Source organism: Copadichromis virginalis, linkage group LG14, assembly GCF_057382275.1.
Source record: "Copadichromis virginalis isolate Kocher_CV1m ecotype Utaka linkage group LG14, C_Virginalis_male_GT1.1, whole genome shotgun sequence".
NCBI lineage: Eukaryota > Metazoa > Chordata > Actinopteri > Cichliformes > Cichlidae > Copadichromis > Copadichromis virginalis.
In genome coordinates, this window is record NC_140631.1 from 38287485 (window position 1) to 38351272 (window position 63788).

Genomic DNA, 63788 nt, shown 5'->3' on the forward strand with positions numbered 1-63788 from the left:
ATCAATTAATAGCTGGGAAAAAAGATAGATAGATAGATAGATAGATAGGCAGTTCGTCTCTTCTGCAGATAGGTGGCTTTGTCCTGGGACAGGACGTCACAGTCGCGGTGTATGATGGGAAATTTGGGATCAGGTAAGCTTCTGCAAGTCGTTCAGCAGAGCGGACACAACAAACAGACAAATACCGGAAATCATGCGAGTTTACCTTCAAAATTAAAGCCTTTCTTTCATTATGGATTTCTCTTCCTAAAACGATTAATATTGGGGTTTTTAGAATCAGGGATCAGGGAATACAATTTCTTGATGTGCAATTTCTACAGTAATGTGGAGCCATAATACAGCTTCATTTGTCCATCGTACTGTGGAACCCTTGGGTCAAACACAGCATTTTATGTGTCTTTGCTTGTGCTGAGAAATGCCCATCATAAATGTGTTTTATGGAACATGATACCAAGGAACAGAAAGACAAATTATATTCTTCAGAATTGGCGAGCACCTTGTGCCAATTTAGTCTAACTGATTAATAACTTTACCTGAGGGAGAAATAAAATGCAAGCTGTGTTAAAAATAGTTGTGAGAAAAAATATTAATCCATCCATTCATCTAGTGACAGAATGCAGAAATCAAGCTCATCTGACAGGAATTCACTTTTCTCAGTGTTTCCAGTTACTTTTCTTCTTTCGATTGCTCCATTTATGACTCACTGTAGCGGATCATCTGTCTCGTTCTCACCCTATCACTAGCATCCTCTTCTGTCACATCAACATGACACACTCTGCATGTCCCTCCTCAATACCTTCTCTTTTCCTTCTGCCTGGCATCTCCATGTTCATCATCCTTTGTCCAACACATTGTTGAGGTATGCAGTCATTAATTATTTTATCACTAATAATTGCAGTTTAACATTCTTAAACTGAAAATAGATCCATTGATTAAGAATATATATGGATTAAACAACAATCATAGAAGTACAAGTGAAATCAAGAAGTACAGGGTCCCGTGTACAACATTTATTTTGAAGTCGATAAGCGGAAGTTCAGTTCTGCTAAAGCTAGCTTGATGCTATTGGCTGCGTAATGACAGGAGGAGGCGGCAGGTGAACGATTAACAGCGTTCACTTTTCTCCGTCCCGCCTCTTTAAAAATAAATAAACTGAAAATTACTGTGAGCGGAGATGTTCCGCAGTGACTGACGGTCTCCAGTTTACACATAAAAACCATTATTTCATTCAAACTGTGGATCAACACGAAAGCGCGCCGCGGGAGTTTGGACTTAGCAGGTAGGCTATAAATAACTGTCGGTTGTTGTGGATCTGAAATGAGGCGCAGCAGTCTGTGTGAGAGAGACATCTTTTGTTTTGTTTTTTTTATTGTGTTGTTGTGCAGGAAGATGTTTCTGTCTTGTAGCTGCAGCAGCCGGTGGTGTTTAGACTCAGTGGACACTTTTAAAACTGTTGACAAACACACAGCTGAAATGTGCTGTTGAAATGTGACGCAGCGCTGTTTGTGTCCAGCAGCATTGTATTATCACCAGCGTCCTTATAAAGGTTGGAAAAGACACTTAAATCCATCATGGCTGCTTGGACAGATGGCCAGACATCCAGTTATAAACACATGGGCGGATTATGAGATACTGGGGCCCTGGGCACAAACATGTCAGAGCCCCCCCAGAGGAACTGTCAGAGGAACTACAACCCCAGTGGCTGCCACTGTGGAGGGATAGGGTGGCACATGATACACACTGGTGCCCAATGAAAGGAGCCACCAAAAGAAGAAGCAGCTCTTGTTTGTCCATGTAGAAGTGGATTTTCTGTCTTGTCAACTTGTTTCTATTATACATTTGTTTTTCTTAATCTTAAAAGTCTTAAAAGTGTGATCCTGTATTAATGCAGTTGATGGCATGACATGCAAAAAGAGGTGTTTAATAGTGACTAAAGTGACCTTCATGTTGTTTGTTTGCTTGTGAACCCTCGTATTTAGCTCCAGAGCCTCACTTTGCTTCTGTGTGTGATCAGAAAAGAGGAAACTGAAAGCTATGAGTTTTTCTTTGTGGTGAAGTTGCTGACAGCTGTGAATTGTGTTTCTGGGTTTTCTCCGCAACATTCCTGTAGCGGAGTAGCCAAGTACTCCCTGACAGTGCTGAATTACAGTGTTCTTTACATTTTTAATCCACTTTACATAGAAAAAAAGTGCATTCAGTGAAACCAATAAGAAATCTGCTTCTGTGTAGTTTTAGGTTGGAGTTACCTGTGAAAGGTAACTCTCCTCACACACTTTGCATTGAGAATTAATCACATTTAATACTGTTTAAAACCAGCAAGCCTTAAAGTGGACCGAGTTAACACAGGATCTGCTTTTATTCAGTCTTACTGACCTTTCACTGAGAACGAGTAGGTGTTTGTGTGGACACAAAGACCTACTCTATTTACCTTTGTAATCAAATTCAAATTCAAATTTTATTTGTCACACACACAACCATACACAGTATGACATGAGGTGAAATGCTTGTAGCTGTGCAATGCTACCATTAAATGACAGTGGTTTTACAGTATTTACAATTTACAGGTTATACAAAATTTACAGATTTAACTTAGAAATTTACAGTAAAAAAATGTGCAAATAGCAGAAAGAGATTATAAATTATAGGAAGTGTGCATGAAGAAAAACCAGAGTGCGTGTGGTGATGTGATGTGTGTGGGAGAGTCCAGTCCTACACCTGGTTCAGGGCCCGAATAGCCTGGGGGAAGAAGCTCCTCCTCAAATTCAAATTCAAATTTTATTTGTCACACACACACAACCATACACAGTATGACATGGGGGTGAAATGCTTGTAGCTGTACAATGCCCGACCATTAAATGACAGAAGAAAAGTTTTACAATATTTACAATTTACTACAAAAATTTACAAATTAACTTAGGAATTTACAGTAAAGAATGTGCAAATAGCAGAAGAGATTATAAAGATAAGGATTATAAATTATAGGAATTATAGGATTATAGGAAATGTGTGGTGGTGCGTGTGGTGACGTGTGTGAGAGTCCAGTCTTATAGTGACGTGTTTGGGAGAGTCCAGTCCTACACCTGGTTCAGGCCCCGAATAGCCTGGGGGAAGAAGCTCCTCCTCATTCTCTCTGTTTTGGTCTTAAGGAAGCGGAAGCGCTTCCCAGACCTCAACAGTGAGAAGAGTCCATTGTTGGGATGGGAGAGGTCCATCATAATCTTCCTAGCTTTGGACTTGCACCGCTTGGTGTAGATGGACAGCAGGTCAGGGAGCTCTGATTGAATGATGCGTTCTGCCGAGCGCACCACCCTTTGCAGATCTCGTCTGTCCTGCTTGGTGCTGTTCCCAAACCAGGTGCAGATGTTTGACGTCAGGACGCTCTCGATGGTGCAGGAGTAGAAGTTCTTGAGCACCTTCAGTGGCAGATGGAAGTCTCTAAGTCTTCTGAGGAAGAAGAGACGCTGACGGGCTTTCTTAACCAGGGTGTTGATGTGACAGGACCATGACAGGTCCTGAGTGATGTGGACACCCAGGTATCGGAAACTGTCCACTCTCTCCACTGGCGTGCCACTGATGATGAGGGGTTTGTAATTCCTCACCTGCTTTGTAGTGAAGTCCACGATCAGCTCCTTAGTGTTGCTGATGTTTAGGAGGAGGTTATTCTCCTGGCACCAGGTCTCCAGGTTCCTAATCTCCTCCAGGTAGGCCGTCTCGATGTTGTCGGAGATCAGGCCCACAACAGCAGTGTCGTCAGCAAACTTGACAATGGAGGTGGTGTCGGATGTGGCTACACAGTCATAAGTGTACAGTGAGTACAGCAGGGGGCTTAAAAATCATTCTCTCTGTTTTGGCTTTAAGGGAGCAGAAGTGCTTCCCAGACCTCAACAGTGAGAAGAGTCCATTGTTGGGATGGGAGAGGTCCATCATAATCTTCCTAGCTTTGGTCTTGCACCGCTTGGTGTAGATGGACAGCAGGTCAGGGAGTTCTGATTGAATGATGCGTTCGGCTGAGCGCACCACTCTTTGCAGATCTCGTCTGTACCTGCTGTATTTATGTCTAGTGGTCCCTCACTCAGCGTTATTGTGGTTTTAATTCTTTGACTAAATAGAGTCTAATATTTTGAGACTGTTTTCTATAAAATGACTATAGCAGAAACGATTTTGACTCAGGAATCTCAGCTAGAAGATGAAACACATGTCAACATGTAGGTATGAATGAGACCTACAGGGTGATGTGACCCTTGAAGTTTCCTGAAAAAGCAGCAGACATGGTCTTAATGAATCATCTATTGCACTATAAGTCAGATTCTGAGTGGTTGTTCCTGTTTCCGTTGGTCCCAAAGCTTGTTGCTGTAGTTCTGCCACAGCCCTCGCACTGAGGGACCCTTCAGCAGGCACGAGGCTGACTCATCAGAGAGTCACTCCCTTCATGGGGCTGGATTCAGATTAAACAAACATTATCAGAGTTTACTTTTGCTTGCATTTTTCACAGACCTTCCATGTAGTCTATTTATCCACCAGCTGTGTCACGTATACACTTCACCAACAGCACTTTTAAATTATGCTTTAAGCCACCTTTCATATTTTAGAAAATCCATCTGTGTTTACTATTGCACTGCTGCTTCTACTTCTAGTACTTCAGCGGCTTCAGTTACTGCTGCTGTCAGCTTCTGTTATCACTTTTACTCATAAATATTTCAGCTGCATGTAGCACTGATCCCCCTACAGCTCTCACTCTGCCGTTACTGCTAAATAAATGCATAATAAACTCCCACTGCAGATAATGCTGTAACGATGTGCTGTTCTCAGGTCGGTCGCAGTGAGAAAAGGAACCTCGGAGCAGCAGCCATGTTGTCGGGGGAGGAGATTCTGTGTAGCACGCAGCAGGTGATCGCAGGGCTGGAGGCACTGAGAGGGGAGAACCGCAGCCTGCTGGAGAGCCTGCAGGAGGCGCTGGAGAGCCGGGCGGTGCCAGAGAGCAGCAGCGTTGAGCAGGAGAAGACCAGCATCATCCACCAGTCGCTGGAGAGGATAGAGCTGGGGCTGAGTGAGGCACAGGTACCACCAGGAAATAAAGAAGCAAGCAGTCGCAATGAAATCTTGTGTCACACGTCTTTGTCTTCAAGCTTTTTTTTAAGGCTGAAATGGAAGAAAATAACATTCCCAGATAATTTAAAATTGAACTTCTTGTACTTTACATATTAAACAAAGTGATTTTTTTTTATGAAATAGTTTTGAGTTTACGTTTAGTTTTAATTATTTTAACTGACTGTGTTTTTATTTGAACAAACAAACGTGTTTAGCTTGCCAGGCGCAGTTATTTTGAAAAAGAAAAATTAATTTTGAGACTTGCATTTCTGTCATGAATGGTTGATGACAAACTTAAATGAACTGACACATAAAAATATCTGATGTCTGTCATTTTTTATTATTATTTTTTATTTATTTATTTTGTTGTTGTTGTTCCTGTTGGTGTCCCGAGACACTGATGACTGTTTTTCCTTTGATTTGTTTTGTCTGAAGCCGGGCTGTTGACAAGTTTTGAGCTCATTTACTGAAGCATAGTCGTTAAGTCACTGATCTCCCTTCATGGTGCACGCAGTCTTCTTTCTGTTGTTTCTGTTTCTGTTGGGTTTACATTTTTTTACATTGTCTTCAGGTGATGATGGCGTTGTCAGCTCACCTCGGTTCTCTGGAGGCAGAGAAACAAAAGCTACGAGCTCAGGTGAGTTTGTCGAAAAGACCTGTATACTTGTGTTGACACTCATCATAGGCTGCTTCATTTGGTCTCCCTTTTTAAATGTTTGTTAAAGCAAACATCTAACTTAGCATTCACCTGTCATGGAGGCAAATTCATATATCCGTCTTTAGATTCAAGATATGAAGCATCATATGTCTCGCCGAAGAAGAAGACGTCCTCTTCACCAAAGAAACAAAATGCAAAGGAGGAAACGATGTCTTAATAAATTGTCTTCCTCTCCCTGCTCATCTCACTCAGGGCTGTAACACATGCGCATAAACATGCTAATCTAGTCCTAATTTAGTCAGCAGATTTGTCTTGTCACACTCCTTTTACTCCCTCCACCACAGTAGTTAGAAAAGCATGCTTCACACCCGGCATTGACAGCTGAGGTAAACAGTGGACTGACAACCTGCCACAGAGGGGGAAAAACTGCAGTCTGGGGTCACTTTGCTATCTGTAGAAAACTCGCTACAGATGAACAGCGGCAAGAGCTTTTGAAGTGACTTGGATGAAAACATAACTGCAAAATATTTAAATGGCACATATTAGTTTTTTGTTTCTTATGTATTGATTATTGTTGATATTTTTCAAATATGTTAAAATAGAAGGTGTACAAAAGCTTTTTTTTTTGTAATGAAAACTGGTAGAAATATGCTGGCGGGATGTGGCTGAATGTAATGTTTTTGATCTCTCTTGGCTGACTAAAACATGTTTGTCCTACATCGGCCACCGTAGCTTAGATTAGCACTCGAAGCGCTAAGAAAACAGGATTCAATTGGCTGCAATCTGCATTCTCCTGATATCTACTGGTGAAAACGTTACACACTGTAACTTTAAGCATTTAGATATGGCAGTGTCTCCGTTTTTGTTGCATGGTTCCTTCATTCTCTTGCCTGTTTCCTTCCTCTTCTCTTTGTTATGTATCATCCTCGCTCTCATTTCTGCATCCTCCCTCTCAGGTTCGTCGTCTCTGTCAGGAGAACCAGTGGTTGAGGGATGAGCTGGCTGGCGCTCAGCAGCGGCTTCAGGACACGGAGCAGGAGGTGGTCACCCTCGAGGAGCAGAACAGACACCTGCAGTTCATGTCCTCCATACGCAAGTATGACCAGGATGAGCCGCCTCTGGTGAGGACAGAAAACATGCTAACCCACATATGTCTGCAGAAGAGTCTGTTGGTATTTACCAGCCAGCTGAGAGTTTGAGTAACAACAAACAACCTGCCCTTCAAGATGAGTAACAGGGAGAGTCAGCGCTTCGCTGTGTCAGCACAGGAATCTTAACCATGGTGTTTGTGTGTATATTCATCAAATTAATATGCTGAAAGTTTGTCTGCAGCTGGAGGTTTGGAGGACTTTACTAAAGCTGTTGTAATTATATACTGGGCAGAAGGACGTCATGTCCCATCTCAGCAAGTTTAGCAAGTTTTTGCTGATGTGTTGGCAAACTGTTTAAGCTCTAATGTCATAGAGCAACATTAGCATTCATTTGGATTCCAGCTGGTTTGCATCTGATGAATGCACCACCAGTTTTCACTCTCTCTGCTTTAGCTTCACTCAGCTGCCTTCCTGTCATTGCCAATTAGCGTGTAGGACAGTGTGCAGTTGCGGGTTTATCAGAGCTCGCTGACAAAAAGCAGCTACTGAAACGGATGAACCATATAGTCAACTTTTAAGCTTACCGTTAGTACTGCTGTCTTCTAAGTCGTGCTGTGTGTGTTTCTTATTTCAGGATGACAAAGACACTTCCTCCAACAAAGAGTCTCTGGATGACCTCTTTCCTGCTGAGGATGAGGAGCAGTCTTCGAGTGAGGCTCTTCTAGGCTTTGAAATGTGTTTTTATTATCGTTTTGAACACCTCCCTGTCTCCAAAATGACAAAACCCTTTTTTTGATAGATTTTTTTTGGATACAGAGGAGGTGTTGAGTAAATGCAAACTGTTTTTAATTTAAATTAGTCAATACATTGAGCGCCACTCTCATCGTGATTTAGTTTGAGTGCTTTGAGAAGTGTCAGCGTTGAAACTGGAGGCAGATACTGGTTTACATCTTCACTGGTCATAGATAAGCTCAAGGTGTAACTGTTGCTTCTAATCCTGATATCTGAGTAACTGCTGACACACAACAAACACATTTTATCAGCTTACACATGAATTTAGAGCGCATGAAGGTGGAAGCATGAAAGCGATCTGTGAATCTCTGTAGTGTGAAATACGACGCCAGTCTGAAGTTATCTTTTAGGACAGCGGCTTCCTTTTAGAAAATGGTGAAACATGAGTACGCATCGCTACCTCCTTTGACTTTTGTTTTTTGACAGCGTTAAAGCCTGACAAAAACTTAAAGATATAAACTTTAGTGTTTTTAGAGGTTAGACGACTGCAGGTTGAGTGTGAGTGACCAGGGAGAAAAGATGAAATGGGAAAATTAAAAAATTTCGCCTGCATTTATTGTTACGCTTAAACTTTTCTATTATGATCAATTTTACTTAATTGCCTAAATAGCAGTGCAATTATGCAGCCAGTTTTCATGTAATACATCTTTATTTGGGCTTAACACCATCCATCCATTCGTCTAAAAAATAGTTTTCATCATACTTTATTTGTGAGACATACAGTATAGAAAACAGGTCAAATTAAATATTAGGTTCCACCCTGCCTTGTTTTTGGTCCTCTCTGTTAGACCTGTTAAAATGATCCAAAATGGAACTGGGCCCTTCTAAAGTCAGCATGGTCTTGCTTTTATTTGTTTGTTTGTCGTTTAGTGTCCCAGCCTCACCACAGCAGTGCAGCAGCTGCAGCCCAGCAGGGCGGCTACGAGATCCCCGCCCGCCTTCGAACGCTCCATAACCTGGTCATCCAGTACGCATCCCAGGGACGATATGAGGTCGCGGTACCGCTGTGCAAACAGGTGGGAGGGGCTTCCACTGTCCTAACTGTTGCTAACCAAAACAAATTGCCTGACAACCATTTAACATGACCTCATTGTGTCTCCGCAGGCTTTGGAAGACCTGGAAAAGTCCTCTGGCCACACCCACCCAGACGTAGCCACCATGCTCAATATACTGGCGCTGGTGTACAGGTGATGTCAGTTAGCATTGCAAAAGCGTCTGTATTGGTATTTACAGCTACCGCGGTGGCACTATCAAAGCTGGGTTAACCATTCGAGGTCTTCCAGACGACTCAGAGTTCATGCTTTATTTGTTCCGGTCGAGTACGTCATGTGACTCACCTTCAGTTCAGAAATGTCCTCGCGGCTTTCGTCTCGTCTAACCCATCAGTGCCGTTTGTCTAGCTGGTGCACGTCTTTTCCTTCAGCTCTGCCGGCAGAATGATGCACTTTAAATGTTAAATGTCTTCAAATGTTAAAGACGTAATGATGCTGCAGATAAAGTGATTTATTATTCAGTTTTAGATGGGAAAAAAAATGGTTTGTTGTGCTTGTATCAGTTGAGGTAGGTGTATAAATGCTTTTCCTGCCCGGTTTGAGCCGAGCGTCCCGTGTAAGCAGTGCAGTAATTAAGCGGATCAGCTTCTCTGTCATCAGCATTATATTGCTCTGACTGGTTGTGGCTTTGACTCTGGCTTGTGATACCTGGCAAATTTGAGGTTTAATAAAAGTTTCTTGTAATAGATGATAGATTATCTGAAACTCTTAGGGAGGAAGTGTCCTTAACAAGCCAAACGCTTCTCACTGGGTGAACAGTGTGGTTTGTGTTGTTTCCCTACAGAGATCAGAACAAATACAAAGAGGCCGCCAACCTGCTGAACGATGCTTTGGCCATCAGGGAGAAAACTCTTGGGATGGACCATCCGGCTGTAAGTTACTCGGCTGCACTGGAAGAAAACTTATAATGAGACGGCTAAAACTGGTTTCAGCGTTCTCTTTCATCAGCGTAAACATGAAACATAAAACCTTGTGGGTTACAAGAATTTTGATCCTCATTTGTTGTTCGTTGCTTCCGACATGCCTGACCTGCAAATATTGGCTCCCTTTGTAGTCATTTCATGTGGTTTAGACTTTAGTGAGTGAGCTGGTGTGTATTTGTGTGTGTGCGTGCATGTGTGTATGCAGGTGGCAGCGACGCTCAACAACCTGGCAGTGCTTTATGGGAAAAGAGGAAAATACAAGGAAGCAGAGCCGCTTTGTAAAAGAGCTCTAGAGATCAGAGAGAAGGTAAGAAAACACCTTTGTATTACAACAGATATCCCAAATTCCTACTAATAACTCACTTTAACCTTAATCTAACCTAGATTATGGATGCCCGACTTATAACAGACTAAATGTTTTGCTAATTTACTTCCATCCATCCATTCTCTGCTGCTTATCCTTTTCAGGGTCATGAGGGGGTCTTAGGGTAAGAGGCAGGGTACACCCTGGACAGGTCACCAGTCTGTTGCAGGGCTAACACATAGACAACCATTCACACTCAGGTTAATTGGAAACTTTAAATTATCTGCATGTCTTTGGACTGTGGGAGGAAGCCGGAGTACCTGGAGAGAACCCACGCACAGGGAGAACATGCAAAGACCCCAGTCTGATGGTGGGATTGAACTCCGGAGGCAACAGTGCTAACCACTGTGCCACCGTGCTGCCCTTGCTAATTTACTTAAACATCTAAATATGTCCTCTATCCTTTGATGTCACAGAGCTGAGTGAGCAGGCATCCCCTGTATCACATACTGGAAGTGTTATGGAAAGAGTAACTGGTTGATCGTCCCTCACCGTGCACCTTTTTTTTTTGTCGCCTCCTCAGGTTCTCGGTACAGATCATCCAGATGTGGCCAAACAGCTGAACAACCTGGCTCTGCTGTGTCAGAACCAGGGGAAGTACCAGGAAGTGGAGCAGTACTACGAGCGCGCTCTGCACATCTACCAGAGCAAGCTGGGACCAGACGACGCCAACGTGGCTAAAACCAAGAACAACCTGGTGAGAGGAAACCTCGTTGTCTGGATTACTGAGGCTGTTGTTATTTACGATATTATTATTTTTTTCAATCATCATTTAAACCCCCCCCCCCTCTCCCTCTCCCTCAGGCATCATGTTATCTTAAGCAGGGGAAATACAGACAAGCTGAAGCTCTTTACAAAGAGATCCTGACTAGAGCGCATGAAAAGGAGTTTGGGTCTGTTGAAGGTACAAACAGATTAATTCATGTAACTGCTCATGTTTATGTAATTGTTCTCGTGACACGATGACATTTTAAGAGCGTGAGATAACCACAAGGGATCAGTTCCACCACTGAGTACTGAGAAAACTACCTAACGCTGGCATAACACATTCATTTTTATCATTTTAACATGAGCTGTGATTCATTCTGCTCAGTTTTAGCTTTCTGTGTTGTCTTTGTGTATTCATGTTGAATTTGGCTAATGTACCTTTTTTAATGTTTGCATGATTCGCATTCAAATATACCCTATATTTACCCTATAAGCCCCGGAGTTTGTCCTTAGGGGCTTCTCTGACAGCAGATACATGACACATAATAGCTTCTTTGCCTCATATACTATTTCATCATATAAGTCTCAGTCAGACTCTGTGGAAATCTGTCATTTTTGTAGTTTTATTTCAGCAGTTTTCATATTTTTAAATGTAGGTCTGTCTCAGTCTTTCTGCAAAAACAGTTTTATTTAGATTTTTTTTGTATACTGTACAGTTTTATATTGTTCTTATCGTATTAATGTCCAACTGTGTCCAAAAAAAGAAAGAAACTTCAAATTTCAATGTAAACAATTGCTTGTTTTATGTCTGTTGTCCAGGTGACGGGCGTCCCAGCTGGTCCGGCGTGGTGGAGGACGGCGGGTCCACACAGGACGGACTTAAGCGCAGTGGCTCCTTCACCAAACTCAGAGAGTCGATCAGGCGAAGCAGCGAGAAACTGGTCCGAAAGCTGAAAGGAGTCGGAATGGAGGAAACAACCCCAAGGAATGCTGGGTAAATGCTCTGTAAACAAGGTGTTTTAGCTCCAGCTGAATGCTGAAAAGCCACCTGATGAACAGTTTGTTCTGCCCCGTTTTCAGGATGAAGAGGGCAAACTCTCTGAATGTTTTGAACGTTGGCGTCAGAGAAAGTCAGGATGGCAGCGAGGTGAGCAGACTGTTAACCACACAGTCTGAAAACCAGAAATCTGCAAGCATCTCATGCACATTTAAGATAAACGTCACCTCTTAAGACACATTTTGTGTTTTTTTTTTGTTGATCAGTCGAGCCAGCTGACGGATACTCGAGGCCTGAGCTCCAGCACTCAGAGTCTGATGAGAAGAGGCTCACTCGGTGGGAACAGCTAACGCAAAAATAAGAATATCCCCTAAAAACGCAACACCTTTCAAAGATGACGATCGGCACAGAGCAGTGTGTTTAATCAGTGTGGGAACATCAGGCCTGAGTGGATTCATCATTTTTAGTCTTCAAGGAAAAAAAGATAATTGACTCGACTAAGATGCTTCCAAAAATCTGACTTTTAAAATTAGTTTGTTTCATTCTAAAAACGCACAATTTCAGTTTTTTCTTTTTAAAAAAAACAAAACAAAACAACAAAGCATAAATAGAGGGCTGGGTCATGTGATGAATTTTAACTTGACGTTATCGGAATTGCACTATGACATTTTCTTCCGGATCACTTGAAGTTTTAAATCCCGTCATTCCTGGTTTTAGGTTCAGTTCTATGATTTCCAGTTAACTTTTGATCTTGAACTCGTAGGACCTGGCGTCCACATATGTGGACATCACATTTTGGGTTGTCTAGACCACAATACAAAATTTTTCCCCAATCAGCTCAAATAGCAAACAGAAATTAAAAATGCATGCCATGAAAGAGTTCGCGTCTTAGCAGGTTAATTTTAAGTTGTGCTAAAATCACTTTAATCTAGTTTAAATGCATTTCCCCTGCAGACTGTGTTTTTACACAAACGTGACCACGTTACACTAAGGAAAGCGGCAATCTGTAGGTTAACATTTGAACTATGGGAAATTTTAAGACACTTCACTTGATGCTTTGATACTAAAGATCATATTTTTTAAATGGAGTTGTTTGTAATTTGAGAAGCAGTGCAGGGATGTAAAGTTCTTTACACAATTTTTAAAATGTAAAGTGTAATTTTACGTTCGAGGAAGATGATAAGCTATCAAAGTTTACACTGTTTAAAGTTAAAAAAAAAAAAAAAAAGGTACGTGTATTTTGCCTTTAAAATGTGCTGGTCATGTATAATTTATATTGTTAGACTGCTGCGTTATTGGACCAGAAGTCCTGCTCGGACATGATGAAAATAAGGAACAACTTTAAAAAAAACAAAAAAAAAAAACAAGTAGGAGCAGTTTCAGGATTCCAGCTGTTGGTTTGCACCTTGTGAAAACAAATTGTCTTTACAAAAGCAAATATTTGACTTTTTAACTTAGTACTTTTTACAGTCAGTACTTTTGCACATATGTACATAGGTAATATCTTCCAACTGCTTATGGATGTAAATCATTCTCTAAGGCTACGTTCACACTGCAGGCGAACGCGCATCAAATCCGATTTTTTTGACCCTCTGCGACCCATATCCGATCATGGTGTGAAAGGGTGAACGGCACAAATCCGATATTTTCAAATCCGATCTGGGTCACTTTCGTATGTGGTACTGAATCCGATACATCTACATTATTATGTAAATAACAAAATAACTTAAAGCAAAATTGGGAAACGTCAAGTCCGAAGTCTTTATATTAAGGGCCATCAGTCAAACAATATTGTTTGCTCTGGGTCTAAACAGAGCGCGTTGTGTGTGACGTCTTCTTTTGTGCATGCGGGTCGCTTTGAGCGTTCACACTAGAGCGCGTTTGCTGTTACATTTTATTTGTAGTGTGAACAAGCAGACAAAAAAAATCGGATTTGATCAAAAAATCGGAATTGAGCATTAAGACCTGCAGTGTGAACGTAGCCTATGTTCAGTATTTATTGATTATCCGTTTGTTGCATTTTGAATTTCAGATGTGTAAAAGTCTCCTTAGGTTTTTTGCTGTGTGCCCAAATGTCAGCTTTGGCCTGATAATATTAAACTGGTTTTGAGGTCGAGATGAAAGTCTTTACCGAAAGCCGCCGTGTAGATTTATACAATGTTTCCAAGGCAAAGCACAAGAACAAGTAGTAAAAATAGCAGCGGCGGTACAGCTTTGTAGCCAAGTTGAAAATGTTTCTGGCAAACATCACTGATGTCTAACCAGGAAAGTAATCAAATCATGAGACAACCAACAAGCAATGAGAGAGGACGGGTGGATCGCTCAGCAGCCGAGTGATACATAAATATGATGGTGCATTCGAGGCTTTCACTCTACGCTGGTAGAAGTAGCATTATCAACTACTGAGGTAGCCTACGTTTAGATATTGATGTATTCTTCTAATGTTACATCTATGCTTTTCACTGAAATGCCTGAAATCTACTACTACAAAAAGATTCAAATAATGTGGAATGTCATTCTACTTTCTGATATTTATTAGAGATATTTTTTTAAACTAGTTGAACTGAAGAGCGTTGAATAACAAGTTTTACACAAACCCTAACACCTGAGAATTCTGATAATAGACTGGGTCCCTGAAAGCAGCATTACCACCTGATCCATGAAGATTTTCATTCCATGAGACTCCTCGTAGGAATCTTGTTTTGCATTTACAGTGGTAGAAGACAGCCACTGCAGTCTGTTTAAAGGGCTGAAGTCGCACCGTGTTAGCTGCTGTTAAACGACAGTCTGTTACAAGCTGAGTGAAGCACATGTAAGAATGTGGAAAAGATGAATATTTGTTTTATATTTGCAAATTTGAGCTGTAATAAATTAAACTAAGCCACCGATAACCCTTGTATATGTGTGTTTTCTTTCCTCTGTTTGTCTGAAAATGTTTTCAGGGTTTCATAAATTAAAGCCCTTTTTTGTCTAAATATTAAGATCAGCGAGTGATGGATGAACACTTTCGATTCAAACACTTCCCACAGAAGAAAAACACAAGTCAGCTGTTAAATACAAACATTTATATTCCAGCTTCCTGGTTGGAAAACAGTATAAAACAGCATTTATGTACAGCTGCAGTAGAAAAGGAACCTGACAGTATTCTTGTCTGTATGACAGACGCTGCACAGACACCAGTGTTAGTGTCACATCTCTGATGCAACACGCTGACCTACTGACACATTTCACCAATCAAAAGAAATAAAAAAAAAAACTAAATGAATTGAAACTTCTGCATCACGGTAATGCTGAAGACTGAAACACGCACATTTAGAACTTAGTCAGTGTATATTTGTCTTATTTCTAGTCAAAATTATCTCATTACACTTAAAATAAGACACAATCAGCTACAGGGCAACATTTCAGTAAGCTAAAGGAACTTGTTTCAAGACAGTGAATCTTGAAACTAGAGAAAAACTAGAGATTTTTCACTTGTTCCACTGGCAGATTTTTTTCACTTAATACAAGATATTTTAGCTTAAAATAAGTGAAAAAATCTGCCAGTGGAACAAGTGAAAAATCTCTAGTTTTTCTCTAGTTTCAAGATTCACTGTCTTGAAACAAGTTCCTTTAGCTTACTGAAATGTTGCCCTGTAGCTGATTGTGTCTTATTTTAAGTGTAATGAGATAATTTTGACTAGAAATAAGACAAATATACTTGGTAAGATTTTGAGTTTTTGCAGTGTGTTGCTGGATTTTCTGTAGCATGTGTGTCTGCAGAAGCAAAGGGTTCTTCCTTTGATTAATAAAGGGGAAAATAAGTTTACTGCTCCGTACTTCAGTGAAAAGCTGAACAGAGTACTGAAATATGTACTTAAGTGGTTCAAAGGTCTGCAGATGGTCTACTCTGCAGACCGAGTGCAACCTTAAATACTGACTGACCCATGAGCGGCTTTGACTGAGGCTCACATCGTTGGTGTGGGAGCGGCTCTCCTGTCAGAAGTCATTACTGTCACCAGCAGAGCTGAAAATACTTTAAATACTTTTACAGTATTTTTACCACTTGGGGAAAAACAGACACTTAAAACATAATTCTGAGTTTTTCCTTCCTAAAGTTAAGGTGGACCTGCCCTTTTAGAGCCGACCCATATTTAACCCTAGTCTGGTGACAGCTGATGACTCGGTTTATGGTGCTGCTGTGGTGACAATGTCATACGGTTCGTGTCACCTTCAGGTCTGATGAGCAATCTGAGTGATTTTCTGCAGCATTTCCTCCGACTCCAGCTGCTCGAGAGTCAGCAGAGACAAACCCAACTGGTCCTCCTGGAGAGAAAGAGAGAAGCAAGCATGGCTGCCTGGTCAGCTGTTGTCCGGAAACGTCAGCGCTCATAAGAGCTGTGCAGCTCCGTGCAATTCAAACTGCTTTACAGCAGCATTTATTCATCTGATCAACAAAGTCAGGTGGCTCATGATCTCGATGGCAGTGGGTTGATTGTTCTGGTGCCAGAGTTGTGCCAGTAAACAATCACACCAACAACTCGTCAGACACTTTAAGATTAATTTGCTAGATTATAAAACTTTTCCCCATTTAAGGTATTAAATTATAACATTAAGTTTCATTTAGCTTCAGAAATGAAGCAGACTCTTAGACAAGAGGACAGATGTTTGAGCCAATGACGGGGAGAAGATCACTAAACCCACTGCTTTGCTCCTTTTAAAGCCAGTGAGTTGTCCTGTGTTTGTTTACTCGTTGCAGTGGTGCTTGTGATGCTTGGCCGGTTGTACCTGTCTGAAAGGCTGAGCCATCTGCCGCAGGAAGTGCTTGGAAAGCTGCACGGCCTCGTCCACAGTGAGGTTCAGACTGCCGTCGTTGATGTGCTCCTGAATCCAGCGGGGTAGCTTCCCACGTTTGTCTGCTCGTGCGTAACGCTGCAGAGCACAGAGGAGGTTAGTACAGGCTTCGCTCAGCTACTCCAGCGTCAAACTCGAAGGACTGCTGCTGTGAAGCAGAGTGTAGAAGCCTGGAGTACTGCGGCAGGATCAGACAAATATTCAGACACACCTTGTCAGCAAAAATCATGAGTCCATAGTCAGTTTTGCCTCGGATGGCTCTGCCTACGCACTGAGCCGCGTGGCGCATGGCGTCAAACGTCAGAAAGTCGTTCTCCCTGATCTGAAACTGATCCCGAAGGTACTCCAGCCGAGCCTGAGTCGAGTTACAGAGAGAGAAAAACCCTTAGGGAATCACGACAAAACTATCCAGACTGAGAAAAGGGAAAGAACACAAACTAAAATGTGTGGTTTTGTTACTCGTTTGATAATATAAATCCTTAAATAGCAAACATCACACAAAATATGAATAGATTTAACTTTCTGAGCTTTGACCCCACACAGAGGTGACTCTGACCTTTAGGATGCGGCTCTGCGTATAAACATACGGCACTCCAAACATGATGACAGCACGGCCATAATGGTGCACTGAACAGAAAACACAACGAGACTCCGAGTCAGCGACAAAGCGCACGTTTGCTTCACCTTATCGTCTCCAGCCACGCAGGACTCTTCTTCTGCTGTTTGCTTTAATTTGTCCTGCTGGAGCCGCACAGAGCAACTCGATGACTTACCGAAATCGATCCCTTCAGACACTTTTCCTCTGGCCACAGACAGGAGGATTGCTCCTCGGCCGTTCTCACACGCCTAAACAGCAGAGACAGAAAGGTCAAAGGTCAAAGTCTGGTACCAACACAAAAGACCTGAACATCTGTTTGTTTGTTCACGGCTCAATTTATGATTTTGGTCTCTTTGTTAGTTAAATACTACTACAATAATGGGTCTGACCTCTTGGTATTTCTCCAGGGCCATGCTCGTCTCTGCAGCATCCTGAGTCTCGATGAAGATCAGCTTGTTTCTCTGGATATTCTCCAGGATACCCTGCAAGCGAACGTGACCCCAGAAACAACAAAAACACACAAAATTAATTTACTGTTAATATATTAGCTACTAAACGGACTGGGATTAAATAAGAGAATGCTTCTTCCTGCTCATTTTTGAACATGTAAAGTTATCTACTGTGATTATTTTTCTCTTTATGTTTTATTTTGTTTGTGTTTTTTTCCTTCATTGTTCTATTTTTTTACATGTTTAAAATAAAACCACTTCACAGATTACAGAAAGATATGTCAGATTTCTACAGCTTCACGAAAGAAAAACGGCGGTTGTTTCAGTTACTCAGATGCTTGTGGATTACACACACTGACCTGTTCATACCAGGACGCCACGATGTTCTCCATGTAGACGTAGCTGGTGAAAAACGCCACAATCCCATCGGGAACGATCGCAGACATCTCCAGAAGCAGGTTACCATAATTCCGAATCACAGCTGGAGAAGCAAACATGAAAATTATCTCGTTACATGTTGATGAAAACACAGCGTTGTCATTTGTAGTTGTACGGCCTTTGATTTGAGAGGTCACGCTCAAATAGCACAAGTTATTTTTACTAACCGAAATCTTCTCTGGTCTCAAACTTGGAGCTCAGGGCCACCTGGTCGTTTCCTCTGCCAACAATCTGTGGAAGACAGAAACAAAGTGATGGAAATGTTTATGTTTCTCTCCTCTTTTTGTTCATGTCTCCAAGGTGGTGCTGCTTTTGTGACTCCACCCAGGACCACAGTTGGGTTTTTTTCATATTAAGTGTTGTTACAGACCAGAGGGCAGAGGCAGGTGCGCGCCAGTGTCATGGTGAAGGACGCCATGGTAACCGGGCGAAAGTCAAGGATGCGGGGATAGATGTCCAGGGGGGAAAGTGTCTGAAGAGAGGAGAAACATCAGGGGTAAGATGGTGAAATTAGATCAGGCTTTCATTTAGATCCTTCGAATCAGATCTTTCATTTCAAAGGCTTCAAAGAGGCGATGACCTGATGTCTGTTGACTCAGGAACAAACGAGGTGCTTCTAACGGCTTCACTTAGACGTTTAAAACTAAGAACAAGACACTGTAAGAAGGAATTCAGACTCCTGCACATGTAAGAAAAACTCAGCAGTCACACGTGTCGTTGAATAAACAGCAGGATTATATTTCAAGACATAACATGTTGAATGGAAGTTTTACAGTATTATGATGTTATTATCGGAGGTCTGCAGGGAAAAAAATGAAGCGAGAACATCACCTAATTTTGTTTCAAAGAATAAAAAGGAAACTTGATTACTTCACTCACTGTGCAGACGTCACCAGATTGTTTTTGTACCTTTAATGAATAAAAAATGTAAATTAAATGTCACCGGACTGAAATGAGCAGGAAGTACGCACCCCTGAGGTGATGACGACTGACTGGAATCTTTGGAAAACTGGTTTGATGGCTATAGACGGGTCCATGCAGCTGAGAGGGGAACAGACAAACACACTGACCTGTGATACACAGATATCAACCTGGCATCTCCTTTTGTGTTAAAACGCTTTGTGTAAAAGAATGAAACTAAATGACAGTCACAGGTAATCTCCTCTGCAGACGGCAGCACATGAACTTGTTCAGAATTCATTGTGCAGCTCACCTGAAATGCAGCACGGGGTTGGCGATGGTCGGAGTTCTGTCTTCAAAGGGCTCGATGATGATGGTGAAGCCTTTTTAGACACAGAGAGATACTACAGATCATAATCCAACAGCATCTACGTTTATTAATGCCACCGTGTTACTTGGAGTTGAACAGAGGCGGGACTTTTTACTACCTTGGCTGTAGGTGCTGACGAGAGTGGCGAAGTTCGAGATGAGAGTAACAGCTGAGAAGTCTGCGATGTCGGCGATCTCCAGAGTTCGAAGCAACGACTGCAACCGCTCTGCACAAAACCTGGAGATACAAGGAGGATGGATCGGTGATAAAGAGACGGGAAACAGAAACAACCAAGAGACTAAGCGAGGCTGTTCGCATTCGCAGAAAAGAAGCTGAAACTGACCTTAGAGGCTTGCGGTCGATGCAGACTTTTTCGAAAATGTCTTTAAGGAACTGCGGCGCGCTCTCCTGTACGACGTGTTGGACCCTCAGACGAGACTTCAGATACTCCAGGAAGCGTCTCATGAAACCTACAAAGTGCTCGGCTGTACGAATAGAGCCAGGCACCGCCTCTGACAGAAAGAGAGGAGGATAGTTTGTGCTCATGTCTACAATAAGATTCGGCTCTTCATCTAAACCGTCCAGAAAGATTACAGTTCCAATGTTTGGAGTTTGATGCGGACGGAGGACTTAATAGAGACAACTTGAAATGCTTACTACCAAACTCTACTTCTAAACCAGCGCTTCAAAATTTACTCTGAGCTGAGAGAACAATTAAAGGAAAAACCTTGAAGGATTTCATCAGGCAACACCGGATTTGCGAGGTAGATGTCGGTTTCTCTCGCCACATTGGCTTCCTTCAGCCCCTCCACCAAGCGTCTGTACTCCTCCCTCAGCTTAGCAGCATCCGTCTCCTTTATCCTATAAACACAGGCAGATTACAGTAGCTTAGATTAATACTCATTCGTAAGATTTCCTTATTTTCTGTCTCTTTAATCTGTTCTGCAAAATTACAGCCAGTAAGAGGAGCAAAGACGTTCCAATTATTGGTGCAATCTTTCATTCGTTCAGGAAAACATGGATGCATTTCCATGTTGCAAGTGATGATGCAAGCATTACTTGTGTATGGTGTTCTGGAGAGTGTCCACGTTGGTCTGACAGCGGTCCAGCGTTCGCCTGGTGATATTTACGCTCATGGAGTCGATGCACACGTTGTCTGAGGAGAGAGTGAAAGAAAATATGAATTATTTTAAATAATTACTGTAAACAAATTCCTAAAATAGACAAATACATTCAGTTAAATGCACCGAATGTGCATATTAGACTCAGATTAATTGCTCACCGATATTATGAGCCTCATCAAATACCACTACAGATTTCTTTGCCAGCTCTTTAGACACCAGATCAGCTATCTTGGGGTCCAGCAGGTAGTGGTAGCTGTACACCACAATGTTGGCATGCAGGATCTGAGAGAAATCAAGAGGAAACAAGCTTCAAGATACAACATTAAACTCTGGATTATTCAGTAATGAGAAGCTGGCGTGTTATCATTTATTTTCCAATTAGAGCAGCCAGTGAGAAAAATGTTTTTCCTATAAAAGCATGCAAACAGCATTTTACATGTAATAAAACACTCAAAATCTCATTCATGTTCATACACATTACATGGTCACGGATTTGGCGTTTTCACAGTAACTCACTGAATAGCGAGCCAGATAGTAAGGACACCAGCCCTTCCTCCTGCCAAAGGCCTTGAGGTCATCAAGGTTGTAGATGCCAGCAGGAAGAGGCACCTGTCGGCCGACTGAATCGAACTCCTGCAACACAAACCAGGTTTTCCTGTTTCCCAGTTTTCAGGCATTGCAAACCTACACAGTTTGTATCTGAGACTCATAAAACTTTATCAGTTCCTGAGTTCATGTAGGCGACAGCCAGAAAGCAAAAACACTTTTCTAATCTGCATATCTGATGGTGTCGAGTAGTGGCTGGATTTAGATTTTCAGGCTGATTAAATGCTCCTAACTAATCATGTCGAGCCAGTACGTTGTAATCATCCAGCACAGAAATGAAAAGATTACTAAAGAATAGAAACCTGAACTTGTTTTTAAACTTTTAATCCATAAAGATCAAACCCCACCCGTTACGTTGAAGCCTGATGCTGTCATGTCATCAGCCATTACAAAAAAACAAAACAAAAAATAACTTCTGCTTCTGCTGAAAAACACCATCTGATGTGAGTTCTTACCTCGTAGAAGCGACAGACGGGCAGGTTGGGGTTGCTGTGATGTTGTGCGCGGACGTACGATGCTGTCAGACTGTGGCACTTCCCATCGACTTCCTTACCGAAGCGCAGAGAGCTCACCTGTGTGAAGACAAGCGTGTCGGTCACTTTTGAAAGGAGAAAGCTGAATCCTGAATCGCTCCTCTGGCTTTGTGGGATGCAGGTGTTCATACCTCAGGGTGGATGCAGAGGTTCTTCCTGGAGGAAAGAGCAAGAGCCAGGAAGTTGTTGCTCTCTCCTGTTTCTTTAGTGTAAAACTCCATCAGCTTCCTCAGCTCCTCCACAACCTCATCGGAAAGAATCAAACACAGTCTGAGACGTCGGGGCTTTGAAAGCTTCTTCTTGTTTAACTCAAAAAGAAAGTTACACAGTAGAAACACGCTTCACTGACGACTGATTTGACGTCCACTCACCTTCTCGATCTCTGGAACTGTTCTAGAGCAGTAAATTAACTTGGTGACCTCCAGAGGGAAAGCCTGAGAGAGAGAGAACATATTTACATGCTAATCTGCCACCAGCTGTTAGTATGAACCGTTTATGAGAGAGGCTGAACTCACCCTTTGGTAGGCCACAATGAGGGACAGTAGAGAGATGGTCTTCCCTGTTCCCGATGGCATCTCCAAGACTCCATGACCCTGAACGGGAACAGGTTCGGTTAACACAGAAAGCAGCAGCTGAAAGTAAACACTTTTAAACACGTGTGTGTGTTTGTGTGTCAGTGGACACACTGTACTTCCCTGAAGGAGCAACACAATACGACACGATGACACAAAAGGTAAAATCTGGACTAAACACTGTAACTTTAGGAATCATCTCTTCACCTCCAAGGAAGAAAAGGAGGAAAAAAGTAACTCAAATTTCAAAATACATACATGTATGACTGGAAGAAAAATGTGAACTTTTCTTTAACTGGAAACAGCAAAGAGCAGAAAATATGATCATCCTAAATAACTGAAATAACAACTGGATAAAAAAGATGACTCGTCTTCCATCTTCTTCAGACCAAAATGAATTTATCGCATCGCTTCCTCCTCTGTCCCCAACAGCAGCTGTACAGGCTTCATATATCACATGTCCTCCTTCACCACATCCATTTCTCTGAGTCCTTCCTCTTCTCTCCTGCCTGGCAGCTCCATCTTCAACACCCTCTGACCAATATATCCACCATCCCTCCTCTGCACACGTCCAAACCATCCCAGCCTCTCTAACTTTGTCTACAAACAATCTCAACCCTCTGATGTATTCAACTGTAATCTAACCAGCCTGGTCACTCACAATGAAAATCTCAACATCCTCAGTTCAGCCTCCTGTCTTTTTTACGGTGCCACCGTCTTCAAACCAAACATCATACCAAGTCTCACTACCATCTTGTAAACCATGCCTTTCACTCTTGCTGATATCATTCTGTCACAAAACACTCATCTCCATGCAATCCACCTCATCTCCACTGTTCATTACTCGCGTTCACACGTGTCATCCAACCCAGGGTATTTGTGTAGATAGGAGCACTGTGCATGAAAACCACACCTTCAGATTAACCTCTAACGCCACCCACCTTGGCATCCAGCGTCCTCTTCAGCTCCAGCATGTAGGAGTACTGCTCGGGGTAGATGTAGTCATAGGGAAAATACACCAGCAGACCCTCAATGTTGAGCCTGCAAGGAAACAGCAACGATGTTAACAGTGCACAGCAGCTGTACAGGCTTCATTCTGGACTATCTTTAAGCCAAGTATGTGTGAATGAGTGCGAGACATCTAAAATAAAAGTTAAAACAGTGATTTGGATAAACTAGAGCCACAAAACTCTGATTTTATGTGGACTTGGCTCAGGTATGTCACAGTTGCTGGAAACGCGCTAACACTGAAAGCCCATGTTGTCTGTTTGTACTCAGTAAAACACTCACTTCATCTTCACAGCACGTTTAGCGGAAGCTCCTCTTCTTTTTACGTAACTTGTGTTATTTTAAAACAGTCATTAAAATTTGAATGTGCGCCAAAAACACAAAACAAAACGCCGCATTAGCAACGCCACAGCCTGCTACAGCATTTAATTCTTCTTCGTTTATCGTTTGAACGCTATCAGACGGATTACCGCCCCCTGCAGGCCAAAAGGAAAACTAAATACTCCTCTGTAATGCTTCGAAGTTACATTTAAAACCCGTTATTTAATCAGTTTATAGTTATTATCGCCTTTTATTTATTTTATTTATGTATTTACATTTAGATTTGACTACGACTACTTCAACTGGAAGTGTTAGCCTGCTGCTATCGACGCTAACTTTGACCACATGCGAGTCATAACAATTTCATTTCCGGTGAATAGTTTGAAAAAGAAACGCTAACATAAATGGTATACTGTGTTGCCAAACATCGACACAAACAGCTGTTACATCTTACTGTGTAGCTGTAAATGTGACTTTTCGGTCGTCTTGCTTGTTACGTTATAGTTGTAATTCACAGCTGTGCTTTCTCCATGCTTTCGTTCATTATTTGGGCTTCAGCGTCTACAGCAAAGGCATGCATGTGTTGGGTAATTTCATTATATTTTGTGTTATTTGGAATACCCTATTATATAACTTTATTTTCACAGGCTTTTCCGGAAGTAGTTCTAAGTCAGCTGCATTAATGAGATTTTAGTCATTTTAAAGAGTTGCCATTCCAAAGAATGACCACACGGGGGCAGCACATGGCAATAAAATCGCCCTTGTGCACACTAGAATCACTGGACGATCTGATTTCCTCGTGTCAGCATTGTTCCCACATCATCATAATTAATGTTGTTCCAGGTTCAACATTGCAAGTGACCAATCACCTTCTTGTGACGTCATTCCTTTGCGACTTCGAAATACCCGCCTTCGAGTATTTCGAAATACAAGTGAAGAAGCGAAAAACCGCCGCCTGTCCGCCGAATTTGAAGTCAATTTAGGATACTTTCCTTTAATAAACGGTAAGCATTATACATATGTTCCTCACTTGGCTTGCTGTTTGTTTGCTAGCGATAGGCTACTTGACGACAGCATTAGCTAACCAGTGTTCTCTAGACCAGCGTTCCCCAACTTTTTGGGTGTTTCGTGGCCCGGGGGTTGGGTCAGGCAAAATTGCAGTAGCTTCCCTGATCATTTTACAAACATAAGTGAAGAGAATCTGGACTAAAAGGCCTAGACTTATGGTTGTGTGCTGAATCTATGAATCAAACTATCACCTGGAAACATAATTAACTGGTCCATAGCTGTGAAACTGGACATGAGTTCTTGATTCTATGGAGATTAACAGTAATCCAGAAATTTACAAATTTGTCCTGGTACATCGCGTAAATGTTGTCCCTGGGACATCGTGTAAATGTTGTCCCTGGGACATCGCGTAAATGTTGTCCCTGGTACATCGCGTAAATGTTGTCCCTGGTACATCGTGTAAATGTTGTCCCTGGGACATCGTGTAGATGTTGTCCCTGGGACATCGTGTAGATGTTGTCCCTGGGACATCGTGTAAATGTTGTCCCTGGGACATCGCGTAAATATTGTCCCTGGGACATCGCGTAAATGTTGTCCCTGGGATATCGCGTAAATGTTGTCCCTGGGATATCGCGTGGATGTTGTCCCTGGGACATCGTGTAGATGTTGTCCCTGGGACATCGTGTGATAGCTTGTAAATAATGGAATGAAAATTATTGATTGTTATTAACTTGTGAAAAAGAAGTGTAACAAATCCACATGTTATGTTCTTACACCCTTACAGAAACTGTGACTCCTTCACAATGTCAGGTAAATGTCAACTCATGTTGAATAATCAACCAATCAAGCCTTTTATTATCACATGCAATGTTACACGTACAACTGCAATGAAAATTTCACCCCCTTCTGACCATACATATATTGCTTAAACATCACATTGGGAAGACAGGTCGGAAACAGTTAGGAAGGTCAGAAAACAATTTAATTAATAGATGAGGGGAGAGGAGGAGAAAAAAGAACTACAACCAGACAAAGCTCCTAGAAGACTGAAATGGATGATGGTTGCAGCATGCAAAAAGAAAATGATATCTGTTGACTACAGCATATGCTTTCTCACAGATTACCTTGTGGGAGTAGCTGGACCAAACTCTATTGGTATTTCAAGTTTGAAATCCCTGTTTGACCAGACTAACATTTCAGATGAGGTACCTCTTGACATAAAAATCCTTTTATGTTGTCATAAAACTAATGTTAAATTCTGCTTTAAATACACTTTATTGTACAATTTACTTAATGAATCGTATTCCTTAGTTCTGTTTTTATTTATATGTATTTATTTATTTGTTTTATAAGGTAATAGATGGCCTAATCTATTTGCAGTGTGAGGTATGTTGAAAAGCTTGTTTGATCATAATGACATAGCATGTTTACGTTTTTTGTAATGTATTTGAAAACATAGGTGTATTTATGTTATTTTTATAGAATTTCCCTCACATTTATCCAATACCAAGCCAAATCACTGGAAAAATTTTGGATGGGTCCACAAGAGCACAAAGTGCATACTTTTTGAAGGTATGACTTGGACTGTGGTAACTATGTTCTTATTACAAAGGGTTTATAAGTTGCCACTATAAACAAACAGCATTTTCCAAAATTGAAGCCTTGTCAGAAGAACCTGAAAAATACCTTTCTGAAACCTTTTCTGTGTAAAGACTTGTTCAAAAGCAATGCACACAGATTAAAACATTTCTGTCTTGGCCAACTGATAAAGAACACCAAAAATTTAGTGGTGCGTGTTGAGTCTGTGGTCTTGATTTGTTTTGTACACACTATAGAAATTAATTAATGTAAACCAAACAAACAAACATTTCTTTGTTAATCTAATTCTTTTTGTTCTTTTTTTTTTTTTTTTTTTTTTTCTTCGTCAATTATTAGTTTGCCCAATCTCTCATTGACGGTAAAACACAAGTGGAGGAGTACAACACTGAAATCACAAAGCTCAGGTCCCGACTTTGCCACTACTTATTTTCCTCAATAGGTAAAGATAAAATTAGCTGCCTTCTTTTTCTCTAACATTGGAAAATGTAACTTGTACTTAAACAAATTATATTTTGCAGATCGAACTAGGAAGTGCAGTCAGTGCTGGTGTGTGATTGCAGCCAAAGACCGGGTACACTATGACATGTCCTTAGCCATATAGATTGTTTATTTAATGGACTTTGTTCATTTGTTTTTTGTTTGTTTATTTCTTCTTCTTTTTTTTTTTTTAATTCACAGGTGCAGTGCCAGAAATGTGGTGCATACAAGCACATGCGTTGTTCAAAGTCTGTTTGTGGCATCTGTATCTTCTGTGAGAGTAAGTCACAATATAACTAAACAATGTCCAAAAATGTTTAAAGTGAATTTTTTTTTCGTAATTTTGCCTTTGCACACCAGGACTGTGTAATTAAAGTGGACGTTTCAAGATCGAGTTTTTACACAAAACTATTTTAGACATAACTGTGTCGTATTGTGGGGATTTCTCTTCACAATTAAATTGATATAGTGCTGTTTATATCATTCTTCTTTATGTAACAGCACAGTGCAGCACAGCAGAGGGAAAGGAGTTGTGCAGCATAGTGGGTGGCTATACAGGAGGAGCAATAGAAGTAGCCAGTGAAGAATGTCATCAGGGAAAGCATCAGGCAGCGAATGACAAAGGAAAAGTTCCTAAGGGAGAGAACATCTGCAGCAAATCGACAAGTAACAGTGAGATAGGAAGACTGACAGTCAGAGATGAAGGTACACAGACTGAAGACAAAGAAAAAGAAACAGAAGTATACGGCACAAGTTTGAGTACAGATAATGCTGCTGCTGCTGATGTTGACAGGATCGATGCAGATACAGAATTCCAAACTGATTCAGAAGGAACTAGTACAGTTTACAGAGTGCATGGTCGCTTATCTGTACCAAGCTCAAAAAAGAAAACCTACACAATAACAGAAGACGAGATCAAGCGCAGAATCAACGCAGAGAACATGTCAGTTCATGTTTTCAGAGGTTTGATTGGGTTAGATATACATTTCGTGATTTTGATGTCACCTGAAATAAATCCGGGTTACTCGTATCAATGAAGTGACAATGTGGCTGGAAATTGTGCATTTGCTGCAACATATACACAATTACACCATGTAAACAAAAGCATTTAACTTTGTGCGCGTGTGTGTGTCTCTCTCTGCTCTTTTGGTGTTTGCACTTTTTCTTTTTTAGGGCCGTAAAGCCAAACTGCCCGCAATGATTCTTGACAGGCCTAAGAAGGCCAAAACTAAAGTAACAGTGTTTAGTGTTCTGAGTGAAGAGGAGGCTGGGGAGCTAGCCCTCGGGTTTGCCGGAAGATTGGCCTGCGATGTCACAACAGACATGGTCTGTAAAGGCATCGACCATTCAAGTGCTGATATGACAAAGTAAGTTAGTAAAACAATATGAAAGTTGTATCTTTTTTGGTATTATTTGTCATTTCCCCGTATTTGGGTTATTGGTGTAACATTGTTAATCTTACTTTCTAATAACAGACAGACTCTTCTCAAAATCCAACACAATCTTAAACATGAGCTGACTGATTCCTCAACCTTCAGTTTGCTGACACACACCTTTGGCCCCGCTGCACTGGATTCTGTCATTTCATTCCTGTGTGAAAAACTTGATCTTGTCTCTTAAATAATGAAACCTTTTGTGACTTTTGTTTGTTCTGTAAATCAGAATCTTGAAAATTGTTCATTGTTGTTCTAAGTTTGTGTTAACTATTTGGCAAAAATGATTGGTTCCTAATCCAAACAGCATAATGACTGTTCTAACACATATCTTAAAAATGCTACAAAGAAAGAAAATTATCACATATGTTTCAATATGAATGTAATTGTGTCACACTCGGTTTGTAGTAACTTTCCTGTTTTATTTTGAGTTTTGGTATGTTTACACTGTTATTTTTATTTCCCGTGTGTTCGTCTTCCCTTATTAGTTTTACTGTATTTAATTAGTCTGATTTAATAACTTATAATTATTTACTTTCCAGTGTTTATATATGCTCCTCGTTTGGATTATTGTTTGTTTGAGTTCTGCCTGTCTTTTCTATTAAAGATTTGGACTTTTGGACTATTAGTGGACCTCGTAGGTTTTTATTCTGTTCAATTGGTAATTGACTGGGTTTAATTTAGTGGCCTGGAAAACAGGCCGGAGGGGTCTGGTCATTTTAACCCCCTAAGACCCGAAATCTTCCATGGCATGCATTTTTAATTTCTCTTTGATATTTGGGCCGATTGGAACCCGATGAATGTAAAAAGAAAGAATTACCAGGTTTTGTTTTTTTTACCTAATTTTTGTTTCTGAGAAAAATGAGAGCCACATATGAGGACATTAATTTGAAATTTCGATAGAACAGTTGCAGTATAATGTCCTCATAACTGTATATCAGGCACTTGTTGATCAAGATTTAGTATTTTGGTCTAAATAACCCAAAATGTGATGTCCACATGTGTGGACGCCAGGCTGGAGTAAAGTGTTAGAGCTATTTATACCTATGTAAACTTTTATACACTGGTTTTTACCTGTCTTGTTTCAGAAAGGTTTAAAAGGGTAATGTCCACAGTTTATTTGTTTATTTATTTGTTTGAATTCAACATATTTTATTAAAGTAATTGAGCTTGAACACAGAAAAAACTGAATCAAATAATCATAAAATCAAATCACTTGCATATACTGAAGTCTAATCTACTCTGAGCTAATGCCGGTTTCCAACACTAATGATCGGGTGAAGGAGAGAGATGAGGGTGTGCACGGCCACTGGTGCTCTTATCCCTGTTCTTTGTGATACAATCCAACAGGAAAGCAGTTAAACCCTTGGACATTAGCCAAGTTAACGTTCACAAATATATACACACAGAGGAACTCTGAGCCCCAATGTCAGCATTAGCACAAACATGCCACTTCATACCAAATCTCAGTGTGAGGTCAGGTGTTAGTCTCATTCCATTATTCTGGCTATATTTTCTTACTCATTACTATTAAACTTATACTTAAGACTAACTATTAACAAAATCACACCCCAATAACTCTGTTATTACACTTTGTATTTAATCATAAAAAGGCTGGATGTTGAAACCTTTTACTTCTATTTTGTATGAGCCAGGATTCTCAACAGCTGATACTCTATGTCCAAAAAGTGACAGGTATCGTTTTATGGAGCAAAAAACTTAAGAGCGCATATTTTATAAATAATACCAACAATTACAAATGCAGACCTTTATTTATAATGCATAGCAATATAAAAATAGTAACATATGAAAATATTACAATGGGCACAGATGAATTTGTATCAAAAACAGCAACCAAGCCAAAGTAATGAATAACACACATAAATAACAACTGCTTGAGAGACCAAACAATTTCTTTTCAACTGTTCCTTGGCAGAAAGTTAAGACAGCTATTCAGCTTTAGGTTTCAATAAACAGAAGTAATGGATGCAGTCCCTTTGAAATGTCACACAAAAGTCTACTTATGCATATACTTAGCTTTAACTCTTCTCTTTTTTGTTTTGTATTCCAAAAGGTTTTCATTTTCTCCAGAGGATGTCTCTCTTTCAGTGGTTATCGACTGTTCACATTCATTTTCACAGACTGTTGGAATGTCGATGCTGGCCGAACGTTTCTTGCTAGAATACAATGGCCTAATTTTGCGTGCATTCTCTGTCGTCTTTATTTCGTACTGGCATATACTTTTGCCTACTTGTTTTGTTTTTAAGACATTTGTATGCAGTTCATCTATCATTGGAGTAATACCCTCTGGAATGAATGCCCACTGTTTAACTGTGTCTAAAACAGCATTTAGTTTTCCAACTGCATCTTCTGTGCATTTTTTGTCTGTGCTTTCAACTACAGGAGTGTCATTCAAAGTTGATAGAGGACTTTTCAGAGAGTTTTTCATTTTTTTAAAATGGCTACAAGCCACCTTCAGGCAAGCACATGTGTTATAGTGAGAGAACGTACAACAAGTGCACTGAAGTGTTTCAGCCGATGCAAAAAAACACAGATTTCCAAACAAACTTGGCATTTTTATCACTTTCAAGTCCTCACAGTGTACAAAGTAATGCCTTTCTTTCACTGCAATTCTTGCCAAGGTAGAAATGTCTGTTTCCATGTTTGGATAGATGTCATTGTCAGCCTCTGCTAATTTTGCAAGTAACACTAGATGCTTGCAAAGAAGTCCTCGTAAGCCATATGTACAGTTGCAGTAGGACTCAACAGGGCAGACGTCATACACCATGTCTTCTCTTGACTCAGATGGGACTTGATATGCATTAACTCCATGGCTGTTCTTGACTGTAATTTTAAGAGCCCAACCACTTTCCATCAGTCTTGAAGCAGAGTCTGAAACTTGAGACAAGGTGTCAGCAAACCTGTTTTTCATGCGGCCCACATCTTGCAGGGTTTTTATGACTGAGAAGTAGTCGTCGGCCTTCCCTAGGAGCACTTCAATCAGATCATCCAGACGCCTATTCTTGTAGCCAGATAAAAACTGGTATTTCAGGCGGTGGAAAAATCTGAAAAACAGTTATTTGAAATGATTAGTAACTGTAATTGAAGGAATTTAAAGTTTTAATCAAGACTGTATTATTTTTTAAAAAATTGGAATACCTATTGCACACGTCTTTTATAAAGGAATGCTCTGTGCCGGTTTAGCTGATTTAGGCAAATCCACCTACTCTGTTTTTTGTTGTGATAACATAAAAAACGCTGCTAGAATTTAAAGGATTTGCCTAAAACCTGTTCTGGCAATGACATGACGAACCTACTCAGTTTAGCCTCTTGGATTAAAGCATAATATCTTTTTTTCAGCAATACAATTGAATGAGGTCAAAATAATAAATCATACCTTTCAATCACATTGTTTGTTTCAGAACGAGCGTGACTGAAGCGACGGCCGTAGTCACACCACATGTGGCCAATGCCTTCCCAGTGCTTCTGAAAATACTGGCACACCAAAGGGTATTGCTTAAATGTCTGGCAGAACTCTGCTGATGTGGCTTTAAAGTCGTCCTCCTAAGAGAATTGGATGCAACAGAATATATTTCAATCCATTTAACAGACCTATTGAAATCTTTAATATTATGTATTGAAGCCCTTTTCCTTTTATTGAATAACATTAAGAATTTTAAGTTATTAATAATATGTCGTGTTTTTGTATTAAGAAGCAATTATTTCTTCCCTTACAATGGCTAAGAAGGAACACTAAACCTATAAGCATATTTGGTTTCAGCATCTGTCTGTGAAAGAATCCCACTCACAAGTTCTACTGCACAGTGGGTGACACAATGATGGTCTGCACAGCTTAAGTACTTGTTTTGATAAGCAAGATAAGAAGCCAGTTTTAGAAATTGTTTCAAAAATCTATTTTGTATCTCTCTGTAACTTTTTTTAGCAACTGAAAGTTATTATGCTCTTAGTGTAATCAAGAAATCAAAATGTGAAATAGACAAATTACTAGAGATGGACCGATCCGATATTACGTATCGGTATCGGTCCGATACTGACCTAAATGACTGGATCGGATATCGGAGAAAAATTAAAAATGTAATCCGATCCATTAAATATCACGAAAGCACCTCACAAAACTTGCAACACGCCGTAACTCGCCTCAGAACGTTAGCACGTCGGAGCAGTATGCATCACGTGATAGAGCGGCTGTGGCATGCGACCTGTCGGTGGTCTGGATAGCATGTGGAGCTTTGCTAGCAACCCGGCATTTCATCTCCGACAAAGTTATCCCGAGAGAAGTAAAGCAAGTGTGTAAGTCCATCTCTGAATGTTTGTAAAGCATTCCTGCGTTAAGCTTAACAAGCGACTGCCTCTCGCTCTCCGGCTGCTACTTCAATCGTGAAACTGCTTAAATGATCAGCTGATCGGCTTTTCTGTCGCGAGTCCGTCTTTGTTTTTGGCCCACTTTGCACCAGAAAGAGGAAACCAGCGGCTGAACAACAGCAGCACGTTTAAGCTTGATCAGCTGTTGTTAGAATTTATTTAATATTACTTTCTACTTGAGGATCTTTTTCTATGTAGCTGACGTAACTGTGCAGGGGCGGATCTAGCAAAGTTTAGCCAGGGGGGCCGATAGGGCATTAACTGGGAAAAGGGGGCACAAAGACATACTTTTCTTTCTTATTCTCATTTAAAATGTCGAGCTTTTAATAAATAATTATCTGACACACAAAGTTTTAATTTGATGTAAAATGAATAGAAGTCAATTACTGTATATAGTGACTATTAAGTCTAATATATACACCCTAGTAAGCTATAGTACTTTTTCCTTTGGGAAGGTACCATCTGTGCAGTCTGCAATTTTGTTGAAGAAAGATGTTGAATCTATTTAATATTTCTTGAAAAATAATTGATTTCTGTGCATTTTTTTTCACACTGCATCAAATTAAGGTTGATTACGTCGATTAAGCATCATGAGGTGGAGCGTGAGGGGTGGTTCCCTATTTTTTATTTATTTATTTTTGTTGTTGCTGGGAGTTGGAACCCTATTAGTTAGGTTGCTTAATATTTACGCTAAGTACTCTTTAAAATACCAGAATAGGGAGGATGGTGTAGGTCTAAGTTTATTAGATTGATCAGTATTGCTGAACTATGAAATATTTTTTTTGTATACAGGTATAACAGAATAGCTTTAGTGTAGTTGTCGTTTTAAACTTGAGTATGAACTTGCAGACTTGCAAAATGCAGCAAGATATTTTAAAAAACAGTTTTGTTGATTAAAAAACACTATATCGGATTCATATCGGTATCGGCAGATATCCAAATTTATGATATTGGTATCGGTATCGGACATAAAAAAGTGGTATCGTGCCATCTCTACAAATTACACTTACAGATGTGCAAGCTTTCAGCTTACAAAAGAAAGAAATGATTTCATTTCTCTTTTGGGTGTTAGAAAGCCCATGGACCCCGGACTCTGATTTTGAAAGCCATCGATTAACAGCCTGTGAATGTAAGAGAAAAAAAGTTAATCTGGAGAGAGAGACAGAGGAGCAGCTGTACAAAAAGCATAAAAGAAAGCTGACGTCCAAAAATAACTTTGTCACTCACTGGACAAGAGGACCTGTGCATTACAGAAATCAACCAGGCAAACATATTTTTAAATGTCAAAAAGAGCTTTGGGAAGCAGCCACCAGAAGATGAGTGCACTGTGGTCTTAAATGGATGGACATAGTCACTCAACATTTTATCCCTTTATATTCATTAACCTGAGTAGGTGAATATCACAATGAGGCAAATCATGACAACAGGACCCTGTTGTAAAAATGTGTTTCAGGTGCATCTTAGACAACGTGAAAAGAAAACAATGTGGTTTACCTGCAAGACATGGTACCAGCATAGAAGGATAGCTGACTCTGGAAAAACCTTCTGCAAAGCATTTATTTCCGCAAAGTCTTTGTCAACCATAAATGCTCTACAGAAAAAAAAGAAAAAACTAAATGAGATTAAACAGTATGAAAATGTTTTTGCTATCTCAAAGCACCACTTCAATGCCAAATTAAACATTTCAACTCACAAGTAGATATATAAAATACTGCATACAGCCTATAGGAATAACTTTAACAACTGGAAAGGAAAGTTTTTTGCAGCCCATGCTGCAGCTATAGCATTAGATTCTGGCATGTTATAACTTTTTTGAAAAGGAATTATTTCAAAATCAATAGCTGTCAATGTATTATTTACCTCGGGGAAGTTGGGAAATGCTCACAAACTATTCCAAGAACAGTTTCCAGGGTTTTCTGACTTTCGTTGCTGACAATAGCATAGGCCACAGGGACTCCATGCCCATGATCATCTCTTACAACAAGTGTGAATAAGGGAAATGAATACTGGTTAACGCAGTGCGTGGTGTCAACAAATACTAACTGTTTTGCATAGTTCTCCATGTTTGATTTCATTACAGGTGTCTGCAAAACAATCATTAGTTCTTGGTCAGATGTGTATGGTTGATAGAAGAGAACATGTTCTTGATGTTTTCCATTAAGTAAGGTATGTACACTTTGACTGTCTCCACAGTTAAAGTGCTTCTTCCTCATCATGCAGGTTCTAACACTGTCAATGTCACGTGGTGTGACAAAATGCTCTCTGTTGTGAAGATCTCTGTGTCCATGTTCTTTGGCCCATTTATGACATTCGGTTAGTATGATGGCTGGCTTAGTTCCAAGGGAAAGCAGTTCCTCAATCTTCCTCCTCAAATCACTGGAAATATTGTTGAAATGTGCGTCTTTTGGGTCCGAACGATCATGCCCATCATGCTTATCATATGTACGCTGCACGATGACTGTGTGGTCTTTCCAACATTTGAGTACTTTAAATGAAACATAGGCCTTACAGCCCACTGCTCTGTAGCTGTTTCGACTTTTTTTCCCAGCTCTGATGCAGTTGAATTTGTAATAGTCTCTTTTCCTGTCTTTACCTGAGGCAACATTTAAACATTTATAATGTCCATGAAGGGTTAATGAGTTCAATTTTTCTAACACAACACTGAATGGGTCCTCCTGGCATTGTGACACATGCACACAAAGTTGTGTGTCTTTTCCAGTTCTTTTTTTTTCGTCATTCAGAACACTTCTTCTAATTATGTCGTCCATTTCTGGTGGAAAAATAACGAAGGTTTAATTAGTCAATATTCATTAATTCATTTTAACTTGTTGTGGGGTTTTTTGCAATACAATGTAAATATTAAATATAATATTAAAAAATATATATATATATAAAATAATATAAAACAAACAGGGGCTAAAAGAAGCTAAACTTTCATATGGTATGTCTCTGGCAACTTTAACATGATGTCCCAGGGACAACATCTACGCGATGTCCCAGGGACAACATTTACGCGATGTCCCAGGGACAACATTTACGCGATGTCCCAGGGACAACATTTACGCGATGTCCCAGGGACAACATTTACGCGATGTCCCAGGGACAACATTTACGCGATGTCCCAGGGACAACATTTACGCGATGTCCCAGGGACAACATTTACGCGATGTCCCTGGGACAACATTTACGCGATGTCCCTGGGACAACATTTACGCGATGTCCCTGGGACAACATTTACGCGATGTCCCAGGACAAATTTGTAAATTTCTGGATTACTGTTAATCTCCATAGAATCAAGAACTCATGTCCAGTTTCACAGCTATGGACCAGTTAATTATGTTTCCAGGTGATAGTTTGATTCATAGATTCAGCACACAACCATAAGTCTAGGCCTTTTAGTCCAGATTCTCTTCACTTATGTTTGTAAAATGATCAGGGAAGCTACTGCAATTTTGCCTGACCCAACCCCCGGGCCACGAAACACCCAAAAAGTTGGGGAACGCTGGTCTAGAGAACACTGGTTAGCTAATGCTGTTGTCAAGTAGCCTATCGCTAGCAAACAAACAGCAAGCCAAGTGAGGAACATATGTATAATGCTTACCGTTTATTAAAGGAAAGTATCCTAAATTGACTTCAAATTCGGCGGACAGGCGGCGGTTTTTCGCTTCTTCACTTGTATTTCGAAATACTCGAAGGCGGGTATTTCGAAGTCGCAAAGGAATGACGTCACAAGAAGGTGATTGGTCACTTGCAATGTTGAACCTGGAACAACATTAATTATGATGATGTGGGAACAATGCTGACACGAGGAAATCAGATCGTCCAGAATCACTACAGTCCTTTCAAAATACTCCTATTGGGATGAGTTTTTCATCCGCTACCAAAACAAAGCAATCTGAATTCTCAGAATATATTAATAAATAATTTTAAATAGCCAGTCAACAAAATTACAGTCCTTTGTTGTTGTTTTTTGCTTTCCATGTTCTTCAGTTTCACACATATTAACATTTATTATACAGATTTACACTTTTACTGCACCTGCGCTGAATTGAAAACTAGTTTTTAGTGGTTTGAAATTTAATCTGAAAACTATTAAAAATGAATCTTTTTGTATTTTTTTTGTAGTTACATCACTGTGGTTCAGGTTTGGAAATCTTTATTCACCTCGTCGCTGCATGTGAAAAACACCCATAAAGTATGCCTACTAGTGTTAATGTCTGTAAAGTGTGTGTCTGCAAAGAAGCAACCGCAAAGTTTTTGCAGTAGGAAACATTTTATTCGTACATTTACAGATTAATTATACATCATAGATGACATTTGAATAATAGGCTACTGTGAACATGCAGACAGTGAACGTCAGGGAGGCAGAGAGTGAGCCACAGCATGTATAAAGACATATCTCAAAACTCAAAGCAGCACCTTTTCTTATTCTTACCCTTAAAGCTTTTAAACAACACCAACATTAAGCATACCCAGCTTCTCTCTGATGATATATTAAAAAACAACAACAACAAAAAAAAAAAAACCACAAGGTTAAACCTGCCAGTGAAATGTTGATTAAATGGGATACAATCATATTAGAGGATGACAGTAAAGTCAGCAGCAGCAGAGTTGATGTAAAAGAGTGGAGATGTCAACATTTCATCCCCAAATCACACCTTAGAAAGCAAAGATGAAGAATTTAACCTGCAGCATTAAACTAGTAGTATTAGCAGTTTGTAGCTTAGTCTATGTATGCAATGTTAACTCTGCTGCATAAATACACATTTATCCTGAAAGAATTAATAGCTGTGCAGCTGGAGATTCCTCCTGTTTTCCCAGGCCGATCTGGAGACAAATATATTTGACTCTGCAGAGAAGTGAGCAGGAAATCCTCAGTGAGAGTCAGATTAACAGGCGATACAGATTAAAGGGAGCAGTGGTGATGTTACTGCAACTGTGCTGGTTAACTTGGAGCAGGGCTGCCAACTTTCTGCTCTCAGTTGGGGTGAGATGAGGGCGGCGATGTTTATGTGGGACAATTAAACACACAAAAATGATGCATGTCACAGGTGAAGGACAGCCTGCATTTCCTCTGATAACTTGTTCGTTTTGCACACTTCTCTATCCCACGCTCTCAGCTGGGATGTACTTGTGGATCAGCGCAGCTGTTTTACTTTTCTATACTAGGTCCATTAAAAATGTGGGAAGCTGTCTCAGAATGTGGGACAGTTTTAAAAGACGATAATCTTTTTTGTGTCATTTTTGGATGCCTCCTCACTTTAAATAACCCAGAAAGAGGAGCAGCGACGTATTTTAGGTAATTTTCAGGATAAATCTGCCAAATTTGTTTTGCTGGTAAAAATTCTAAACGCCTCTTGGCTTATTTTATTGGTTAAATTAATGATTAAAGATGTCGTCGTCCTCCTATACAGCCTGCTGTTACGGTAAACATCCATAAACACTAAGTTGAAAAGTTTTTTTGAAAAGCTTTGTTGCAGGGTTAATTAATAGTTCTAAATAACTAATACAGTTAGCTCTGTTGGACTGTTTGGTTAAATATGTGCAGCTGTTTCGCTGTGGGGACTCCCACATGTATCCTTGTGAAGCTGCAGGTATTTAATACACTCACAGGAAAGACTTCCCCCATCAGCTGAAAGCAACAGGATGCTTATGGACCTGTTTTGGTTCTAAAATGGGCAGAAAACACCTGCCCAAAAATAGATGCAAATGGGTGTATTTGTTTTAAATAAAGGAGGGTCTGCAGGTTTGTTTGGACACCGTGAGAATGATGGTGTGCATGTAACCGTTGGCAACCCCGTGTTATAGTTTAAATGTCTATGTGCATGAGGTTCAGCTTTGAAGGCTCGAGCAGCAACGTCCTGCATTTCAAGCTTCTTGAAGTCTTTTATCACCTTCAGACTCGGCTCTCAGGAGTTGGTGAAAAAAAAAAAAAGTTCTCCTCCCTCCTCCGTCAGTCCCTCCATCTTTTGTCTCCATCAGTCTGTTCAGAGTTTTAAAGGATATATTAAACCATGTATAAATATATCTTTTTGTCTCATTAATCTCAATCACAGCTCGCAGTGGTTGTCCTCAGCTTTGTAGCGGTCCATGATGCTCAACACATCCTCCAGGATGGATGGGCCCAGATCCAGGTTCAAACCGGCAATGGAGTCAGAGCGCGACACACCAGAGGGCTTTGTGAGGCCGGCGTGGTGGAAGACGGTGCAGGGCGACTCGCTGCGTTCGCTCCGAAGATCCTCGTTGCTCAGGTAGGTGTCGGAGTCCAGGCTGAGGCCCCGGCGAACGTCCTGTGGCCCGCAGATCTCTGACATGGAGTCCTCGGAGGAGCCCTCAGAGAGGGAGCCGGAGGAGGGGACGAGTCTGCGGATGGCTGGGGAGAGGGAGATGTCACGGCAAGGCTCGGACGCCAAGCGACCCACCACGCCGTTCTCACAGAGCGACACAGTCGGGTGCTGCTGGCGCTGACCGTCTCTCTGGCTGCAGCCATTGTTCTGTTTGGGGCTAGCCGCAGGAGGCTGCTGATGGTGGTGGGAGGGACCATCCAGATGGAGGCGCGGCGGTTTGGGTGGAGCCTGTTCGTGAGCGATGAACACAGGCATGGAGATGGTGTTCTTCAGCAGGCCGCTGGACGAGTGCTGGTAATGGAAGCCGTTAAAGGCGTAGCTGTGCACGTCATCTTTCGCGGTGAGGCCCTCTCCCAAGTCTCTCTCCATGCTGTGCGAGCGGGCGTGGCCGTTCTGCGTCCGGCTCGTGGGTGGCAGCATGTCCATCTTACCCTGGAGGAAGCCCACGTCTCCAAACATATCGCCCTCGCCTTCGGGCCCTACGTGTGCGCTGTGACGCACGTCGCCCAGCGGGGGGCTGATCATATCACCTGAGAGGACGTCCCGGAGCTTCAGCTTCTTTCCCTTCTTGGGAGTCGTTGTTTTTAGGTACATGGGCGTCTTTGCAGGCATCTTGATGTGGCGGTTGGGTTCCTCGGGCCGTTTGAGCTCCAGCAGGAGAAATTCAGCGGGAAGCAAACAGTGCTGAGTTGATAAGAAGCTCTCTTGGCTGTTTTTCCCCACTCTCAGCTCAGATATTCAGTCTGTTCTGCTTCTCCAAGCGAGTAAACAAGTATTTAGGTCGGTCAGAGTAGCGATAGCAACCCGGCGGTTGAGCCTCACACTGACATGTGACTCAGGAAGGGAGAGGAGAAAGGTCTTGATCTCAGATCAGCTCCCTCTGTCTTCCCCTCCTACGCAGAAAATCCATATCAAAGCGAACGCCGAGCCCTCGTCTCCTCAAACTCTCGTCTTTATCCTGGCTCAGGCAAAGAGCACGCAGGGGATCAAGAGTGGGATCTCTGGCTGCCTCGCCGTCTGCTGCCCGGTCGGTCCTCCAAGTTCCTCAGAAACTTCAGGAATGTGACATCAAAACACTGGAGATCTGTGAGGAGAAATCAGAGCGAAAAGGGAGTCAAAAAGCGGCTGAAAGAGATCGAGGGGGAGAGGAAAAGCAGATAGATGGGACAGAGTGAGGAATGAAGCCGGGGGGAGATTTACAAGCACTTTTTCAGAGAGCCAGAGGACACTTGAAGGAAAACACTCCAAGAATCCACAGTGTTTGCTCAGAGGGCCCTGCCTGCCCCACACTGTGTGAAAATGTGTGACTGGAGGTCCTCGGGCTGCTCTTACAGAGTCACGCATTAGTCTTGCATTCCCAAAGACCCTTCAGCCTCATCAGTGGAAACAAATTACCACACTGAAACTGTCGGTTTCAAAACACCTCGTGCCTAATCACAGCATCTCATCAGGAAATAAAGTGTCTTTCCCGAGAAAGACACAGGGAACACCCGAAGCCTCGAGCTCAGAACTCCAGTTATTTAACTGGTTAAACATGTAGAAGTGCAGGTTTTTCAGGACCACAGTTTATCCACAGCTCTTCAGTTTCCACTCTTTTACTTCAGTCATAGCAGATTAAACCTACTAACACTGAGAGTCGCCTCACCAATGGTTAGAAAACAATAAAGGGGTGAAAAAACAGGGAAATATCCGATACTGACAAAGTGTCTGAGGTGAGAATTTGTTCTATGCTCAGTAACACGCTGACATTATGCATCTGTGTTAAATTGCTTAGGAATGGAAAAAACCAGCTAGTGTGAATGGCTGAAAGAGGCCAGTAGTAAAAAGCAGTTTGTGTGTTCAGTAAGAGCAGAAAAGAGTCAAGTGCCAGTCCTTTTACTCACTGAAGTCCAGTTTTTACACCTACAGTGCTTTAAAAAAAAAAAAAAAAATGTATTAGAGCATCTGTCATAAAGACAAGTACACAAATAATTTAGATATCTGTCAGAAAAAAAAGACTGAATTTACGTTTAGATACCCAAATCTGAGCCGGCAACCTGAGAAGTGAGAAATTAATCAAGCATTCAACCGCTAAAACTAATTTATTGTTCGTGTTTGCAAAAAAACTAATTTGGTGTCTTAATTAAAAAAATGTTTTAATATTTTTTCAGTATTTTTGGTAAAAGTACATTTGAAAATTCACAGATAACAACAATTATTATAATTTAATATTAAACATTTAAAGAGTAAATTACCATTAGACAAAAATAATAGCTAATTACCAGTTCTGTTAATTTAGGGCAGCTGAGGCATAAACCTTAGATTGGGTGATCTTAAAAAAAAACCAAAAAAAACAACTGTTTTAGTTTTTGATTTTAGTTTATTTAAGGTTACTTTAATAACCCTGGAAACGGCAGTACTTCCCTCGGTAAAAGCTACACTCGCTCTCTCGCTGTCATTTTTGACACCGTCTCTGCTGCACAGAGCTGTTGCTTTTGCTTCTTCAGTGACCCAAAGACTTGCATTCAGACAAGCCTCCATCATTTAATAGGCGAATTAGAGAAAAGCTTTCCATGCATCGTTTAGAAAAACAGAAACAGCAGAACCAGTTCAGAGCCATCTGGTTGTATGTTAAAAACCAGTTGACCCACTTTTGGTCAACCTTTGGAAGAATTTGGTCTTGAATAGTTTGTTTTCTTGTATAATTTTCAGATCTTGTGAGTCAAATTGCTGCTTTATGTGCGGTCTCCGTGTTTAGAAATGAGAGAAGCACGCTCGCAATGAGCATAAAAACATTTTTCTTTAAATCGCACAGCCGTCATGTGTTTCTTGTGACTGCCCGACCCTCACTGGGTGTGTTTACTGAGGAAGTACATTGAGAATACTTTGGATTGCTTAAACAGATCTCTTTCAACAAATAAAATCTGCCGTCTTGAGTCATATTCGTGCCTCCGTCTGAGTGAAAAAACTGTTTATCAGCAGGGTTGATTTGTGCAGCTCTGAATCGTTACTGTCCCGGTGTTAAATCTTTGTATTTCTGATGACTCTTATCAGTTCTGACTCAGTCGTGGTTATTTTTCTTTAGCTTTTTAAATACGTAATAAACATTAAAAATACCAGAGTGAGATTTTTAGCTCAGCTTCAGAGTTTCCAGCACATCACAGAGGCATCTGAAGGGGACCTGTGAATCTCACACTGGGGTCAGACTGAGGTCAGGTTAGAGTACAAAAAACATGCGGCTTGAAATTTGAAAGAGGGTCTGAAATGAGTAAACTTTGAGTTCAGTTTGAGATTGAACTGTTTGCTTCTTTTATACAAGTTGCTTCACTTCTTCAGAAATTCTCAGTCCTCCTGTGATTTTGCTCTGGGACAAACTCTCATCAGTTATCAGGATTTTATTTCCGTCTTTTGGTATTTTCCAGCTGCCCCGTCAAACGGAGTTCTTGGGAAACCGCCGGCACAAACGGGAGAACTTCAGCTTTGGTGGAGTCTTTTCGCGTTGCAACATGTATCCTGCGACACATGCAGGCCACCCAGGGGACACGCTTTAATGAGGCCTGAAGTTTCAAAACACTGCTATGTGGAAAAAAAAGATTCCTCACAGGTTACACCCTGGAATAAAAACAGTCAAACGAACAGGAGCAAACACATGCAACACAAGTGAAATTTGCTTTTCTCAAATTCAGTGAACAGAAGGAGAGGGGGAGGTTTCTTTAACCAGCATTCAGAGTGTGAAAACAGAGAGTGTGGCTCTGGGTTCAGGTTCATTTAAGACCGAGGTCAAACTTCACTGTGCTGATAAATGATTAGAAACTATGCAGCTCTCATTTATTCTTTTAATCAAACCAACTGGATGTGTTTTAATAACATTACAAGTAGTTATCCTCTCTGTCAAAACAGAGCCCACTGAGCATTGGTGGTTTTTAGATATCGGAGTGAAAAAAGAAGTGAAATCTTATTTAAAAGCTGCTAAAAACAACTGAGATACACTCCCCGGACGCTTCATTAGGTACAGCTTGCTAGTACTGGTTTTTCGTTCAGAACTGCGTTAATTCTTCATAGCACAGGTTCAACAAGGTGCTGCAAGCTTCCCTCTAAGATTTTGGTACATATTTAGTTGACAGCGTCACACAGTTACTGCAGATTTATCAGCTGCACATCCATGATGTGAATCTCCTGTTCCAGTACATCACAAAGGTGCTCGATTGGATTGAGGCCACTTGAGTAACTGTCTGAGATGATTTGAGGTGTGCGACACAGTGTGTTGTCCTGCTGGAAGCAGTTATCAGTAGATCAGCATGGCTGTAAAGAGATGGACGTGGTCAGCCGCAACACTCAGGTGGACTGAGGACTTTAAATGTTGGTACTAAGGAGCCCAAAGCGTGCCAAGAAAAGCTGACAGGAGTGCGCACTGTGGTCTTCTGCTGCCATAACACATCTCCTTCAAGGTTTGATGTGCTGCATGCTCAGTGATGCTTTTCTGCACAGCTATTTGAGTTAGTGCTGCCTTCCTGTCAGCTCAGCGCAGTCTGGTCTTCTCCTGTGACCTTTGACATAAACAAAGCATTCTTGCCTAGAAAACCGACGCTCATTTTCTCTCTTTTGGACCCTTCCCTGTAAATCCTACGGATGTTTGTGTAAGAAAATCTCAGCAGATCAGCAGCTTCTGCAACACTCAAACCAGCCCGTTTGTCACCAACAACCACACCACACTCAAAGTCACTTAAATCACCTTTCTTCCCTTTTCTGATGCTCAGTTTGACTTTTAACAGGTCGTCTTGATCATGTCGAGAGTTGCATTAATGAGCATGTGAACAGTATAAAATTAAATTGCTGTCTGTATTGAAGGATGGTGCAGGGAAACGGTCCGGGCAGTTAAATAAAGTGGCTCCAGTTAAGCAGACCTGAATCATTTGTTGTACCGTCTGTTTTAATTAGCTCAGCTCTGACACACGATGGTCTGATGAACTCAAATCTCCGGGATGAAGACACACGGCTCTCTTCTGTGATGAGCAATCGGAAGTTCAGACAGTGTCTGACGGGTGAAAACACCTCAAACCCTTCCCCCGATACTGGCAAAGACATGAAAGGGTAACTTCCCCACTTATTATTAACACTCCTAAACCAACGTGGAAGTGCCAGAAACTGCAGTTCAATGAATGACCTCTTGATGTAGCCGCAGTGACGTCACCGGTAAAGTCCTCTGATGAAGCCTCAAGCTGAGGTATCCAACTTTGAAACGAGGGTCACTGCGTACTCATATCCCAACTAAGGCCAGCTATGAAACATGCTTTATCCTCCTTTGTGACTCTAATGCAGACCAACAGTGCAGTTTAACATAGTCCAAGTTCAAACACGAAACTGATGTAACGCACATAGGTTTATAGCTATTGCTAATTTTCAACAATTGTCCCTTGTTGGGCTGACAATCAAAATTTCCAAAAATAAACTTTGCCCTGCGTTCAGTATCACTTCAACCAAGCAACTGACACAACAAACTCATCGGGAAGGTGTTCACCAACGTCATAGAGCGAAGGGGACGTTTTCTATATATCAAGTCGCCCCCTGCTGGACAAGTAAATGCCAGTTTAAGGTATAAATCACCCATTTAACCTGTTTTCAGGCTCTGAGCTTGAAATTATTATCTGAATGACAAGTGGATGCATGCACTGGTGTAGGCTGCCTCTCCACTAACTCACCTCACTGAATTGCACGTCTTGAGTGGAATTTTTGGAGCATTTTGAATGATAAATAATGTGGGTTGTTATGTGGATATTGGTTCTATGAGCCCATCCAAGAAGCTCCAGTTCTGATGGGTGAAATTGAAGCCTATGATTAGGGACAAAACAAGACTTCACCATCCCATAGATGACATTATGGCATCTTTTATTGCCTATTGTACCAGATGTGATTTACACCCTCATTTCCTTCATTTCTCTCTCTGGTCCTACAACAACACTTTGCACAAACAGCTACGAGCAGCAAAGGAACCGAGCAGGGCAGCAACTCTCTCCGTCTGACAGCCAGAACATTAAGATGACATCATAAACAGCTCCGTCTAATTTGAGCCTCTGAGAGTCATAAAGAAAGCGACATTAACTTGTCAGCGCTCATTTTAACACAAAGGGGGCAAAAAAATACCAGTTATATTTATGCAGCACAAGTCCAAGCAAAGAAACACCACACCTGATGAACTAAAAAAAAATATCTATATAATGAGACTGACCACGACTGTACAAAGACAAACAGGAATAATGGACCGGTCAGAACTGGTACAGAAGGGTGGAGGCTTCTTCAGATGCTGGAGAAACAGTTTCTCTGGATTTTTATGAGTTTTATGGTTAAATTTGACTCAAAAGGCCTGGAAAAGGAGACAAAATGCTTTATTTTTTACCCATATTTTAATGGATCTCTACGTGTCAAAGCTTTGTACGCTATTTATTTGTTATTTTCACATTTGCCAACTAAACTTTCGATAACATGGCCATCAAAACGTATTTCCAGCAGCTTCATGGTCTAACAATCCCAATATGCATCTACAATTACAACACCTACAGACTCAGGAACAGCTGAGAGCAGCAAACAAACTGCTGGGCCTCTCTTTTTGCTGGGCTTTTTACTCTGGCAAAAATACTGTGACAGAAAAAGTCATGTTTGTCCACTCACTCTCAACGAGTTATTCCAGTTAATTCATGAAATAAAACGTGTAAGATGCTTTTAAAAAAAATAGTATCAGATATAACTCAATTTCTAACTAACAGGCTTCATTATTAGTTTTGTGGGATGGGCATGGCTGGCTGGCCTCCTTTCTGAGTGACTGCTTTGATCCGGTGATGAAATAATGGGGGAGAAAATGATATGAATCATATTCTATTCCGTCACAGTCATCTTGACGTAATTGAAGTGTTTTTGGCAAAGTGCTCCCCACCACCATCATCAAAACACCGAATGAGGAAGAAGGGCACTCCTTTTCTCCTCTGGAAAATCATGCCTCAAAGTAATCAAGCTGTTCTGGCCCTGACTTTTCTTTCCTTTTATTTTAATTTGTCACCCATTTGTAGGAGAAAACGTGGTCATATTCCTGCAGCGAAGGCAGTTTTGTGTAGAAGGAGTCGCAGAGCTACAAACTTCGCTTGCATCTAAGTGACAGAGAGGAGACCGTTGTGTAATGTTATTAGTGAGGAAATTCAATCACTGAAGTCATCACCATCACACAGAGAGACGCTCACACTGATGGCTGGGACAGACTTGAATTACTTAATACAAGATCACAAGGAGTGCAATTAATCATGCAGCCAGTTCCCAAAAGATCAGACAACCAATCGCAGCGCTTCTCATTTTTTAGTAGATCTCTCTAAAACCAATTTCTTATCCCTGGCTTTTACCACACACACACACGTGTCGGGTATTCCTGTCTTGTGGGGACATCTAATGCTTTCCCTAGCCCCTTACCCTAACCATGAAAAATGAATGGCTAACCCTCACCCTAAACCTGACTGTAACCCTGTCACCAAAAGGACATTTTGAGTCTCAAAATGCCTTCAAACTGGTGGGCACCAGGATTTTGGGCCCCACAAGTAGTAAACTTTCAATTTTTGGTACCCACAAAGATATGAATACACGAATACACGCTTATACACACGTACCCCTACTGGGAGCTTTGTAGTGTCGATGAAGCGTGACTCCAATGTTTGTTGTCCTTGAGCTCAAGCGTGGGTTCCCAGCGCAATTCTGTCTCAACCACAACATCAACATAAAACTGACTGACCTCTGAGCCTCACTGCGACACACCGAGGTGGGCATCACATACATGTGTACTCCTATTCGCCCTATCAGCCTAAATACGAACGGAGGGAGAAACTCTCAGACGGCTGGTTGGGATTTCTTTGCATCACCTTTCCTGGAAGCTGGAATTTGGGCCACTGCTGATGATGCAATCAACCACAGAGGAGGCCGAACTAACATCTGTTTCTGCTCTCAGGCCCAGTTTGTTTAAAGTCTCTCCACCAAAACGGACCGGAGCCACCCATGAGTCCTGTCATCTCCTGGGACAAACACGTACTACACGCCTGAACGCGCGACTCTGCGGCTGCTTTCATTGTTGTTATTCTCCGCAGAGTGGCGCGTAATTGCGCTCAGCAGGCGACTGTTGACAAAAGCTTTTATTTTCTCCTCCATTAATCCGTTTATTTTTGCCATAAAAGCAAAGCTTACTCCGTCTGTTATCTGGCTGTTTTCCCACAAGGTGGTTTCACGCTAATGCAGTTTGTGTCTGAGAGCTGATGGTGACTAATTTTCCATCTATCATTCGTGCCGTGGGTGTACATCCAGCCTGCTTCTCCTTGGCTGATAACTCACAGCGATTATTGCTAAGTACAGTAAAGCAGACTTCATGTGAAACCCCAGGTGACGCAATGTGCGCTGTAACGAGTCTTTAATGTTGAACAAACCCTTTTTTCTGGCTTTAGGTTTAACGTTACTGTTCCTCCCCCACCCGCTCATAAATGTCTGGAGGATAATAATCAAAAATATTCTATTTTTCTATTCTATTCTATTCTAAAATGCTGCCAAACTGAATGAAGGCGAACTCTAGTTAACTTCCCCTCTCTCCCTCCGTGCGCGTTATGTAACTGCAGCCTCTCAGATCATCCCATGTCCTCCTGAAGCCTTCCTGCAGCTGACTGATTGGTACCATTGGAGCAAATCGACACATGCAGCCACAGATACAGGTCCAGTCAGCTCTGACTGACCCACGAGGCTTTTGTTTTCAAGTATTAATAAACTTTAGCCGATATACATACATATTTTTTACAAAAACAAAACATCAGACTCTTACAGCGAGTGTCTCCTGGCTGTGACCTCCACTCTTGGGTAGTAGTTTGCTCCTGAAGCAGCACATGTAGCAGTGACGTGCTATAAAATAGAGTAATATGTCAGCCTCCCCCGTCGGGGGGGGGGGGGGGGGGGATGTCTAAGGCGCTTCTTCTGCAACACTTAATCTTCTTAGAAATTAGATCATCACGAGCCCAGATGGGGAGCGATTGTCCAACATCGCCTGTTCTGTCACTGCGCGGTGAGTCAGAGTTGACTGGTGGATGAAATAAGAGTCTGGCTGTATTGTGTCCCCAGAAAAAAAGTATTTTAGAAATTAAATTCATTAAACACGCATAGCTTTACGTTGTTTATGACGTCAGGAGTCGGGGACACGTGCTGAAACCTTTATTTTTAAACACTGCGTTCCTTCAGATTTGTCAGCTCGTTGAGCCAAACTGCGCAGGCAGCGCACGCTGAAACTAAAGGGAGTGCCTCTCAGAAAACACACACACATGTTCATAAATAAAATCACACACTGCTTCATTCTTCTTATTTTTGTTACACAAAACTACAAATCTCCTCAAAGTGTAATCTATGACCACAAATCAACAGCTGACCACACAAAAAAAAGATAAAATAAAGTGATTTATCTGATATGTACCTACAGTTCCGTCATTCTCCGGGAAATAAACCCACTCTTCTAGTTTGGTTGTAAAATCCACCGACGCAGGGCTGAGGTGCAGGGCAGGTAAACCTCTTAGTGACGGCTGATTACTGTCTCTTGAGCGCTCTGAGCGGAGAAAGTAAACTGGTCACCTCTTCTTCCCTTACAGGAGTCAAGTCTGCAGCACTGAGCAGGGAATGCTTCCGGTCATGAATTTCAAAATAAGGTAATCCTCCTCTAAAGCAGCGGTCCCCAACCCCCGGGCCTCGGACCGGTACCGGTCCGTGAGTAGTTTGGTACCGGGCCGCGAGAGTTGAGGCTCAGGTGTAAAATGTATGGTTTTCAGGGTTTTTATCGGTTTTCAGCGTTATTTTGTTATCGTTTTTATTGTTAACTCTGTTTTCCTAGGTCTTTTCATGTGTGTTATGAATAAATCTTTTTTTCGATACTGGTTCTAGTTTTATTTTGTTATATTTATCCGAGACACCTTAAAGGCCGGTCCGTGAAAATATTGTCGGGCATAAACCGGTCCGTGGCGCAAAAAAAGGTTGGGGACCGCTGCTCTAAAGCGCTGTCGCATTTTGTATCACCCACCACCCTTGGACTCAGTGGGGACACTAAATAAATAAATAAATAAAAAGAACTAAGGCAGTATAAAATAACCTTAAACGTGATATTTAATCTTGAACATTTTTTGAAATAAGTTACTTGTTTTATAAAATATAAATATAAAAATAGCCCTGTCTTTGAGAATCACTTTGATAATGAACCCATTTAACGCCTTTTAATCAACACAGAACTCATTTTGGCAAAAACGAGTGTGGGCTTTTATTTTTTAAAGGTAAAGATTAGCTTCCGGTGGCACTGAAGGCGCAGACGCCGTGATTAATAAACTGTTACATGAGCACGTGGGACTGAAACCACCAGAACTTCTCAGATAACACACGAGCGACAGTGTTAATCATACAAATGACCGTGAAAGAGCAGCGAAGCCGCCGAGACACTGAGGCGATGAAACACCTCTTTGATCTACAGGTGCGAAACCATAAAAGGTCACAGGTCACATGGTGAGAATTAGCCTACTATCAGGACGTAGATCCCAGTTTATGACTTCTTTACTGCAGAATGAACTCGTTCATATTTAATTGATCAGTAATTAAATCATCCCCACTGACCCAGAGTGAAACTGAGCAGTTTACTGACCATCTGTTCACTTTAACCAGCCAATTACAGAGCTCTCTTACTGTTGATCTCCTGATGTGACAGACTGTGGAGGTGATGAGGGTACTGCTCTTTAATTTGATTAGCAGCAGGCGCGAAACCACAGACCTGCTGCTTTGCAGTCAGCAGCCAGCCTGATGCAGAGTGATTCAGAAAACAGAGCAGGTCTCTCGGATGCCTCACCAGACTTTGTTTAGTGTTCATAAAGAAAAATATGGTGAGACGTTTGGAGAGCTGTGAGCTGCATTCAAAATCTCAGCAATTCACCCTGCAGTTTCTTTTTTTTTTTTTAGTTGAGCACAGAAGATAAATGCTGTCTGTATTAATCTGTTTAGACATCGTGCTGTTAGGTTGGGAAATATATCTGACTCAAGGAATGCGACTCACTTAAAAATATCACGACAGAAAAACATTTTGCTTCTGCTCAACTTGGTTCTGTAGTATATGAAGTTATCACAGAGTTTTTGTGTACGTGACTTCATATACCGACGGCTAACGGTTATGTTAATGTCATATATCCTTCTGTTGTATCTAGGTCAGTGAAATAAACATTTATCCTGTTGTCTCCACAGAGCTATAAAGTCTCAGCATTACAGGGAATAATTATGCATTTTAATTGGCCTTCAGTTTATTTTACTGCTGGAGCACAAAATTTGGAGGCACAGTCTGGTGCTCCCAACAGCATTGGTGCTGGGCATAATTGCTGCAAAGTAATGAGGACTCAACAAATGGAGAATGCAGACGTTTGCTGTTCGCAGGTCAGATTGCAGACACATCTTGTTTACAGCTCCTGAAGGACGCCTGCAAGGCAAATTAAACCCATTCCCTCTTTGCTCATCCACTCGAGTGTGCTTTGAGCCCTTCTGCAAAGAAACGCTGGCGTCTTTTCCGCTGAAGCAGCATCACACAATAAAACTGCACACGTGCAGAACAACCTCCAAAGCACGGGAGATGTTACTTTGGGGATTTGAGGTTTCATTGTGTGCGTTTCTGGAAGCGCTTCATCTTCTTCTGTGACACACAGGGAAGCAAAAAGGGTCCCAGAAGTTCAGCAGCGGTTAAATCTCAAAGTTTTCAGTGAAATTCCTCAAAGCGAGACCAAAACGACTCTAGCTTTATCTCGCTTGCCCACTGTATTACTCTCACTCGCTATCTGCAAGTGTTTGAAGGCGTGTGGAATGTGTAAACTAGATAAGCAAAGAATTACACAAGATGTGGTTAGATCACTGAATCGCAAACACACACAGATTTATGACATCACCTAAGTAATTCAAGATGTAATCAGGGCAGTATGGGGTGGGTCCATCTGCAGATCCATGAGACCACTATCATTTGTCTCTCCCTGACACACACACACATACACATGCACAGGCCGCCAGGCCCCCCAGGTGCTGCCCCATGCAGAGACCCCCTGAGAGGTTGGTGTTTCTCCACTTCTTAAACACAAAGTCGGGGGTGGAGGTTTGTGTTTGCATTCAATAACAGAGCTTAACCCCAAAGCAAGGACGAGTGTGAGGTCTGTTTAAGTTATTCATGTGAGAACAAAAACAAGAAGGCTATTAAATTAAATCTAAAACTATGAATTGCTTTCATATGAAGCGTTCTGCTTTGTTTTTTGCCTGCAGTTCGTTAAGAGAGGGAAGAGAAACAAGAAGCAGAATTGCAGGAAGAAGGAAAAAGGTTGCATTTCCTCACGCTCTGGAACATGGCACCACGTTGGTCCTGGAAGGCGATGCTGGCAGGCAAGAGCACAGTCAGGGCCAGCCTGTCCTCTCTTATTGTTGGTTATTATGCAAGAGGCTAACTCAGCCAGGTGGAATTAATCTGTCCCCACGAGACACAGATTTCACAATAAAAGACCTGAGATTAAGTTCCAGTGTCGAGTCATCTCAAGATTCACTTCCCAGGAAGATTACTTTCTGTTACACACAATTAAACCTCCATAAAACTCATTTAAATGTAGATTCTGATCATTTAGTATAAATAATACATATCTGCTGAAGTTACACAATATTTTTAGTCTACAGTATAAAATTTAGCTCCCATGGTTAGTTTCAAGTTCATTATTTAAGATTTGTATTGATGTGAAATGAACAGTGCTACTTAACATCTGCTCATTTATTCTTGTCCTATTAGCGCTTGTGTCAGTGTGTCTTTTTTATCTGTATTAGCTTCCTGAAGTACTTCAGATAAACCCAGAAAGCCATAAATCTCAAAAATGCTGTAGCCTCACTGGTCTTAACCCACACAGTCCAGCATGCAGCCCTGCAGTGGCTCTTGGTGAGCGTAGGCGTGTACTTCCATTTCCGAGCAGCGAGAGTCACGAACAACATACAACGGAGACACAAAGTGACCTCATAGGCAGGAATTCTGGGAATCTGTGAGTAAATGAGCCTCCATGTGTTTCCATTTAGTTTGCAGTGATTGAAGCAAACTGCTGCTCCTCAGGGGTGATTGGCCGAAGGAAGAGGGAGAAAAAGAGGAAAATGAATCCTGGAAAACAGACGAGGAAAGGCAAAGAGAAGAGGAAGAAAGACACCAGCTTTGAAATGAGGTAAAGGAAGTTAGTAATACTGACTTGGTTGGAAGTTAGAGGAGTCAATTTCAGATTATATTTACAAATTTCTTTGGAAATTTTATCAAGCCTTAATAATTTAACGGTAATCTAAAAGATCAAACTGGAATTTTTAAAAGAAAAACACAAGTACACATTCATAAACACAAACACGAGAGACATAAACAAGCCCTCTGAGTTTCAGCAGTGAGTTTCGGCCCTTGACAAAGATACATCCACTGTGAGGACCTGCAGACTGGCCATTTCACGTCTCTTTGCACGTGTTTCTGATTGTTTTGTGGATTTTCACTGCCTTTGTGGTCCTGTGTCTCTGGGTAAGGTGAGAGAAAATATCTCAGAAACTACAGGGTTTGAGATTTAATATAAACAGTCATGTTCCTGATTAATCCTATGAAATATTTTGTTCCTCTAGCTCCAAACGCAGGACAGAATTTGCATTTATGTTGCATTTATTAGGTCAAAAACCACTTTACAGCCACCTGGGTAACATCTATAACACTCGAAGCATTTAATGATGCTGGTTTCTCTTTATTACAATTCAATTCTTTCTTATATTCTTCCTGGCAACAACAACAATGCCTGTGGTTATTAACCCTGTATCACCAAGTCTATCATCTTTGATACACAAGCTTTTGAGACCTCTACATCATTCATGCATAAAATACTGGATGTAACAAAAATGATACAAATTAAAACTGATATCTGCAAATTGATATTTTGTTTCTTTTTTACTTTTAATTTGTCTGAAGGTTCACAGTTAAACTTGATTTTAAAAATCAATACACGCTAGTTTACACCCAGCGTCACGGGTGGATGGACTGAATCTATAGGCGGACGCTCCAACGGTAGAATGTTGGTCGAAATTTAACTTCGAGGGGATAAAAGCTTTTTCAAACTTTTTTTTTTGGGCAAAGCTAAGAAAGTTTTCAAGCTTTATTCATTTATTTAAAATGAAATGTGTCAGCTGAGCTTATAGATGCGGGTTTTTATGTACCAGTGATTGTTGAAGATTATTTTCAGCTCCAAAATAACTGCCCTGATAATTAAAGTAGTCTCTCATGTGCTATTGGAGGGAGCTTTGTGAAACTGATAACATGTAGATTGCATGAAAAAAAGGCTGACTCAGCCGCTGTGACGTCACCGGCTGTGTTGTAGACAGTTTGAGAGCCTTTAGTTTGGGATTTTGGTCATTGCCATATTTATCCAGCATCTGTTACGAACCATCATATCACAGTAAATGTAAGTCTGGTTTTTGCAGCGAATCGGTCATCGCGTGTAAAATAAAACAATACTGGAAAAACTGGATGCTTTAAAATGTGTTTAGTTCAACCAAATGCTGACACGAGGGCTGGATGTGAGGTCACTGCCTGCTCATCATGTAGTGACTTGTATCCACTTAGAGTATAAAATAAGCCTGTGGATAAACTACTATAAATATTTAAATCAACCTAATCTATCTGTTGTTGCAACACAGGCAGCCCCTTTGATAAATTATCTTGAACATCCTCAGACTGAAGACATAAAATATCAGAGAACAAGTAAATTCAGCAGTGAACAGTGCACCGCTCCTTTAAAAATAACCACATGGATCAAATTAGCCAGATAAAATCAGCTGGCGTGGCTTTGAACTGTGGGGAGTTAAGTTAAAGTGCTTCATGTGCCACTGGGCTTCCCTGCAGATTGACACTGTAAATGTCACGCCATTTTTCCAGCTGGGTTTCCCAGAGAGTCGCCCGGCGGTGGAAACCAAAACAATGAATGATGTAAGAGGACTGAGGGCATGAAAACACAGGACACCGTAAATGTGTCACTGTGGCCTTAAAATATTCAGCTGTTAACATAAATGCTTGACAGAGACGTGCACGCTTACACAAATACATACGTTCACCTCGACAACTGCAGTGTGTCGTTGCATTAGACATAAACCTTGCTCCTCCAGCCTCTTCAGCCTCCTTCCTTTCCCACAATGCTCTCCTCTTCTTTGGTCTCCCTGCGTTCCTCCCTCTCTCCCTGCACTCCTTCCTCTTTTCCCCCTCCTCTTCTCTGTCAAGGCTCAGAGGTCATGTGGAGGGTCAGAGCCCCCGCCCTCCTGGAACAAACACACCGAAATAAATAGCAGCAGAGAAAGAGAGGAAGGGAAGCGGCCGGATGATTGCTTTTCTACTTATCGCTGTGCCTGAATGAAGCAGGGAAACAGGCTGTACGTATGCGTCCAGAAATTCATTTTGAAATCTCGAAGGTGAGGACGTGTAGCATGGTGCTCACTTCCTCACAGGGGTGTTTCAGGGTCGAAGTGCAATTCAGATGAGCTGGCAGAAGAAAGCTTGCCCGCTAGTGTCAACACACTTTTAAAATACTGGAAGTGCACTCAACAAAACTGGAGGTGTGTTGGTACAATTAAACACACAAAAGTCCTATTATTTCATTTTTATTCATATATATCGCCAAATCACAACAACAGTCACCTCGAGATGCTTTATGGTAAGATAAGATAAGATAAGATAAGAGGGTTCGAGTCTGACCTGCGGCCCCTTGCTGCATGTCTTCCCCTCTCTCTCTGCCCTCGCTTTCCTGTCCTTTCTCCACTGTATCTGTCAAATAAAGTTGTAAAAGGCCAAAAAAAAAAAAGGTAAGATAAAGAACCTAGTAGAGAGAAACCCCCAACAACCACTGATAACCAAGCATTTGGTGACAGTGGGAAGGAAAAACTCTTTTAACAGGAAGGAAACCTCCAGCAGAACCAGGCTCAGGGAGGCATGCGTTTAATTACATTAAAGGAACAAACACCACAAAGACGGCTGATAGACACAGTTCAGATTTTAAAATGAGTTTATGCTTGAGCTTATCACACTGGCACTCAGGGGTTAAAAGTGACATCACAGCTGACACGTGCGGCCGTTTTGCCTCATGCACCTCGATCATCAAGACAGTTGTTGCTGTTTTTCCTAAACCAGCACTGATGCTGTTTTTTCTGAGTTGCAATCATGAGGCGTATGCTGCAGTAAGTCTGGTTCTGAGGTGCCATTAAAATCGTTTATGGGGCTGCGGTGACATCACAGTTTATGTGAGCGTTCACCAGTATCAGCCATATTCGCTGTTTGCCTTGCGGCCTAGATGGCGCTCTCCTGTAGGCACTCTTTACTAATCACTACACCTGAAGCACTCATCAAAGCAGACTAATGCATGGGTTCAAGCCTTAATGTAAATTAAATAAGTGAGTTATATAGTTAAAAAAATCTCCCATTCACTAGAGACCAAAACTGCAGTTGTTTATTTCTGGGATTTTTACCATTACGGAGTTTTGGAGTCAGCCTTATGTGGCCATTAAAGGAACTGGAATTCTGAAGTAGCCTCATTTTTTACAGAACTTACAGATTTTCAATCTATCGATGCAAAAAAACTTTCCAGCTTTCCAGTTTCCAAGTTTTCTCATCTAACATTCGGCTGAAAAATAAATAGGTGGATTTCCCAAAATATCAAACATTTCCTTTGAGGTTCAGTTCAAGGGTTAAGGTCAATTAGTTTCATGTTAGCGGCAGGTTCAGGGGCTATATGAAGAGTAGTCGAGTTTACAGTCCAAACACGTGTGTTTATATGCGAGTGATTGACAGACAGCATAAACCTGGGAACCTCAATAGTTGAAATACAAGACAAACAAACATCCAGCATGCTTTGTTGGTCCTGGAACGTTTCCAGGGCAGCTAAGGTGTGTGTTTGTGTGTGAAGCGTAGGAAAAGCAGAGGAAGCTTTAAAACAGTCACCAATGTTTATCTTGTAAAACATCAGGCCTGAGAAGCAACCGGTGCTTATGTGCATGTGCTAAATCCAGCGTATGTGTGTGCATGTCTGTGTGTGTTTGTGTCATTTGGATTAAGAAGTGTGTATCTCCATTCTTAAGAAACATCCAACAGAGGCGAGTCCAAAGTCCGGTGCCAATGTTTACTGCACTGTCTGTTTAAGTGTGTGTTTGTATGTGTGTATTTCTGCGTGCGTGAGCGCGGTTCTGGGAACACGCCAGCTGTGGATAGCTACTTTTAAATTTGGCCTGTGGACTGGTTCAGTTTGCTCCACAACAGGAAGTTGAGATGTTGATGTTGGGAGTCTCTGGGAACGGAGGCCTCGTGCAACACTACAAGCTGTGCCGACGTCATCTGAAACGATTCCCCGGAGTTTAATAAAAGTCGGTGAGCTGCAGCTCCGTTTGAGGAATGTGTGTTCAAGCCTCTGAAATGTGTTCACGTAGCTTTGGCAGCTTTCTGAATGGCAGGTCGTGCTGTCATCTTCATTTAAAAAATATTTTAATTGGTTCGTTTTCCTGCTCTTACCAGCAAACTTAGCTGAAGATGATTGTGTTAAATGGTTTAGGCTCATTCAAAGCTACTGTGTGTATTTTCCATCGGCATGCTGCGGCATGCTTTAACAACGCCGAGGCATTCTTTGCTCAGGCGGTATCGTCCTGATCGCGCAATCAGACAAACTAGAGTCATGAACACTTGGGTGAAAAAAAATAACATCAGCTACCCGCTTTATATTCCAGTCAGACACATGGGACATTTTTCACAAATGTAATTTAAGATTTTAATGTAATAATTACTACAAATAAATCTTAAGCAGATGAGAATCATTGATATTTCTATGTTTTGGGTCTTAAAATGATTTAATGAACCTCTAGGCTTGAAAAATAAGGCCAGCGTGGAAGGGCCAAAAACAGCACTTCCTCTTTGAGGCTGACTTCCAACGTGTGATGACGCCCATGTTGAAATACTACTTTACAGCTGAAATAAATTTGTTTATATTCTGGTGGAAAATTTGTTTCTTCCTTCATAAAAACTGTGCAGTGCAAATATTTTTATAACTCATCCAGGCTGTCAAGTGACAAGTGTTTTGATCCAAGAAGGCGTAGTTCTCTGCTGATTAACAGAGGTGTGTATCTGTGCATCCATCTGTGGAGGGCTGCTTGCTAATCAAGTTCGCTAGCGTTACCTGTTAGCTTCACACGCCACCCTTTTGTCCAAAAATGGCACCTTCGACTTCCATTAACTAACACCGTAGCAGCAAAAACACAAACGCTGAGTCTAAAACCAATGGTGACCTCACCGTGGCGATAGCCATCTTACATATACAGTCGGTAAGTGGGTGTATTTATTTACGAGCTTTTTCTCCTTCAGTGATTCACACGTATACGGCAACTATATACAGCCTAGACCTGCTGAAGTCTGCTCCATCCATACTTTGGCTTCCCTCACCTCCATGCGAGGGTCAAACCATCATACCTGTGATTTGACAAAGCATTCATCATCCTGAGCCACAGCAACCCAGACAAGATGACACTGGGAAAAATAGCACATTTAAACTGTTTCAGGCAGTGACACGTCCTGCACTGGAAGTAACAAAGGTTCTTTTCCCCTGTTTTCCAGTTTCTCTTCCACAGGTTTATAAAGGTGACGTTTAGTAGTCCTTGTACCCGACCATTTTCAGGTGAATGTTTCTTTTGCTCATTAAGCCACTCAACACTGATCTATGAATCATTTAAGGATCAAAAAAGACACCTAACATAAAGAACCAATTTTAAACTGTATCTTTAGACACTTTGTTACTTTGTCATGAAAACATTTGTTCCATTTCCTCCTGCTGAATCCATGAAAATGCCACCGATAACAGGTCGGCAGGTATAAAATTCTGTTTTTGTACTGACGGGGTGATTTACTTTAGCCTTAAAGGTCCAGATGAAAGACAATACTCTGTTAACTTTCCTCCTGTTTCAGCCGAGGTGCATGGTGACACACTTTCAGACAGTTTGTATCACAGGCTTAAATTTTAGGACATCACAAAACTTCACGAGGAAAAGTCTACATTAAAAACAGGATCTTATTTTGAAAACATCCAGCCCCTGATTCTCAAGACATCTGCGCTGCATTGCACAGACTCTGTTGACTGTCCCTTTCTAAATAAACAGTCTAATAAACTATCTCAGATTACACTCAGGGTTTTGGCTTAATAACTTTTAGATGTTTACATATTTGCTGAAAACATACTCCAGGATTTTATATCTCTAAGAGCTCTCTCCCAAAATCCACACAGCATTTGAAGAATGACATTAAATGTCAGTTTCAGGATGGTTATCAGTGTAGAGAGGAAAACGTTTTTCTTTTTTCAGACTCTGGCCGGGCTGAGAATGTGATGTTCCTTTTGGCTCTGACAGGAAAGCACAGCATTGTTTAGTTGCACAAGCGATCCATCATGGAGGAGGAATGGGACCAGTACAGAGGATGAAGAGGAAAACGGAAGGAGATATGAAAAGAGTTTGTTTTGATGGCAGCAAGGACAGTGACCATCAAACCATGAACTGTAGTAACCTGAGCACAAGGAAAGAAAGAGAGAAAGGAAAGAAAATGAGGAAAATAAAAAGGACAAGGGAGGAAAGTAAATTTTTAAAAAGGAAAAGAAAGGAGGAGTCTTCCCAGGATGGGAGCAGCAATGGGAGGAATTTTTTTTTTTACACCAGGCACAGGAAGCGGCGTAAATGTTTATCTTGTGGGGACCAGTTTGGAGTTATAGACCTTTGGAAGGCTTCCCACTTTCTGCCTTCAAACTGCTGTTTGAGGGTTAGGACCTGGTTCCTGGGTTCAGGTAAGAAAGAGTTTTAGGTCAGGCTTAGGGTAAAGGTTCGGGTCAGGCATGCATTGTGGAGAGTTAGGATAAGAGGCTAGAAGAGCCTAGGGAATGCAGTATGACTGCCTGTGTGTGTGTGTGTGTGTGTGTGTGTGTGTGTGTGTGTGTGTGTGTGTGTGTGTGTGTGTGTGTGCATCAAGGCCTCGTGGGAACTGCAAACTTGACAATCCCAGACTCTTAGTTTGATGAAGTGGGGGCTAAATGCTGTTATCTCACACACACTCTCACCCTTATGCAAAACAACATAACATACATGTGCTCAGGCTCTCAGTTCTCCTTGAAGTCTGATCGTTTGTTTGTTTGTTGGTTGGTTTGTTTTTCAGATAATGTGTTAAATCAATCAGCTGTTGATTTCATCATCTCACATTATCCGCCTGTAAAGTCCAAGTCCCAGTTAGATATCGCTGACAGCATCAGGAGCAGAGTTCCCACGACACTCTGGGGGGTCTAAAGGTCTCCATAATAATCCAGCAGTCTTTAAAAACATCTAAGTGGAGGCTTCACAGACAGAAGCAACCAAAACATCAGGACCACTGTAGTCAAAGGGACGTCGTTATTTCCATCTGCATATACATGATTCTGTTTTTCCATGTGCACATGTGGAAAGCGTGAGTCCGAAAGTAGCATCAAGATCCCAGCACCGAACAGAGCAGGCCTCAGTGGCAACAAGTCAGATATGGCATCCAGGGAGGAGGTGGGTTGCAAAGTAGCTTCACGTTCACTATACAAACAGACACACTTATGCAGACAGACACATTTGTGGAACCATAAATTACGCTTAAAGCAGCTTGAACAGCTCCACCTGTATGTCTACCAATTGGATCTGTTGAAGGGTATCAGCTGAGCCATCAGCTGATGTTGGTAGGAATTGGCTGAAATGGACGGTGTGGTCCAGAAGTAACACAATTCTGCATGAAAACATGCAGAATTGCAGGGTTTCTTTCGTCCACATGTCGCGTTCATTCAAGGTAATTCAATCAGAACATACAGTGAGTATTTCCAGCACTCAAGGTTCTTTGTACTGTAAGTTAAAGACCTTTGTTACGTCCCTCTGCAGCTTCTAATAGTCTCAGTGTTTTCAGCTGGTGCTAATTGGCCACACCTAGTCAGGTGTGGATAGAAGCATACCTGAGGCAAGCTTCCCGGCAGTGCACTAGTCTTTGCCTTGGTGGCACCAGCCATTTTAGCCAACCTGGTTTTCCATTTTAGGATGAAACCTCTTCTCACCCACACTCTGTTATTCATCTCTGTTTTTATGTTGCGGCTTTTGAGCCGGGTCGTAACAACCTTTGAATAATAATCTTAAAAAACCCAATATTCAACCAACTGTCACGGTCTGGCTGGCAGACCGTGGGGATATGGGGAATGAGGACCCAGGCGCGGTGCTCTGTGTATAAACAGTGCGTTTATTTACAGTGATGGAAAAACATGACAATAAATCCCGTGCTCTCCCGACTCCCGTGACGTGTCCTCTTCCCAGTGTTAGTGCTCCTGTCTCCGCTTCTCCGTGATGAGCACCCCATGCTCGCTGCCCTCTCGTCTCTCGCTACTCCTGGGAACATAAGAGAGAGGCAGCTGTCAGACATGCAATAATGCAGGAGACTCAAACTAAGAACTGGTCGAGAGACTAACGTGAAGCCACGCAATGATCCAGCGTCGGAGAGAGCTCCACCACACTATCAAGTAGCTCCTCCGACGAGGCCTGATCAGCTGCAGGTGTCACATGGTCTTCAGGTGTGGCCAATCACCTGCCAGGGCCACACCCACACAGACACATATGCAGGGAGAACGAGGGACAGCAATACAAAATACATATATTATAATATTAGTCCAAAACTGCTCAGTTTTGACACAAACCCCCTGTGAGAAGGCACTTTGTGACAGTGGGAAGGAAAAACTCCCTTTTAACAGGAAGAAACCTCCAGCAGGACCAGGGGAGGGGCGGGGCCATCTGCAGTGAACGATCGAAGGTGAGGGAGGGCAAAAGGGCAACACAAACAGTGTGGAAGAGATTTAGAGATTAGTAATAACTAATGATCGAATACAACATGGTGTATAAACAAATAGGAGATTGAAGAAGAAACACTCGGTGCATCATGGGAAGCCCCCAGCAGCCAAGGCCTATTGCAGATAACTAAAGGGAGAGTGAGTCTAAGGGTTCATTCTGGTCAGGATTATCTAATCCAGATGAGTTTGATATCAAACCCACCCTTTGCTACACTGTCACAAAAAATGATCTCAGGGTTGTATTTACTGTAAGTGAAATGATGATTAATACAAACAGCCACACACACGAAGGCCGATACAACACAGATACTGAGCTGTGAGGCTGATCTATAGGAACACACACAGGCACTTATGTGCACAGGCACAAGCATGTGTCTTCCACAAAGGCTCCAGTCACATGTTGAACAGATACATACCAGCACAGTGATGTCAGTTTGTTCATCCCAACCTCACACTGCTGATCTATTCATCGGAAACTCTGCAGCTGAAGGCCACAGTGAACACTGCCAAGTCTTTTAGCTGTCAGAGTCTCTCAGAAATCATTTGTTCTTAGGGTCTTCTGACGTCACGATAGGCTGTATGAAACTCATCGGGTGTAGCTGTGTGCTTACATTTTCTGGAGCACCAGATGGGTGGAGTCAGCGCAGTAACAGAAGATGCAAGAAGTGGCACCAGGCGAGTTTTAAAGAAAATCCTTCTGTTTTGACGCTCCCTGACACAGAAGGGAGCGTCCTGTTCTCGACTTTTCTTCTCATGCAGGAGAACCGGTCACGATTCCTTCACCATCTCCAACAAAAAACGTTGTTGCAGAACTCGTGTTAATCTGATTCCTGGTGGATCAAATACGTCAAACTTTAAGTGATCTATCATATGATTTGATACATTGTAAGTCTGATTCCCTCAAGAAGGATTCAGACTTTTAATTACTGTAAACAACAACAATATGTTTTTAAAATAGCTGATGTTTGCAGAAAGCATCAGCAGAAAATAGAGGTGTTAAACTCAGTTGGATATCAATTTGCTGTATCCCACCAGGTGCAGTTTGCTGAGGCATGTTGCCAGTTTGTGTAGAGGTCACAAACTGGCAACATGCCTCAGCAGGAGCAGAAACAGATTGATGGCGCACCTCTTCCTCAGCACATAAAAATAACATTAAAGGGACATTCCACACGTTTGAACTTTTTATCATTTCCTGCATTTTCTGTACATTTTCTCCCAAAAACGCATTACATGAGGCCTAATATGGTCAGTCTGAAACATTCCCAACTGGCTGTTACTCTACTGATCACACGGACCACATAGCATTGACATTAGCTCAAAAAAATTAAAGGAACAGGTTTTAATCAGCGTCAGTTAAACTTCTGGGATACCGATCTGGTCGGTAAGTAGCAGAGGGCGCTGTTAATCAGTTTCAGCTGCACGAGACGGGCAACAATGGAACAAACCTCAAAACAGGAATGATTTTACAGGTGAGGGACACAGAAATTTCCTCCCTTCTCACCTTTTCTGACTGTTATTTCACTTGATTTGCATTTGACTCGGGTCATGGTCACTACTGGTAGCATGAGGTGATACCTGGACCCTACAGGCACATGCTTGCTGAGGATGCACAGGTAGTCCAACTCCTCCAGGATGGCACATAAATACAAGCCGATGCCAGAAGACTTGCTGTGTCTCCAAGCTCAATAGCATGGAGGAGATTCCAGGAGACAGGTGCTTACTCTATGAGAGCTGGGCAGAGCCGTAGAAGATCCTTAACCAGTCAGCGGGACCAGTATCTGCTTCTTAGTGACAGGAGGAACAGGATGAGCACTGCCAGAGCTACAAAATGCAGCTTAGAATGTCTCTGACCAAACAATCAGAAGCGTACTTCACGAGGGTGGACCCTGTGCTCACTGCCCAGCACCATCGAGCCCGACTTGCATTTGGCACAGAATACCAGAATTACCAGGTGCACCACTGTGCTTTTCACACATGACAGCAGGGTTACCTTGAGCACACGTGACAAACGTTAAAGGGTCTAGAGAAGCTGTGCAGAGGGTTCCTCCTGGTCCACGACTATGTCTGGCCTAAATCCAATAGAACACCTCAGGGACGTTATGTTTTGGTCCATGCGACACCTCAGATTATCCAGTGTCTTTGAATTGTTTGCTTGTTTACACAACAATCATAACAACAAAGTAATATCCAGTGGGATTAGGATTAGACGGCTATGAATCAGGTCAAAGTTTGAGTCTGTTATTTAATAAAATAAGCTTTAATCAGGTTACAACACAGCATCTGAGGGTTTTTTTGTGTGTATTGTGGATAAAAACTACTACCGTGTGCTACTAACGGTAATGAACAGAACTATGTATGTATGTGGCATTTTCTTTGCTGCTCTGTTCGGTTCAGCGCACACAGTTCCTACTTTCCTGCCAAACACGAGGATTAAAAATAAGCCTAATAACGTCTAATAAGTCTCTGAGCTGGATCTGCTGCAGGATTCAGTTGCAGTTTTCACAGAGTTCAGAAGGACTTTCTGGCAGTTGTGTTAAAATGATCAGCTTGGCTGTCCCAACATAATAATAAGACAAAGAGGAGAAATGAGAGGTGGAGTTTACATTTGTGTATTTCTGGCGTTAACAGACACTCTTATCTGAATCGGCTTCCAACAAGCAGCTCACAGAGACAGACAGACTCCCTGTCTGGAGAGCGTGGGCGCCTGGGAGAGGCAACGACCACAGGACAGTAATATGTTCTTTACTTTTATTTAACGCAGATGATGGGATTAGTTGGTTAATTGTTTAAGCAAAGAAGCTCTTTAATAGTAATTCCCAGTCCTCTGGGTGCAATAAATCCCTTTAGTCCTTTAACATCTGTGTCCTCCACTCTTCAGCGTGCAGCATGTGGGAATTTTTTTAGAGACTCTCATGATAGCGAGACAGACGGGCACAAAAGAGAGAGACATAAGAGATCTTGTGAATGGAGATTGAAAGTTCAGCCTGGCCACCAACGTCACCCTTCTCACACTGCGCCCCCACAGGCGCAGGACCAGCACTGCGAGCACTGCGGCTCACAGACCATCAGAGTCCAAATCCAAGCTGAAGTCGTCCTCTAAGAGGATCACGTCTTCTAAATATACTCTCACCACAGGTAGTTTCCCCGAACAGGGAGCTAAGCAGATTACTGATAACAGATACGC

At 41.6% G+C, this 63788-nt stretch overlaps 5 protein-coding genes across 7 annotated transcripts; 2 read left to right on the forward strand and 3 right to left on the reverse strand.

The window, feature by feature from the left end:
- Positions 1-1056: 1056 nt before the first annotated feature.
- Positions 1057-16583, forward strand: klc3 (kinesin light chain 3). 2 transcript variants are annotated; one of them, XM_085430819.1, is made up of 14 exons: positions 1057-1279; positions 4810-5058; positions 5660-5725; positions 6703-6867; positions 7472-7547; positions 8500-8645; positions 8734-8816; positions 9466-9553; positions 9810-9911; positions 10492-10665; positions 10773-10872; positions 11496-11670; positions 11757-11823; positions 16412-16583. In XM_085430819.1, exons 2-14 carry the CDS (start codon positions 4849-4851, stop codon positions 16421-16423), a joined length of 1464 nt encoding a protein of 487 aa, XP_085286945.1. In that variant the 5' UTR covers positions 1057-1279; positions 4810-4848; the 3' UTR covers positions 16424-16583. The 2 variants fall into 2 exon arrangements, with proteins under 2 accessions (XP_085286945.1, XP_085286944.1); XM_085430818.1 differs by lacking the exon at positions 16412-16583 and adding an exon at positions 11940-14564.
- Positions 15290-23554, reverse strand: ercc2 (excision repair cross-complementation group 2). Its single transcript, XM_085430817.1, has 23 exons — positions 23387-23554; positions 23038-23137; positions 22040-22117; positions 21896-21958; positions 21656-21769; positions 21447-21563; positions 20902-21018; positions 20544-20667; positions 20321-20417; positions 19989-20122; positions 19605-19773; positions 19380-19498; positions 19205-19274; positions 18963-19032; positions 18362-18463; positions 18159-18222; positions 17913-18034; positions 17494-17586; positions 17280-17352; positions 17063-17133; positions 16718-16861; positions 16441-16584; positions 15290-15978 (listed from the first exon to the last, which is right to left on the reverse strand). Exons 1-23 carry the CDS (start codon positions 23389-23391, stop codon positions 15886-15888), a joined length of 2283 nt encoding a protein of 760 aa, XP_085286943.1. The 5' UTR covers positions 23392-23554; the 3' UTR covers positions 15290-15885.
- A 715-nt stretch (positions 23555-24269) lies between these two features.
- Positions 24270-28570, forward strand: LOC146694574 (uncharacterized). The gene is made up of 9 exons (XM_085430821.1): positions 24270-24429; positions 25218-25243; positions 25787-25819; positions 25916-26005; positions 26369-26471; positions 26551-26603; positions 26711-26789; positions 27011-27876; positions 27985-28570. The coding sequence occupies exons 7-8, from the start codon at positions 26744-26746 to the stop codon at positions 27544-27546; spliced, it is 582 nt and encodes a 193-aa protein (XP_085286947.1). The 5' UTR covers positions 24270-24429; positions 25218-25243; positions 25787-25819; positions 25916-26005; positions 26369-26471; positions 26551-26603; positions 26711-26743; the 3' UTR covers positions 27547-27876; positions 27985-28570.
- Positions 28571-29714: 1144 nt separating this feature from the next.
- LOC146694575 (uncharacterized) lies at positions 29715-36145 on the reverse strand. Its single transcript, XM_085430822.1, has 6 exons — positions 35927-36145; positions 34186-35095; positions 33820-33916; positions 33336-33446; positions 31340-31506; positions 29715-31007 (listed from the first exon to the last, which is right to left on the reverse strand). Exons 2-6 carry the CDS (start codon positions 35091-35093, stop codon positions 29960-29962), a joined length of 2331 nt encoding a protein of 776 aa, XP_085286948.1. The 5' UTR covers positions 35094-35095; positions 35927-36145; the 3' UTR covers positions 29715-29959.
- Positions 36146-36579: 434 nt separating this feature from the next.
- LOC146694576 (cdc42 effector protein 3) lies at positions 36580-48305 on the reverse strand. 2 transcript variants are annotated; one of them, XM_085430824.1, is made up of 2 exons: positions 48131-48305; positions 36580-39756 (listed from the first exon to the last, which is right to left on the reverse strand). In XM_085430824.1, exon 2 carries the CDS (start codon positions 39282-39284, stop codon positions 38376-38378), a length of 909 nt encoding a protein of 302 aa, XP_085286950.1. In that variant the 5' UTR covers positions 39285-39756; positions 48131-48305; the 3' UTR covers positions 36580-38375. The 2 variants fall into 2 exon arrangements, with proteins under 2 accessions (XP_085286950.1, XP_085286949.1); XM_085430823.1 differs by having other exon boundaries at positions 48127-48305.
- Between the last annotated feature and the right edge of the window lie 15483 nt (positions 48306-63788).

Bases quoted from the DNA above. Each gene is read 5' to 3' on its own strand.
- klc3 (XM_085430818.1), top strand. From the start codon at position 4,849: ATGTTGTCGGGGGAGGAGATTCTGTGTAGCACGCAGCAGGTGATCGCA. The intron at 5,059-5,659 runs GTACCACCAGGA...CATTGTCTTCAG, and splicing joins TGGGGCTGAGTGAGGCACAG to GTGATGATGGCGTTGTCAGC. The intron at 6,868-7,471 runs GTGAGGACAGAA...TTCTTATTTCAG, and splicing joins ACCAGGATGAGCCGCCTCTG to GATGACAAAGACACTTCCTC.
- ercc2 (XM_085430817.1), bottom strand. The intron at 21,770-21,895 runs GTGAGTGGACGT...CTTTCCGATGAG, and splicing joins CAGTTCCAGAGATCGAGAAG to GTTGTGGAGGAGCTGAGGAA. The intron at 18,035-18,158 runs GTTAGTAAAAAT...TTGCTTCTCCAG, and splicing joins TGAGACCAGAGAAGATTTCG to CTGTGATTCGGAATTATGGT.
- LOC146694574 (XM_085430821.1), top strand. From the start codon at position 26,744: ATGCGTTGTTCAAAGTCTGTTTGTGGCATCTGTATCTTCTGTGAGA. The intron at 26,790-27,010 runs GTAAGTCACAAT...TTTATGTAACAG, and splicing joins CATCTGTATCTTCTGTGAGA to CACAGTGCAGCACAGCAGAG.
- LOC146694575 (XM_085430822.1), bottom strand. From the start codon at position 35,093: ATGGACGACATAATTAGAAGAAGTGTTCTGAATGACGAAAAAAAAAGA. The intron at 33,447-33,819 runs GTAAACCACATT...TTACATTCACAG, and splicing joins GCTGGTACCATGTCTTGCAG to GCTGTTAATCGATGGCTTTC. The intron at 31,008-31,339 runs GTATGATTTATT...ACTGTTTTTCAG, and splicing joins ACAAACAATGTGATTGAAAG to ATTTTTCCACCGCCTGAAAT.
- LOC146694576 (XM_085430824.1), bottom strand. From the start codon at position 39,284: ATGCCTGCAAAGACGCCCATGTACCTAAAAACAACGACTCCCAAGAAG.